The sequence below is a fragment of the Schistocerca nitens genome, chromosome 4, assembly GCF_023898315.1.
Source record: "Schistocerca nitens isolate TAMUIC-IGC-003100 chromosome 4, iqSchNite1.1, whole genome shotgun sequence".
NCBI lineage: Eukaryota > Metazoa > Arthropoda > Insecta > Orthoptera > Acrididae > Schistocerca > Schistocerca nitens.
In genome coordinates this window covers 542,401,148-542,473,236 of record NC_064617.1, presented here as the reverse complement: position 1 = coordinate 542,473,236, position 72,089 = coordinate 542,401,148, and the positions used below count along the sequence as shown (strand labels likewise).

The 72,089-nt window shown below is 41.9% G+C and overlaps 1 protein-coding gene across 2 annotated transcripts; it reads left to right on the top strand.

Moving 5' to 3' along the window:
- Positions 1-28,739: 28,739 nt before the first annotated feature.
- LOC126253684 (uncharacterized) lies at positions 28,740-37,998 on the top strand. Of its 2 annotated transcripts, XM_049955209.1 has the most exons (3): positions 28,740-28,893; positions 36,692-37,276; positions 37,373-37,998. In XM_049955209.1, the coding sequence occupies exons 1-3, from the start codon at positions 28,843-28,845 to the stop codon at positions 37,397-37,399; spliced, it is 663 nt and encodes a 220-aa protein (XP_049811166.1). In that variant the 5' UTR covers positions 28,740-28,842; the 3' UTR covers positions 37,400-37,998. The 2 variants fall into 2 exon arrangements, with proteins under 2 accessions (XP_049811166.1, XP_049811165.1); XM_049955208.1 differs by having other exon boundaries at positions 36,692-37,998.
- Positions 37,999-72,089: the final 34,091 nt, after the last annotated feature.

Below are 72,089 nucleotides of genomic sequence, written 5' to 3'. Positions count from 1 at the left end.
AGTCTGCTTCCTACACAAACCACGACGTTATCGAGTCTCGCGGAGGGAACACAAATAGCAAGTGTATGCAGAAGAAACACCACCTGTGCTAATAGCGATCGGCTGACGACCTGTCTAAGCGACAAACCGTGGTTTCAAGGTAGCGCCATGGAACCAATTTCACAGACGATGTTTGTTTCGGTCTGAAGAAGGGCGTAATTTTATTGAAATTACGGGCCTCCGTCGTACTTTTGTCATGCAGCACATTTCCCACGTTACGAAGAACCAACCGGTTCAGCAATAAATTTAAGTTTTACTGCTGTCAGGCTAACTACGTCGGTATAACAGACATGTTTGCGTCTCCTAGCGGATGACCTTGCAGTGCATTTCCAACACTAGGTGCAAAATACGACACGAGAGAAAGCGTAGTTCCTGCTCCACGCCAAGGAATTTAAGTAGATGGCGCTAGTAGTTCGTTTGTTTTTCTTTTTTTTTTTTACATTCAGATACTTCGTATAGCTTTTATAATAACTGATAACTTTGGGAGTAAGTGGTACTCTGGGTGAATATTTTTTTAGAAATGCCAAGAAAGGAAGGAAAATCTATTTGCTTAACAAGAGTGATAGGGCACAAATCGCAGAATATCTGAGTGACCACCATCAAACGTTCATTTCTGAGGAAGAGGATGTGGAACAAAAATGGAAAAAATTCAGAAACATCGTCCAGTACGCCTTAGATAAGTTCGTACCGACTAAGGTCCAAAGCGAGGGGAAAGATCCACCGTGGTATAACATTCATGTACGAAAGGTACTACGGAAACAAAGAAAGCTTCACCATAGGTTTAAGAGTAGTCGAATCATAGCTGATAAGGAAAAGCTGAACGAAGCGAAAAAGAGCGTAAAGAGAGCAATGAGAGAAGCATTCAACGAATTCGAACATAAAACATTGGCAAACAATCTAAACAAGAACCCTAAAAAGTTTTGGTCATATGTAAAATCGGTAAGCGGATCTAAATCCCCTATTCAGTCACTCGTTGACCACGATGGCACCGAAACAGAGGACGACCGAAGAAAGGCAGAAATACTGAATTCAGTGTTCCGAAACTGTTTCACTGCGGAAAATCGTAACACGGTCCCTGACTTCAGCCGTCGCACGGACGCCAAAATGGAAAATATTGAAATAAACGATATCGGAATTGAAAAACAACTGCTATCACTTAGTAGCGGAAAAGCATCCGGACCAGACGAGATACCCTTAAGATTCTACAGTGATTATGCTAAAGAACTTGCCCCCTTTCTATCAGCAATTTATCGTAGATCTCTGGAAGAACGTAAAGTACCTAGCGACTGGAAGAAAGCACAGGTCGTTCCCATTTTCAAGAAGGGTCATAAATCAGATGCGAATAATTATAGGCCTATTTCACTTACGTCAATCTGTTGTAGAATAATGGAACATGTTTTGTGTTCTCGTATTATGACGTTCTTAGATAATACAAATCTCCTTCATCATAACCAACATGGATTCCGCAAACAGAGATCATGTGAAACCCAGCTCGCCCTATTTGCCCAAGAAATTCACAGTGCCGTAGACACTGGCGAGCAGATTGATGCCGTATTCCTGGACTTCAGGAAGGCATTTGATACGGTTCCGCACTTACGTTTAGTGAAAAAAATACGTGCTTACGGAATATCGGACCAGGTTTGTGATTGGATTCAGGATTTCCTAGAAGAAAGAACACAACATGTCATTCTTAACGGTTCAAAATCTGCAGATGTAGAGGTAATTTCGGGAGTACCGCAAGGAAGCGTGATAGGACCTTTATTGTTTACAATATACATAAATGACTTAGTTGACAACATCGGTAGCTCCGTGAGGCTATTTGCAGATGACACGGTTGTCTACAAGAAAGTAGCAACATCAGAAGACTCGTACGTACTCCAGGAAGACCTGCAGAGGATTAATGAATGGTGCGACAGCTGGCAGCTTTCCCTAAACGTAGACAAATGTAATATAATGCGCATACATAGGGGCAGAAATCCATTCCAGTACGATTATGCCATAGGTGGTAAATCATTGGAAGCGGTAACGACCGTAAAATACTTAGGAGTTACTATCCGGAGCGATCTGAAGTGGAATGATTACATAAAACAAATAGTGGGAAAAGCAGGCGCCAGGTTGAGATTCATAGGAAGAATTCTAAGAAAATGTGACTCATCGACGAAAGAAGTAGCTTACAAAACGCTTGTTCGTCCGATTCTTGAGTATTGCTCATCAGTATGGGACCCTTACCAGGTTGGATTAATAGAAGAGATAGACATGATCCAGCGAAAAGCAGCGCGATTCGTCATGGGGACATTTAGTCAGCGCGAGAGCGTTACGGAGATGCTGGAGAAGCTCCAGTGGCGGACACTTCAAGAAAGGCGTTACGCAATACGGAGAGGTTTATTATCGAAATTACGAGAGAGCACATTCCGGGAAGAGATGGGCAACATATTACTACCGCCCACATATATCTCGCGTAATGATCACAACGAAAAGATCCGAGAAATTAGAGCAAATACGGAGACTTACAAGCAGTCGTTCTTCCCACGCACAATTCGTGAATGGAACAGGGAAGGGGGGATCAGATAGTGGTACAATAAGTACCCTCCGCCACACACCGTAAGGTGGCTCGCGGAGTATAGATGTAGATGTAGATGTAGAAATATTATTTTTAATCTTTCAAGATTAGAATTAAAATTAATTTCTGTTCCGTACTGTTTATACCCATCAAAAAATCTCCAATATGGAACTATGATCTGCAATGTAAACTAGCTTCTGTTGGTGCTTCTTATCTATGATATGCAATGTAAACTAGCTTCTGTTGGTGCTTCTTATCTCTCACTATATCCGTAAACTAGAAACTGATTCATAAGCCACAAATGCTTATTCACCTAATTACTTACCTGCTGCATTTTGATATTTAATTATGTATGTTTCTGCCTGGTGACGAGCTTACAAATACACACACACACACACACACAAAGCGTAGACATGGTGCCCCATGCACTGTCGAGTATACCAATTCTTCGTAAGTTTTTCAAGATACTGTAAAGAGATTTTTCGCAAATCATAACAGTTAAAGGGGAAAGCATTTTGCTGCTCAGATACTGTAACACGTGAACTTGTTTCTCGTTGTTGTACTCGGCCAACGTCTCCTTGCTTTGAAAACTTAATGAATTAGGAATAAGGTACTTTTTATGTCATTCATGAGCACCTCATTAATTCAGTACAATGATACAAGCCTGACTAATATCTAGAGTAAAGCCGTTAATAAATTACAATGTGAGGTCTGACGAATAACAGACAAGACAGGCATCCAGTACAGGCTCGTGGAAATGAAAGCAAAATATGTTTATTCTTGGAGTTGCCGTAGTAATAAACTGTAATCCAGTTGGTATAAGAAATAAAACATTCTAACCATATGACAGATTCAGCGATACCTCTATATCCATAAACACATATCTGTGACAGTTTCTATTGATGGCGTTTAGGACTGCAGTATCTCGCAAGATCTCATACGATTTCGGTAAGTTGTTAATCATTCATTTTCAGATGCAAAACTGGCAGCGAATACGGCGAATTCCAGTAATTCGGAACTCTCCAGGCTGTCAGGAGTGCACTGCTCGGCAGAGAATTTGAGAAGCGAGGTTTCAGTCGCCAGGACCTGCTGCTATCGCTCAGCTTCAACCGCTATACAGGAAAGGGTCATTTTCAGTTAAATTGAAAAAGTCTCATTTGACAGTTAGTCGGCAACAGACGAGCAGCTTCAGAGATTTCATTCGGTTAGGATCTTAATTTTCCGTTCAGCTGTGTTGACATCAATTTTAAATAAAGTAAACAACCAACTTAACCGAGAGGAAAGTGTTGCGAGACAAGCCTTTGTTTTCCGCAACACAATAAGCAAAATTAGTTCAGGTGGGGAGACATACTGAGTCATTTTTCCGTTGCTCCCTATGCAAAAGAAGTAAGGCAGATAAAGTCACTTACGATACCTAATTCTCCTTATTCAATGTACAGTTTTGGAGCAAGCTATTAATGTAGCTACATACACTAACGGAAATAGATCGCCCAAAGAACAATTAATCTAGAGAAATGAAATTGTGGTAACACAAGTGATTAACATTGCAAGATCACAGCTTAAACTAAGCGCGAGATAAGCCACTGTAAATGTGAAATGCTGGTACACCAATAACTGTGTAACAGCCAGACTGTTGAATGCAAGCATGCTAATCTGCAAGTACTGGTTTCAAAGGTGCCCGACGTCAGTTTGTGGAAAGGATTTCCGTGCCTGTTGCACTTGGTCGGTCAATACAGGGTCGGTTAATGCTGCTTGTGAATGACGCTGGATGATATCCCACATATGTTCGATTGGTAACAGATCTAGTGATCGCCGGCCGGAGTGGCCGAGCGGTTCTAGGCGCTACAGTCTGGAACCGCGCGACCTCTACGGTCGCAGGTTCGAATCCTGCCTCGGGCATGGATGTGTGTGATGTCCTTAGGTTAGTTAGGTTTAAGTAGTTCTAAGTTCTAGGGGACTGATGACCTCAGCAGTTAATTCCCATAGTGCTCAGAGCCATTTGAACCCATTTGATCTAGTGATCGATCAATTCAAGGCAACGTGTCGACATTCTGTAGAGCGTTTTCGAGTTGGAAAACACATCCTAGAATGCTGTTCATGAATGGCAACACGACAGGTTGAATCACCAGAGTGCGTGGGTTAGCCACGAGAGTGCTCGTGCTGTCATAAGAAACCGCATCCTAGATCGTAACTCCACGTGTAGGTGTAGGTACTGCGATGCTGTCCGTACTACCATCACTAATTTCATCTGGGCTGAATAAAGTAGCGTGTCATATGGTCACTCCAGCAGTTTCTTCTTTCAATAGAGCGATTCCTTTTCTTCTCTACACAGTACCGGAACGGCTTATTGACAGATCACGCTAACAGTTTGGCGGTTCATCTAAGCATCTTGACATGCAGTAAGCTACTAAGAGAGTTTAGCTTCAGACTTGGTTGTTCGTTAATTTAAACGTGTAGGGCACGGGAACTATCAATGAGCGGAATTTATATTACGGCCACAGCAATGCACATTGTCACTACGAACTTTTTTAAAAAAGTTTTAAGTACATTCTCAAACAAAATTTCTGAGTCAGTACTTAGAATATCTAAGTCCATATTATCTCAAGTCACAAAGAGAAATATAATGTCTGAACAAGGTTGCCATGCAAAATTTCTAGGCGACAGACAAATGCGCTATCTCTATAAACAATAAAAATGACATACCACTTAAATACATTGTCTGACAAAAAAGTAAAGCACCCAGAAGGGAACTAAAATTAAACTCAGCCCGAACAAGCCCTGAAGGCCCAACGGTAACCAAAAGGGAAGGGGGATACAAAATGAAACTTCACGGGTGGAGAGAATGTGTGGTGTTATTTAAGTGATTGCAAAATACGGTCAAATTTACAAAGAAGTTGGCAGTGTGAGACTACCTATGAGAATGAGACTGCAGCCTCTCTGGCCTGGATGCAAGCGCTGGTGCTGTTGGGCAAGGTGTCACAAAGCCCTTATATCCTCTCCTGAGGTCAGCTGTCCAGTACTGTTAGAACTAGCCATTAACATCCCTGGATTGCTGGCACTACGATAGAGATTGTATCACACACGTTCTACCAGATCGAGTACAGATCTGAGGATGTTGCTGTCCATTGGAGTACCTGACCAACACGTGGACAATTCATACTCTATATCTACATTACATGACTGCTCTGCAGTTCACACTTAAAGGCGTGGCAGAGGGTTCTTAGAACCACCTTCAAATTATTTCCCTATCGCTCCACTCTTTAGCAGTGCATGGGAAAATGAGCAATTAACTCTTTCCGCACGATGATCATTCCTGCCTATTTAGGATCAGTAAAATATTTTCACATTTAGAGGAGAGAGTTGCTGATTGAAATTTTGTTAAAAGATCTCGCCGCAATGAAAAACACATTTGTTTAATAATTGATACCTCAACTCGTTTATCATATCCGTGACATTCTTTCCTCTATTTCGCGGAAATACAAAATGAACTGCCCTTCTGTGGACTTTTTCGTTGTCCTCCTTGAATCCTAACTGGTGAGGATCCCATACCGCACGACAGTACTCTCTTTTTAGCAGACTTGTTGCATCTTCTAATTACTCTGCCAGTAAAACGCAGTCTAAGGTATGCCTTCCCCACAACATTATCTGTGTTATCGTTCCTATCTGCGTTGTTTGTAGTTGTACTTACTAGGGTTTTGGTTGAATTGACAGCTTTTACAACTGTGTCAGTTATGGTGTAACCGAAATTTAACGGATTTCGTTTAGCGTTCATGCTGATAACCTCATACTTTTCCTTATTGAATAACTCCCCAGTTTTCTCGCCACACAGATATCGTACTTAAGTTATTTTGCAGTTGGTTATGATCTTCTGAAGGTAAATAACAGAAACATTTGCAAACAGCCTAAGAGAGCTGCTCGGTTCGTCTACTAAATCATTTTCTTCTAAATCGTTTACATAGATTACGCCCACAGCAGAGGGCCCATATCACTTCCCTGAGAACGCCAGATACCTCGTTTGTTTTATTCGATGGCTCTCCGTCAGTTATTACGAATACGAAGTGTGGCCTTTCTGGCAGGAAGTCACGAATCAAGCCGCGCCACTGATACGATACTCCATAGGCACGCATTTCGATTAGAAGTCTCTTGTGAGACACGTTGTGAAAAGCCTTCTGTAAATATACAAATACGGAATTATTTTGAGATTCCCTGTCGATGACACTCATTATTTCGTGCGAATGAAGAGCTTCACAAGAAGGATATTTTCTGAATCCATGCTATGTGTCAATAGACAGTTACTGTAGAGGTAAATGTTCCAATATCTTACTGGAAATCGACGTCAGCGATACGGCCCTATAATATAACGAACTATTTCGATTTCCTTTCTTAAACATTACTGTGAGCTTCGCACATCTAGAGTCATTAAATAGGGGTCTTTCGTCGAGCAAGTGACTGTATGTGATTTCCCAGTGTGATTCTGTTGGGTCAGTCAACGTAGTATGTGTGGATAAACATTGTCGTGTTCAAATTGATACCACTCTAATGCCGGTGAGAGGTAACAAGTGAGGACACAGGATGTCCAAGACGTACCATTGCGCCATCAGAAATCGCTCAATTACTACCAACTGTGAGCTGCAGTCTTGCCCCAGTGTCCCCTCAAACCATGACGCGAGTAGTTAAAATCTCTGTGTCTTTCCAAAAGACTGGAAAAATATGACCTCTCCTTAAGCCATCATCATACTCGTTGACCATGATCGTCCAGGGCAATGTAGAGACGCCAATGGGATGCCATTGATCAGCATTCCAAGCCTGCCAGTCACGACAGCACTCCAAACATCGTCGTTTGTACTGTGATGTTAACGACACCCTAAGCATGGGAAGACCTCTACTTGTCTCGGATGGCAGGGCGCAGAATTGAAGGGTAACAATGTGCACAATGATCATCCCTTGGAATGGTGAGACATGGTAGACCAGAAACTGGACGATGAGTATGCCTGAAAACATGTTTCCATGCAATCCAGCACCGTGGAACTGTCACCTCCGACTGCCTCACACATCTGGGTATTGCAGCCAGATGGAGTCCTACAATGATACCTCTTTCTAAATCTGTCAGGTGCCGATAACGCTGTCTCACCCACGTACAACATTGTAATTCATTCTGATACCAGTCACAGAGAAACACAGCTTGCATCATTGATACACCCGAAGGCGGTGTATACTTGTAAGAAGTTACATTAACATCCGACGATTTCATCTTAGTGATTCCCTTCTTTTGTCAGGTTCAAATGGTTATAAACACTATGGGACTTAACATCTGAGGTCGTCAGTCCCCTAGAACATAGAACTACATAAACCTAACTAACCGAAGGACATAACACACATCCATGCTCGAGGCAGGATTCGAACCTGTGACCGTACGCATATCGTGGAGAGGAGAAATACTCCTTGAAGTTGTTTCAAAATGTAGATACTTCGGTCACGAATGCCACTATAGGCGGTTCACTTCAAGTGTAATGGTCAGCTCTAACGAGGACAATCACGTAAGTTGGGTATGAAAATGCAAAGGGACATTGGTAACAATTCAGTTGTTCGGTGAAAGAAGTAAGTTTAAAAATGTACAGGAGCAGCCAGCAACATAACAGTATAGGTCTCTTAGGGAAGTACAGGCAATCGAAAGCGAAATGGCTATAGGAAAAAAATGCTAATAAACAAACAAAAAAAAACATTCGTCGGCAGGACAGATCCAGCTTATAGAAATCCAGCTTATAGAACAAACAAGAAAACATTCATTGATATTAAAAGTAGAGGTGTTAATATTAGGGGTGCAAAAGCAACTGATTGCCGAGGAGAGAAGTGAACAGGTAGAAAGAGAGCGTTGAGAAACTCTACAGGGGGAAAAATTGTCTGAAGATTTAGTAGAAGAACAACTGTGTGTCGTTTTGGAAAACGTAGGGATTCCATTGTTAGAACCGTAATTGAAAGAAACTCTAAATAAGCAAGAAGAAACACAAAACATTCCTTTGACATTTCTATAGTTATATGGTGCGGTGGCGGGCGAGATGAACCAAACATTTGGAGACATGTCACAGGTCTCTCGGAAGACAAGAACTAACACAGTCAAAATGAAGGGTGACCGCGGAGCTCATGTGCCAATTAGCGGCTACTACTTTGATCTGCATCGACTGAATCCTACTGAGATGCAGATACGAAAATTAACGGTCCTGACAAATAAGACCAGCGTGTGGTCCTTCCAATATTAATGAGGAGGTATGGTTTTCAACTAGCTATTTAAGTGAAAGATCACAACATTAATTCCAAATAGAGATAAAAGAAAATTAAAACATAAAATCTTTAAGCAATCTCAGTATTGGGCACCTGTTATACAATAAAGCTCACAAGATTTGGGATAAAGAAAAGGATCAGTTCATTAACACACGTTCCATCAAAAAACAAATTCACGATTCCGATGAGGTCTTGACGATTGTCTCGATCTGCCATCGGGTAATGGATGTCCTACACAAAATGCTTGTATCATTATCGAGCCACCAATTACTGAAGACACTTTTGGAACAAGATTGTTACGTTATGGAAACAAGCCTACATACTTCTAACCACTCCCATCTCCCCTTTGCCTTGGCAACAAGGTCTTACAACATTTTCTCTGCCGCTGCAACATGGACTGCATATGTGTTCTTGTCACTCATGGCTCTGTGTCAGCTGATGTATGTGAGCCTCTGCTGAGGATTACAATCTTCGGAATATAGTCCATTAACCAACAGAGTGCCGCCCAGTCTCGAGCCGAAGTCCCGAAAAAATCCTCTCTGCTCCCAGGTCTTCACAGAACACCCACACATAACAGTCCTTTTCCAATCAAAAATTTTGTCACTCGTCCTCGCAATGAGATACCTTGGAGCAAAACTTGACCTCTCTCTCCTACCAAAATGTTCTCTTAAAAGCTGTCATATTTCCTAGCTGGCAAAATATTAACAATTTAGCAACAATCGTTCAGACGTGAAGAAAGTTTCTGAACTTGCTTTTTTTTTCAGGAAAACCGTGCCAATTTGCCATTCAAGCTACATTTTATAAGCACTAAGCAATCATCACTCTCCACGCTACTTTCTGCAGTACTCAAGGTAACAAACTCTCTGGCCTGCGACTAGAAGATCGGCACACCCGATTTTTAGAGACCGAGACAAAACACGCGTTTTGTCTTCTCACTAGAAAGAAAATCTTATCAACCTTTTCGGCCACCCTTACATTCTTCTCTTGAGAACAGCGTCCGGACCTGCGGCCAGCAAGCGCCGCGTGAGACCACTTCAGATGAAATGGGAACCACATAAAGAAATGCACAGGTCCTGCACAGTCCCTGCATTTTCTTTAGTACTCTTTACCAAGGACCACGTGATGATACACGTCCAGCACCTGTCCCGTCAGTTTCTCCGAAAAGTCAGCAGACCTCGCTACCACTGAGACGTGTACCAACAGTACTGGTCTGTATACCGCCATCCTACGTGACCAGGTGTTATGGGGCCTCTTGCTGTACCACATCTTCAGGTCTCAGGTTAAGTTTTCCACTGGGAGGCGTCTCCCTGGCCTATGGCTAGCATGTTGCAACCATTCGGTTGGATCCTAAGACTCGGCCAAATTCTTCAGCCCAGTACTACATGCACACTGACTACTCAACACATATTTACTTTAAAGAGGGATAGCTGAATCTTTGTTATATATGTACCACCCATTTCGACATCAAAACTTCACTTTGTCGAGAAAAAGAAGGAAAATCTATCACATGACTGATGAATAATTAACGATAATCAGAATGAAATGACAGTCTAGCATCAGCCTGATTAGTTTCAACAAATAATGCAAGAACACATTAATGTGAAAAATACGTGTATCAGAGATCCGACTGATTGTTGGAAGGTTTTTGGAGGTATGTGGCATTAGATGTCTAAGCACAAATCATGTAACTTGCGTAAATAACGGGCCTGTGTCTTGCGAATACATCAGGCGAATTTGATCGCCGAGACATCAACGTGAGTTGACTATAATGATCGTCAGACGACTGTAGCACGGTACTGTATGCGAGACAAGGGCAATAATACTATTGGAAGATGACATCGCCATCGAGGAAGACATGGAGCATGAAGGTCGTTCGCAGCTGTCAGCGTCTACTACCACAGGTCCCACGCAAACGAAGGAGAATGTCTCCCATAGCACAGCACTGCTCCCACCTGTCTGCGTCCGAGGCGCACTGCATACTTCTATCCGCCGTTCACCCCAGTGACGGAGTTTATGGATATGAACATCGACCGAGTGTAGCAAGAATGTGATTCACCCAAAGCATCGACACGTTTCTAACGATTGACGGTCGGATCCCAATGGTCCCGTGCCCAGTGTGATCGTAACTAATGATGTCTTTGTATCAACATGTGAACACATAAGGGCGGCCTGTTGCGTAACTCCATGTTCAACAATGTACTATGAACGGGGTGCTCCGAAACACTTGCACGTGCACCAGCATTGTGCTCTTTCGGCAGAAATGCCACAGATTACCATCTATCCTACTTCACTTCTGAACCCCACGTTCTGTGAAGAATCGTGGGCGATTAACTATTTACACCTAGTGGTAGTTTCACTGACCTTCTACCCTCTACCACAAATAGTGCGAATACGTTCCAGTTTGCTAAAAACTACTCTGACTGAAGAGTGGGGTACCATCTGCCCCATTCTACTTTCCCCAAGACCCTTAAAAATGTTCACAAATATTTTGGTAAGCGATATACATTCGCGCTCTTTTGAAAATGCAATCCACCTCTAACTCCCACAAACTTCTCTAATTGTATCTAACTCATATCCATTAGTCCATCTCTGTAAGTCGTTCATACATATCCACCCATTTCTCTGTCATTGTCTCCTATATCACAGCCTAGTCTCCATCGTTCGGCCACACTAATAGAGTCATCTCTAACTTCCCTGTCTCCCTCTTGCTCTCTCCAGTCTTACAAAGTTTTCAATCCGAGCACTTCGTTCTCAGTCTTCCAGTCTTATTGCTTCCTCTTGTACATATTGCATATCACGTCTTTTCCCACAGCGTATCCCTATTTTTCTCATAATTTCGAACATCCTGCTCCGTTTTACATTGAACGCTTTTCCCAGGTCGACAGATTCTATGAACATAATTTTATTTTTGTTCACTCTTGTTTCTATTATCAAGCTCAACTTCAGAATTGCCTTTCGGGCGCCTTTGCTTATCCGAAAGCCAAACTGATCGACATCTAAAGGATCCTCAATTTTATTTTCGATTCTTCTGTATGTTATCCCTGTCAGCACATCGGATGCATTGGCAATGAACCAGATTGTGCAATAATTCTCACATTTGTCGGCTTTCGGCATCTCTTTAGTTGTATGGATTAAGTTTTTCTGTAGTTCTCATGATATTCTACACACTACAGTAAATAGTTGTTTCCTTGCCAAATCTCCCAATGATTTTAGAACTTCCGATGGAATGTTATCTGTCCCCTCTGCCGTATTTGATCTAAAGTCATTCAAAGCTCTTTTACTTTTGATTCTAATGCAAGATCCGTTATCTCTTCGATATCGACTCGTGTTTCTTCTCCTATCATGTCATCAAACAAGTGCTCCCCCTCATACAGGCATTCAGTGTACTCTTTCCACCTACCCGCCATCTCCTCTGTATTAAACGGATGAATTCCAGTTGCACACATAGTGTTATTGGCCTTGTTTTTACCTCATCTAAATGCTGAATCAGTCCTTCCAATAATTATTTCTCTCTAGATTTCTTCACACTTTTCATGTAGTCAATTCGCCTTAGCTTCCTTGCACTTTATTTCTTTCCTAAGTAACTTGTAAGTCTGAATTTCAATGAACAATTTTGAACTTCCGTCTTTCGTCGATTAACTGCAGTATTTCCAGGGTCACTCACAATTTCTTCGAAGTTACCTTTCTGGTATTTATGTTTTTCTTTTCAACTTCGTAATTGCCCTTTTTACATATGTCCATTCTTCATCAACTGAACTGCGTTCTGAGGTATTCATTATCGCAGCATCTACAGCCTCAGAGAACTTCAAGAGTGTCTTCATATCTTAGAGCTTTCGTAACCCACATCTTTGCCCAATGATTCTTCCTGACTGGTCTCAGAAACTTCAACCTACTCTCCATCATTTACAAATTCTGATCAGAGTTATATCTACTCCTGGATATTCCTTACAATCAAGTATCTGATTTCCGAGTCTCTGCCTGATCGTAATGTAAACTCTCTAATTTTCTTGTATCTTCCAGCCTTCTACAAGTATATCTCCTCCTCTTGTGATTCTTGAACAGAGTATTCACTATTACCATCCAAAATTTATTGCAGAATTAATCTTTCTCCTCTCTTATTCATACTACCATGCCCTTAGTCATCCGTAACCCTTTCTTCTACTCCTTCTCCTATAACTGCATTCCAACCCCCAATGACAGACTTTCATCCCTTATACGTAATGAATTACTCGTTCAGTATACTTATACACTCCTGGAAATCGAAATAAGAACGCCGTGAATTCATTGTCCCAGGAAGGGGAAACTTTATTGACACATTCCTGGGGTCAGATACATCACATGATCACACTGACAGAACCACAGGCACATAGACACAGGCAACAGAGCATGCACAATGTCGGCACTAGTACAGTGTATATCCACCTTTCGCAGCAATGCAGGCTGCTATTCTCCCATGGAGACGATCGTAGAGATGCTGGATGTAGTCCTGTGGAACGGCTTGCCATGCCATTTCCACCTGGCGCCTCAGTTGGACCAGCGTTCGTGCTGGACGTGCAGACCGCGTGAGACGACGCTTCATCCAGTCCCAAACATGCTCAATGGGGGACAGATCCGGAGATCTTGCTGGCCAGGGTATTTGACTTACATCTTCTAGAGCACGTTGGGTGGCACGGGATACATGCGGACGTGCATTGTCCTGTTGGAACAGCAAGTTCCCTTGCCGGTCTAGGAATGGTAGAACGATGGGTTCGATGACTGTTTGGATGTACCGTGCACTATTCAGTGTCCCCTCGACGATCACCAGTGGTGTACGGCCAGTGTAGGAGATCGCTCCCCACACCATGATGCCGGGTGTTGGTCCTGTGTGCCTCGGTCGTATGCAGTCCTGATTGTGGCGCTCACCTGCACGGCGCCAAACACGCATACGACCATCATTGGCACCAAGGCAGAAGCGACTCTCATCGCTGAAGACGACACGTCTCCATTCGTCCCTCCATTCACGCCTGTCGCGACACCACTGGAGGCGGGCTGCACGATGTTGGGGCGTGAGCGGAAGACGGCCTAACGGTGTGCGGGACCGTAGCCCAGCTTCATGGAGACGGTTGCGAATGGTCCTCGCCGATACCCCAGGAGCAACAGTGTCCCTAATTTGCTGGGAAGTGGCGGTGCGGTCCCCTACGGCACTGCGTAGGATCCTACGGTCTTGGCGTGCATCCGTGCGTCGCTGCGGTCCGGTCCCAAGTCGACGAGCACGTGCACCTTCCGCCGACCACTGGCGACAACATCGATGTACTGTGGAGACCTCACGCCCCACGTGTTGAGCAATTCGGCGGTACGTCCACCCGGCCTCCCGCATGCCCACTATACGCCCTCGCTCAAAGTCCGTCAACTGCACATACGGTTCACGTCCACGCTGTCACGGCATGCTACCAGTGTTAAAGACTGCGACGGAGCTCCGTATGCCACGGCAAACTGGCTGACACTGACGGCGGCGGTGCACAAATGCTGCGCAGCTAGCGCCATTCGACGGCCAACACCGCGGTTCCTGGTGTGTCCGCTGTGCCGTGCGTGTGATCATTGCTTGTACAGCCCTCTCGCAGTGTCCGGAGCAAGTATGGTGGGTCTGACACACCTGTGTCAATGTGTTCTTTTTTCCATTTCCAGGAGTTTATACCTTCCCTGTCTTCAACTTCTGCTTGCGACGTACACGGGTATACATGAATGAATGTCATCGGTATTCGTTTGCGATTCTGACGAGAAGAACCTCATCCCTGAACTGTTCACAGTAACACACTCTGTGTCCTACCTCCTATTCAAAACGTTTAACATTTTCCGTTGCTTTTGATATTACTCTATACTCGTCTGACCAGAAACCCTTATTATCCTTCCATTTCACTTCACTGACCTCCACCACATCTGTATTGAGCCTTAGCATTTCCTTTTTCAGATTTTGTGGTTTTCCTACACATTTAAACTCTTGACATTCCACGTCCCAACGTGTTGAACACTACCCTTTCGTTGGTTATTCACACTTTTTCTGATGGTCACTTCATCCTTGGCAGTTCCTCACGAGGATCTGTACGGGGGATAGACTGGAATCAATGGCAATGGCGAGATCATCATGACACTTTTTCAACTACTGGCGGGGGGGGGGGGGGGAGAGTAGTGGTCAAAACATTTCCTTATAATGAAGACGCTTCCACGTCGAACTTAAGGAAAACAATTGATATCAACAGACAGAGCTACCAGTCATACAGACAATAGCTCATTATCAAAGAAATTAACCACTAGAAAAGCATACAAAGAATATACGGTATAGATTTTGTGCCACATGAACCTAACAGCCGTGGAGGAACCATGCAGGTGTAAAACTACAAAAAGCTAATTGTGTAATTTACAGACTGAAAATAAATAATTAAAACAAAATGCACCATGATGTAGATGTTAAAAAGACATGAATAATTATATGACACACAAACTAGCATCTTTATAGCTTGCCTATTATTTTGATTTACATTTCGTTTAATAATTCCTCCCGTTTTGTAGTTTTTAACAGCTAAAATCCTAATGACGTCTCTGTATTTTGTTACATTTATTTATTTTCAGTCTTTACATTATATAACTCGTGTTTTTATAGCTTTACTACCGCATGGTTCCTCTATAGAGCTCATAAAGACATAAGCGATGTATTTTGTGTGTGCATTGTGTAAGGTGTCAGGCGAATCCAACACCTTTCATGAAAACCCTGACATGATAAGCAAATCCGGCAGTATGTCACATAGCTCCGAATAAATCCTGACATTAAATTAACCAAAGTAATACGATCAACGAGTCAGCAAATGGAATACCACAGACTAACACAAGAACGCCTAAATGCATGTCATACCTTCCCACCGTGAAACAGACGCAGTTCCGAGGGAAGAAACGAGAACAGAAGCAGAGAGCAGAACCGTGTTAAGCTAGAAGGCCCTACGATAAGGGACGGACACCCACCATTCGGCTGACTGCTAGGACCACCCCCCAGCCCATGTTAAAAGATATAGCCCTCCAGAAGAGCAGTATAGATCTTACGATAACACTAAAAGGGCCACACCAGCTGCAAGTTTTAGCGTGAGACTTTTTCGCGTCTCTGTTACGTTGCAAACGTTAAAAACATTGCCCCACCACGAAAAGTATAACGTTTCTCATTGGATAGACAGAAGTTTTGTAGGCGGAGCTTAAGGTTAACATTGAAACCCTGATTGGTCAGTTGAAAACACAGCCAGATAGCTTTTTTTAAACCAACTACGGTAAATTGTAGTAAGGAGAAGTTAGGAGGGAGTTGCTTCCGAGACGGCGAGGTGTGGATCTGCGCCGCCCGCCGCCCCCTGACCCTGCCTAAATACCGTCAAGGTAATGAATGCACGCGATGCCGCAAAACAGCGCATAACGCCTCACTCAGAACTGCAGAAGTCTCATCTGTTACATCCCCTTTTTACGTAATACTAGCGTCGATCGTCAATTAAAGCTCATGGTATTCACATTTGCTACTTGAAGTAAAAATCTGAAACGCGACGATTTTTGTTATATAGTTATTGAGAAGCCACATCAGCCACTGTAACTTACGACAAGTTAAATAAGTAATTAAAGATAGTTGAGGGTCACTGTAGATCATTTGGATAGTTTTCTCTTTTATGAAACTTAACTTAAACCTAGATTATAGAAGTGATATGGCATAGGTCATCCTTCGATCCATTGTAGAACTTGGAAACCCATTCAGGGAATATTCGTTCACATTTTTGTTGAACGCAGTTGGTTTTTATCATCCTGTATTAAAATATTTCCTTTTATCAATAGTGCAATTTATAAACAATGTTTTGTGAGTAGAATAAAATTTCCAGTGGTAAACTTAACTGCTTTTTCGACGTTATTTTACCAGTTAACTAAAAATAGGAAAGCCTTGAACCCCTTCCACTAAATTTAGTTAGTATTAAGATTCTTTTACAGGGAGTGCAGTGGAGCTGCCGCTGAAATAATTATTTGATTACATCATCGCTAGTCTCACTGAACTCTTCTGAACTCTACATGTCATGTGTGGTCTGGCGTCTCCTTACCAGCAACAGGTCCCAGGTTCAAACTAGTCAATTCCCTAAAAAACAGGCATAGAGCGTCGTTGCGCGAAAGTGGTAGGGAGACACGACTTACAACAAACAGACACCACGCAGAGTGTTAGAATTGTAGTAGTTACGTTATTTGAGAGCCAACTATTGTCTGTATGCTTGCCAAGCTATCTGTTGACGGCAACTGTTCTCCTTAGCACTACGTTTCTTGACATATGGTCTCATATGAGCTACATTTTCAGTACATTATAAACGCCCACTCTGTTGTGGCTTCTTTTTCTACTTCATTGTAAGGAACCATGGAAACTGCTGTCTGCACCGCATATATTTACCTGACACGTCTTTTCTTATATTTTAATTCTTTGTTATTACCACAGCTATGTCTGATGATGTATTGAAACGCATTAATTCATTATTTGCGATCAAGGCCTTTCACAATTCATTGTGTGCCAAGTCTGAATCGTTTTTGCCTCGTAGATGGAAGCATTCCTGTATCAAGTGAAAATAATTAACCATGTTCTTACAAAAGGTGCATCTTTTAAGAAGTACATTTGTTACTTAGGATTGAAAAAGGTGCATTAGGTAAGCTTTGTGGTATTGCTTGAAAATGTTCAAATGTGCGTGGATTCCTAAGGGACCAAACTGATGACGTCGTCGGTCCCTAGACTTGCACAATACTTAACTTCAGCTAACTCTAGCTAAGAACAAGACACACACACACGTGTCCGATGGAGGACTGGAACCTCCGACGGGAGGGGCCGCGCGTCCCATGACATGGTGCCTCTAACAGCGCGGCCACTCCGCGGGGCTATTGCTTGAAGAGGAAAAAGTAAACAAATTATATAGGATAATTTATGACGGAAGAAACATTGGGTGATATGTAAAAAATCATAAGGAATGACTGTTATATGTTTTATATTAAAAGAAAAGAAGTATATGGAGGCTGCAGCTAAAACGAAAAGAATAATTATTACATTATAAACAGAAAATATTATAATGTAGTATTAGATTGAGATTTTAAGATAATGTGTGAACAGAATTTATAAAAGTGATTAATTTTGTGCAGTATGTTGTATGTAAAGAAAGAAAAAGGAATCAAACCGTTGTGAGATAGTTTATCTCCTCTGGGGAATATGTGAAGGACGATGTGTGTCTTCGGAAAGGGGCGACAATCGCACTAACAATACAACAGGAAGTACCTGCAAGTACATTGTTTTGTGCACGCTCCATCAATTGCCGCCCCAGATCGAGGAAACAAATAGTCCCTGGAAAAAGAGTCACAGGTGACAATAGAGAAGGCGACTGAAGTTAGCGAAGGAATCTGAAATACGTAAGCATTCCGGTGATGTATTTCGATCTCCCAGCTTGGCATTTACAAACTGTTTATTATTTGAAAAGTAAAAGTCTTAATCGTTAATACATTTATCCCACTGTGAGATAAGATGGTCAGTGCCTTTATGGAAAAATGTTTGCTCACATGATGCCTAGGTTTATGGGAAGCCGTCACACATCCTCCATAGTCCCGATCTCTCCCATGCAATTTCCATGTTTTTGGAGACCTGAACAACGCTTTTCCCCGGACGAAGAGATGCACTTCTGGGCACAGTCGTGGTTTCGCAGGCAACTGCAAACTTTATTTCCATTAAGGCATTGACCGGCTTGTCTCAAAATGGGCGATTACTATTGAAATAATAAAGAGTTTACTTAGTTTTTTTCCATCTCTCTCGTTTTCATATCACTAGCCCATATAGAAGGCACTAGTTCCATAAGAATGTTGAAACGTCTCTGCAGAGTCGCTTCATAAGACTTGAGGTACCATTTTATTCTGCTTACGTCGTTTTCTGTACCGCTTGTCTGCAGTATAGTTCTATTAACTCTCTCAGCTAAGTTTGTGGTGTTACGGAGCTTCATGAAGTTTTTATTTCAAAGGGAGACGTCACTTCAGTAGGGAAGATGTGTCACTCTAACAACGCTGTCAAACCAGATTATCTCGTTTCAAGACTGGGTATTTCACTGAAGATATACTCAGTGGGCATCCCATACCCTAAACATGTCGAAGTCTCTAGTAAAATGGCTATCGTAACGTTTGAAAATTGAACCAAAGAGGTCATGAGTTCAGATATCCAGAGCTCTTTTGGTATATTTCGAAGTTACAAAAGATGTTTTACCTAAAAAATTACTGAGGACTAAACATGAGCCCGAATCCAGGAAACTTTTAAGGGTTTGTGCCAATGTACTTCATTTTGACTGAAGAAATTCCTCACTCAGAAATCGTCCAAGAAAGACACGAGACAAAGACGGTACAGTATTGGTGGACGAAGTCCCTATCCCCATAAACTGACTGTCTGTACTACTTTCACTTCCTACTCTGAAGAAACACCTTCTGAATCGTCATTCTGACGGCAATGAAGATATTGAGCACGGTAGTGATAGCTGGTTTGATCGTTAATTTCATTTTTATTAATGGACCAGAAAATCTGTGGCAACAGTCTGGCGAAGGGTAAGGGGTTTGTTGAGTGAATGAACATTGTAAGAACTCGGCCTAGTCATTCTTGGTAAGGACAAGAGCTTTTCATCCGTCCTCGTAAATACCCTGAGGCTATTAAAATTGAGAAACCATGGAAGCGGCCACAAAAAATAGGTTGAATTACCGCAGCTTATATTCTCCAGGTATAAAAAGAGTGCGCAGCAGTATACTAACTCTACATCTACATCTTAACTCCGCAAGCCATCATATGGTGCGTGGCGGGCATTACTCTGCACCACGGCTACGCCTTGTTCATCATGAGAATAAACCTGACATACACGTGCACAGGCGTGGAGATTAGTCAGCTGCCGAAGCGTACGCTGGTCGTGTTACGCTCAAGGAAGTAGGCTCTACTTACGTATTAGGTACCTTATTATAATGTTGTTGTAAATGAAACTAAGATATTCTAATGTATTAACAGCCCTCAACATATTCCTTAATCGTACTTTAGCTATGTAGCTTCCATTTTAGAAACAATGTACATCGCAGTGTCTGTAACCGACAGTTGTGCTCTGATTGTCACGCTGTTGATACGTATTATAAAAATGGCTAACACTATTTGCTGCTTCGTAATGAAACACGTGCGTGGAGCACCGCAGATGAATGGTAAGACACAGAGTGTTTTTGAAACATTTTACACAAGTTTACAGACAAAATCGGCTTTAAGGTTTTCGAGGTACTAAACTTATTTAAGTTAAGTCTTTTCTGTAAAAGAGGTGTGTACTAAAGAGGTAGCTTCGGAGAATCGTAATCGTGTGTTCCATGAATCACCGGTTCGAATCATTTTTGGTCTTTTTTAGATTTTTTGTTTCTCTTCATTTCGTATCCTACGTCATGTAAACATATAAGTCATCAAATACGCAATGATTAGCTAATATCTAAACATTTTTATGAAAAAGTTTACTTCTTCTCGTTTGTAATTGTGTATCACATGATAAATTCCAATTTACATTACAAATATAAATGATTAATTATCGTTGTTTTATAAAATGCTGTGAACAGTGATAGTTCAAATTAAGAAAATAATACAAACTAAAATACAAACTTTTTCGAGAAAAATGAAAAACCAAATAGTCTTTATTTGAACTGTTTCCATTGTTTTATAACACAGATGTGATTTCCCAACAGCCAGAATGATAAGCGTTGTAGAAAAATAGACGACAATTGTTACGTCGTCGAGCACATCGTACAACTTTGCATTTTTGCAACTGCCACCGTATCACTGAAATCTGAACCCAATAGAACTGATGTGGAGCCAAGTTAAGGGATTTGTCACGAGAAAGGACGAGACATGTAAGCTGCCAGAAGTACTGGAACTAATGCATGCATCTTTCTCACAGGACACTGTCTCCTAACGCTGGAACGTTCAAAACTGGATATCATAAAAAAGACGAGAAAATGTGGCGCTTGGAAGGCTTCGTGGATCCTGTTGTTGACAGACTCGTTGTCAACAAAGCAGACGATAGTTCCAGTACTGAAATGTATTTCTCGGGTTCGCGTACGGAAAGAGTTCAGAGATTACCAGACGACTGATTGGAACACCTTCAGTGGATTCAGTACTTAACTACATGGTGAAATCACTGCAATACGCTTTTACACAAAGCTCACGCAGAAAAATTAGTGTGTGTACTGTGTTTACGTTGGAATGTTTATTACTCTTGTTTCTGATTGAGATACCATATTAGCTAAGATCGACAGATCATGTTTGCGTCTGGTTCCCTAAGAAGCGTGTCTGAATCGCCGGAGTTTCAGCGTAAATAATTTCATCCCGTTTAAAAAATTGAATGACATTCGAAGCGCCGTTGATTCTCCGCTCGTCTCCTTTTAAGTCTTAACTGCAACTCTTCACATAACTGCTGGTTAACTGCACCAGCTGGCTGTCTTTTCCTGCCCATGTTAAATGCGCCGATAATGCTGTGGTCCCATATTTTCGCTGAGTCGATGTGCACGTAATGCATAGCATAAAACGTTTCCTTATTATCATAATTGATTGTAATCAATACAGCTTGGCTACCGCTTCATGTGAAAACTAAATCCATTGAGCTTATAGCAAGTGGGAAGAATCCATAGTGAAATGTGTACATCAGGTTTCTTCTTATGATGAAAGTAGTATGGTCATTTCCTTTTCTATTCCATTCGCAAATAGACCGAGGGAAAAACGACTATCTACATGCATCTGCATGAGCCCTAACTTATCTTCCGAGTCAGTACGCGAAATTTACGCCGGCGGCAGGATACTCGTTCTGCAATCAGCTTCACATGCGTTTCTCTAAGTTTTCTTGGTAGTGTTCCTCGAAAAGTAAGTCGCCTTCCCTCCAGGGACTCCCATTTGAGTTTCCGAGGCACCTACGTATTGTTCGAAACTACCGGTAACAAATCTGGCAGCCCGCCGCCGAATAGCTTCGACGCCTTCTTTGATCTATCTGGCGCGGATCCCAAACGTTCCAGAAGTACTCAAGAATGTGTCGCACTGGTGTTCTATACGTGGTCTCCTTTATAGATGACTCACACCTTTATAAAATTCTCCCAATAAACCGAAGCTGGCCATTCACCCTCCGTATTACAATCCTCACATGCTCGTTCCATTTCATATTGCTTAGCAACGTTACCTTCCCCCATGAACCATGGACCTTGCCGTTGGTGGGGAGGCTTGCGTGCCTCAACGATACAGATAGCCGTACCGTAGGTACAACCACAACGGAGGGGTATCTGTTGAGAGGCCAGACAAACGTGTGGTTCCTGAAGAGGGGCAACAGCCTTTTCAGTAGTTGCAAGGGCAACAGTCTGGATGATTGACTGATCTGGCCTTGTAACAATAACCAAAACGGCCTTGCTGTGCTGGTACTGCGAACGGCTGAAAGCAAGGGGAAACTACGGCCGTAATTTTTCCCGAGGGCATGCAGCTTTACTGTATGATTAAATGATGATGGCGTCCTCTTGGGTAAAATATTCCGGAGGTAAAATAGTCCCCCATTCGGATCTCCGGGCGGGGACTACTCAAGAGGATGTCGTTATCAGGAGAAAGAAAACTGGCGTTCTACGGATCGGAGCGTGGAATGTCAGATCCCTTAATCGGGCAGGTAGGTTAGAAAATTTGAAAAGGGAAATGGATAGGTTAAAGTTAGATATAGTGGGAATTAGTGAAGTTCGGTGGCAGGAGGAACAAGACTTCTGGTCAGGTAACTACAGGGTTATAAACACAAAGTCAAATAGGGGTATTGCAGGAGTAGGTTTAATAATGAATAGGAAAATAGGAATGCGGGTAAGCTACTACAAACAGCATAGTGAACGCATTATTGTGGCCAAGATAGATACGAAGCCCACACCTACTACAGTAATACAAGTTTATATGCCAACTAGCTCTGCAGATGACGAAGAAATTGAAGAAATGTATGATGAAATAAAAGAACTTATTCAGATAGTGAAGGGAGACGAAAATTTAATAGTCATGGGTGACTGGAATTCGAGTGTTAGGAAAAGGGAGAGAAGGAAACGTAGTAGGTGAATATGGATTGGGGCTAAGAAATAAAAGACGAAACCGCCTCGTAGAATTTTGCACAGAGCACAGCTTAATCATAGCTAACACTTGGTTTAAGAATCATGATAGAAGGTTGTATACATGGAAGAACCCTGGAGATACTAAAAGGTATCAGATAGATTATATAATGGTAAGACAGAGATTTAGAAACCAGGTTTTAAATTGTAAGACATTTCCAGGGGCAGATGTGGATTCTGACCTCAATCTGTTGGTTATGACCTGTAGATTAAAACTGAAGAAACTGCAAAAAGGTGGGAATTTAAGGAGTTGGGACCTGGATAAACTGAAAGAACCAGAGGTTGTAGAGAGTTTCAGGGAGAGCATAAGGGAACAAATGACAGGAATGGGGGAAAGAAATACAGTAGAAGAAGAATGGGTAGCTTTGAGGGATGAAGTAGTGAAGGCAGCAGAGGATCAAGTAGGTAAAAAGATGAGGGCTAGTAGAAATCCTTGGGTAACGGAAGAAATATTGAATTTAATTGATGAAAGGAGAAAATGTAAAAATGCAGTAAATGAAGCAGGCAAAAAGGAATACAAACGTCTCAAAAATGAGATCGACAGGAAGTGCAAATTGGCTAAGCAGGGATTGCTAGAGGACAAATGTAAGGATGTAGAGGCTTGTCTCACTAGGGGTAAGATAGATACTGCCTACAGGAAAATTAAAGAGACCTTTGGAGATAAGAGAACCACTTGTATGAACATCAAGAGCTCAGGTGGAAACCCAGTTCTAAGCAAAGAAGGGAAAGCAGAAAGGTAGAAGGAGTATATAGAGGGTCTATACAAGGGCGATGTACTTGAGGACAATATTATGGAAATGGAAGAGGATGTAGATGAAGATGAAATGGGAGATACGATACTGCGTGAAGAGTTTGACAGAGCACTGAAAGACCTGAGTCAAAACAAGGCCCCCGGAGTAGACAATATTCCATCGGAATTACTGACGGCCTTGGGAGAGCCAGTCCTGACAAAACTCTACCATCTGGTGAGCAAGATGTATGAAACAGGCGAAATACCCCCAGACTTCAAGAAGAATATAATAATTCCAATCCCAAAGAAAGTAGGTGTTGACAGATGTGAGAATTACCAAACAATCAGTTTAATAAGCCACAGCTGCAAAATACTAATACGAATTATTTACAGACGAATGGAAAAACTAGTAGAAGCCGACCTCGGGGAAGATCAGTTTGGATTCCGTAGAAGTACTGGAACACGTGAGGCAATACTAACCTTACGACTTATCTTAGAAGAAAGATTAAGGAAAGGCAAACCTACGTTTCTAGCATTTGTAGACTTAGAGAAAGCTTTTGACAATGTTGACTGCAATACTCTCTTTCAAATTCTAAAGGTGGCAGGGGTAAAATACAGGGAGCGAAATGCTATTTACAATTTGTACAGAAACCAGATGGCAGTTATAAGAGTCGAGGGACATGAAAGGGAAGCAGTGGTTGGGAAGGGCGTAAGACAGGGTTGTAGCCTCTCCCCGATGTTATTCAATCTGTATATTGAGCAAGCAGTAAAGGAAACAAAAGAAAAATTCGGAGTAGGTATTAAAATCCATGGAGAAGAAATAAAAACTCTGAGGTTCGCCGATGAGATTGTAATTCTGTCAGAGACAGCAAAGGACTTGGAAGAGCAGTTGAACGGAATGGATGGTGTCTTAAAGGGAGGTTATAAGATGAACATCAACAAAAGCAAAACGAGGATAATGGAATGTAGTCGAATTAAGTCGGGTGATGTTGAGGGTATTAGATTAGGAAATGAGACACTTAAAGTAGTAAAGGAGTTTTGCTATTTGGGGAGCAAAATAACTGATGATGGTCGAAGTAGAGAGGACATAAAATGTAGACTGGCAATGGCAAGGGAAGCGTTTCTGAAGAAGAGAAATTTGTTAACATCTAGTATAGATTTAAGTGTCAGGAAGTCATTTCTGAAAGTATTTGTATGGAGTGTAGCCATGTATGGAAGTGAAACATGGACGGTAAATAGTTTGGACAAGAAGAGAATAGAAGCTTTCGAAATGTGGTGCTACAGAAGAATGCTGAAGATTAGATGGGTAGATCACGTAACTAATGAGGAGGTACTGAATAGAATTGGGGAGAAGAGGAGTTTGTGGCACAACTTGACCAGAAGAAGGGATCGGTTGGTATGACATGTTCTGAAGCATCAAGGGATCACCAATTTTGTGTTGGAGGGCAGTGTGGGGGGTAAAAATCGTATGGGGAGACCAAGAGATGCATACACTAAGCAGATTCAGAAGGATGTAGATTGCAGTAGGTACTGGGAGATGAAGAAGCTAGCACAGGATAGAGTAGCATGGAGAGCTGCATCACACCAGTCTCAGGACTGAAGACCACAACAACAACAACAACAGCAACGTTACGCCTACATATTTAATCGACGTGAGTGTTTCAAAAAGCACGCTAATAATGCTGTATTCGAACATTATGGGATTCTTTCTCCTACTTATCTGCATTAACTTACATTTTTCTTCATTTCGATCTAGCTGTCATTCATCACATAAACTAGAAATTTAGTCTAAGTGATCCTGTAAACTGTTACAGTCACTCAACCACAACACGTTGCCGTACGCCACAGCGTCATCAGCAAACAGCCGTAGGTTGCTGCTTGCTCTGTCCGTCAGATCGCTTACATGTACAGAGGAAAATAGCTGTCCTGTCACACTTCCCCGGGGCACTGGTGACCATATCCGTGTCCATGGAGAACACTCGCCGACGAGGGCAACGAACTGGGTCCTTTTATTTAAGGAAGTATTCGGGCGACTCACATGTCTGGGAACCTATTCCGTATGTTCGTGCCTTTGTTAGCAATCTTCATTGTTGTTTATAATAGCTTCCAAATGAAGAGACCGTGTTATGACTTGTTCAAGAAGGATAAACGTCTGCGAGGACATGTGTAAATTCTTCAGGTATGTGATCGTGGCCTACCGAGCTCGTGATTTATCGTTCCGCGTTATTGCTGCTTACGTTGGTTAATACAACACGACTTTCATGCGAATACGGAATCGGGTGCTTACGAGAGTAGGATTGAGAAGGGTAGGGTCTTGTCAGCCCCCCGAGACTATCCCCCGAGAGAACAGCCACATTCTTCACTTCGCACTGCTAGGTCGTACAGCTCGATGCTTTTCACTTCTGACCCTTACTGGCGCTTACAACCTATGGTGGTCTTACGTCAGACGCAGTTGAAAGGTGGTTTCAGTGCGACCATTCTTCTGTGCTCCCTCTGATGAGCCATTTATGGCACATGAAGCGCCTTTTAACATAGCCTGCATATGTATACAGAGGTTGGTCCATTGATCGTGACCGGGTCAAATATCTCACGAAATAAGCGCCAAACGAAAAAACTACAAAGAACGAAACTTGGCTTGCTTGAAGGAGGAAACCAGATGGTGCTATGGTTGGCCAGCTAGATGGTGCTGCCATAGGTCAAACAGATATCAACTGCGTTTTTTTAAATAGGAAACCCCATTTTTTATTACACATTCGTGTAGTACGTAAAGAAATATGAATGTTTTAGTTGGACCACTTTTTTCGTTTTGTGATAGATGGCGCTGTAATAGTCACAAACATATGGCTCACAATTTTAGACGAACAGTTATTAACAGGTAGGTTTTTTAAATTAAAATACAGAACGTAGGTACGTTTGAACATTTTATTTCAGTTGTTCCACTGTGATACATGTACCTTTGTGAACTCATCATTTCTAAGAACGCATGTTGTTACAGCCTGATTACCTGTAAATGCGACATTAATGCAACGAATGCTCAAAATTATGTCCGTCAGCCTGAATGCATTTGGCAATACGTGTAACGACATTCGTCTCAATAACGATTATTTCACCTTCCTTAATGTTCGCACACGCATTGACAATGCGCTGACGCATGTTGTCGGGTGTTGTCGGTGGATCACGATAGGAAATATCCTTCAACTTTTCCCACAGGAAGAAGTAGGGGACGTCAGATCCGGTGAACGTGCGTGCCATGGTATGATGCTTCGACGACCAGTCCACCTGTCATGAAATATCCTATTCAATACCGCTTCAACCGCACACGTGCCGAACATTCATCATGTTCGAAGTACATCGTCATTCTGTCATGCAGTGAAACATCTTGTAGTAACTTCGGTAGAACATTACGTAGGAAATCGGCATACATTGCACCATTTAGATTGCCATCGATAATATGGGGGTCAATTATCCTTCCTGTCATAATGCCGCACCATACATTAACCCGCCAAGTTAGCTGATGTTCCACTTGTCGCAGCCATCGTAGATTTTCCGTTGCCTAGTAACGCATATTATGCCGGTTTACGTTACTGCTGTTGGTGAATGACGCTTCGTTGCTAAATTGAACGCGTGCAAAAATCTGTCATCGTCCCGTAATTTCTCTTGTGCCCAGTGGCAGAACTGAACACGGCGTTCAAATTCGTCGCCATAAATTCCTGGTGCATAGAAATATGGTACGGGTGCAATCGACGTTGATGTAGCATTCTCAACCCCGACGTTTTTGAGATTCCCGATTCTCGAGCAGTTTGTCTGCTACTGATGTGCGGATTAGCAGCGATAGCAGCTAAAACACCTACTTAGGCATCATCATTTGTTGCAGGTAGTGGTTGACGTTTCTCATATGTCTGAACAGTTCCTGTTTCCTTAGATAACGTAACTATACGGCGAACGGTTCGGACACTTGGATGATGTCGTCCACGATACTGTGCAGCATACATAGCACACGCCCATTGGGAATTTTGATCACAATAGCCATACATCGATATCGTCCTTTTCCGCAATTGGTAAAAGGTCAATTTTAACACGGGTAATGTATCACGAAGCAAATACCGTCCGCACTGGCGGAATGTTACGTGATACCACGTACTTATACGTTTGTGACTATTACAGCGCGATCTATCACAAAGCGAAAAAAGTGGTCCAACTAAAACATTCATATTTCTTTACGTACTACACGAATATGTAATAAAAATGGGCGTTCCTGTTTAAAAAAAACGCAGTTGATATCCGTTTGACCTATGGCAGCGCCATCTAGCGGGCCAACCATAGCGCCATCTGTTTTCCCCCTTCAAGCTAGCCAAGTTTCGTTCTTTGTAGTTTTTTCGTTTGACTCTTATTTCGTGAGATATTTGGCCAGGTCACTATCAATGGAGCACCCTGTATTTTTTTGACTGCGTTTTGTGGCACCTCAAGATTGGTCTCAGGCCCTGAAGCCAGTTTATGTAAAAAACTTCTGTAATAAATATTAACACAACTGAAGCAATATTTTCAATCATAAACAGTCCTCGCATCTACCATCCAAGCTTAGTTCTACTTCATCCGTTGCTTTCGCCAGAAATGAGAGACACGTATATTAAATTTTCCACCATGTATACCCTCACATCGGCTACAAATTTAACTATGTATTCTACCTACCGTCTTTTTTTATACACAATAAATAAAATTTTACTATTTTCTACCCTACTTTGTGTTGCAGTTTTAATCAGCAGCAGTTTATATTTTTTAGCACAAAATCTTGCAGCCACGTCAGTCGCACACCCGCCTGAGACGGTGCCGTCCTCGTATGCTCCGTTGACCTTTACGCGACAACGTCAAAGCGGCGTGTGTTGCTGTAGGAGTTGACGTTGAGGCCCCAGGCTAGGAGCGGAACCAGCAGGACGCCGCATCTGTGCCAACAAGCGCCGCGGCCGCAGCTGCGCAAACAGGTGCTTCCCTCCGCTGTTCTCTGCGCTGCTCGAGTATAAAAGCGGTGCGGACGTGCGCCCACTCTGCAATCAACATGGCGCCCAAAACGGTCTTCGCTCTCCTGATCGTAGTCTGTCTCGCGGAGGTGAGTTAATTCAAAAAACAAAATGAGTGGAAATTGTATTCTCTCACTACTGTAAGTGAGGGCCTTTTGAATCGAGAAAATTTCGTCCATTTCTTGCTTAACAGTATAGCTTTGACATGCGTAATCTTTCCACTTGGTGATAGTAAGGTGGGACACACTGTTTTCAAGGTCGCTTAGCCCTCGCAAAATCTACGGAGAACCACTAAGAAACATATTTACCCTGTATTCGTTCCAGAAAACTGCACATGTATGCCTGCAGCAGTAACAATAATTAGTCGTTCCTGTATTGTCTGGGCAGAAACTTTTACTGTCGCTTGACTTAAACAGACTCATTAGCGGAGCTCTCACTGATTCAGTTGAAATGAGGATCTTTCAACAAATTATGCTTCACAATTTTTTTCTGATTTCATCTCAGAATTTGGAGAGAATATCAGCCAACATTTCTTTCACATACACAATTTTCGTACATATTCCCATCTCGGTCTAGGCCTTACGCTAGCATTGTGTAAAAGCATGTATTTCCTGTTCGTAAAATCTCTTCTCTCGCACTCTCAACCACATGTTCACCTCACGAATTACGCTCTCATGCCGGCCGCGGTGGCCGAGTGGTTCTAGGCGCTACAGTCTGGAACCGCGTGACCGCTACGGTCGCAGGTTCGAATCCTGCCTCGGGCATGGATGTGTGTGATGTCCTTAGGCTAGTTAGGTTTAAGTAGTTCTAAGTTCTAGGGGACTGATGACCACAGCAATTAAGTCCCATAGTGCTCAGAGCCATTTCAACCATACGCTCTCATGTACTTCCACCTAGAGAATCCTTGAGTGGCCCGAACGGATGAAAGTCCAATTCCTCTAGGTCAAGGTTGCTGGGTAGGTGAGGCAATGATATCCAACCCAATTCGGCGGTGTGTTCCCCGGTTTTCAGACTTGCGTGTCTTAGTTGTTTGTGTTGTTGGAGAAATATTTCTTTTGGATTTATGTCAGAACGAATACCTTGAACGCTTCTTCAGTTTGTTCACAGTCATCCCCTCTGAATTGACCCTTTTGGCAACATATCCCAAAAGACTGTTTCCAGACTTTGCCAGCAGAGTGATTATGATTGGTGACAGCATTTGTCAACTGTAACGATCCGTGAGAGAAAGGCCTCTTTATTGGTCTCAACCTTCCGAAACAGATGAAACGCAGTGTGCAATAAGATCTCCGCAGGCTGCTGTATTTATATGCTCACAAGAAAAGACCTCTCTCGTCGGGGTTCAGCAGCAGTGGTAGTAAATTTTGTAGCAATAACTCCGCAAACCAGTTTTATTAAGGCAATGCCGGTTTCGTGAATAACAGCTAGTCACCATCTACATATAGCATTAAAACGTGGTAAAATGCTGCGCGAAGAATACAAAAGGCCGATCCTTCTTCGATAAAACCATAGTGTCTGTAGGGCACATAGTCAATGAATAAAAATTTGGGTGATCGAAAAGATCTGCATGTAATTACCGGGACATGGTGAAGAACATGGTGGAGAGTATTGAACGCCATACCTTCATAGCTAAGAGTATGATATCTATGGTTTGGATAGTCAATCTATAAAAATTTGGGCAATGGAAAGCATTCGACGACACCGCCTGTACTACACGATGTGTAGGTGTCTCTGTGTTGTGTTGACTTTGTGCTGCTGTGTTGCATCCTTGTTACATGACACTGGACTTTTCTGCTGCCCAACTTAGGATTGACATATTGACATTCTGTCGCGCTGACCACTCAGCTACCGGTGGCGGACCCCATGAAGTAATGAGTGCTGTCGACAAGGGGCCTCAGATCCATTCCATGTTCCTAGGTATCCAGAGGGCTTTTGATACCGTTTCCTATCAGAGTGATAGACGGTAAATCATCGAATAGAACAGAAGTGACATCTGGCGTTCCGCAAGGTAGTGTCATAGGCCCTCTGCTGTTCCTGGTTTACATATATGACCTACGTGATAGATTGCTTGCAGATGACGCTGTAATTTACCGTCTAGTAAAATCATCAGACAATCAATTCCAATTACAAAATGATCTAGAGAGAATTTCTGTATGGTGCGAAAAGTGGCAATTGGCACTAAACAAAGAAAAGTGCGAGTTCATCCACATGGGTACTAAAAGAAATGCGATAAATTTTGGGTATACGATAAATCGCACAAATCTAAGGGCTGTCAATTCATCTAAATACCTAGGAATTACAATTATGAGCAACTTAAATTGGAAAGACGACATAGATAATATTGTGGGGAAGAAGAAACAAAGACTGCACCTTGTTCTCAGAACACTTAGAAGATGCGACAAACCCACAAAAAAGGCAGCCTACATTACACTTGTCCGTCCTCTGCTGAAATATTGCTGCGCTGTGTGGGATCCTTACCATGTAGGACTGATGGAGGACATCGGAAAAGTGCAAAGAAGGGTAGCTCGTTTCGTCTTATCACGCAATAGGGGTGAGAGTGTCACTGATATGATACACGTGCTGCGGTGGCAGTCATAGAAACAGGCGGTTATTTTACGTCGAGATCTATTTACGAAATTTCAATCACCTACTTTCACTTCCGAATGCAAAAATATTTTGTTGCCACCCACCTTGTTCGGCTAAATGATCATCATAATAAAATAAGAGAAATCGGAGCTTGAACGGAAAGATTTAGGTGTTCCTTTTTCCCACGCGCCATTCGAGAGTGGAATGTTAGAGGAGTAGTATGAAAATGGTTTGATGAACCCTCTGCCATGCACTTAAGTGTGAATTGCAGAGTAAACATGTAGCTGTAGAAGTCCTATCTACGCAGCAGCTAGCTCCATCGTCTCCACTGGGGAACGTCGCAATCAGTCAAAATCACTGAGTAACGGACAGTATTGCGAGATGTTCCGCAAACGATCCGTCAGCGTATAGAGTCACTTTTTCTGCCGAATGGGTGGCCTAGTGGCAGTCGTCAATGCCTATGACTTGGACGTTCTGTAGTGTCGTTGGATGACGTTTCCGGACGCGGGTTCCTGTCAAGTAAGTTCCTGTCAAGTAATTGTTCCTCAAGACACGCGTTACAACACCTCGAAGATTGTCGCTACATTTCTGGGACGCCCTGTACATTTGCTAATATCGGTAACATGCATGCTTTTCTTTTTCCATTCTCCACTAACCCTTGTCAACACACAGGATGATTATAATTAAACTTTTGGTGCTTGAGTCATTGCAGATAGAAAGGTACCTAAATTTACAGAAATTAGGTTCACAGCGTGCGCTGCTGGATTTGCGATGTTAGTAGTGTTACTAACACGACTTACCGCTAGGGGCCGTTGACCGTTGAGGGTAAGAAGACGTAGGGCTGAAGCACAAGAATCAGTGTGCATTACAGTTACTGACAATCAAAATGGGTCGCGATAAGGTGAGCGGCTTCTTACTTCTAAAGCTATTTTATCAAATCGAGAGCAATAGTGCTGTTGCTCTTCGTGAGTATCGACTCATTAAAGAGATACGGAGAGGCCCTCTTTCTGAACGCAGATTGAAGATCATCATTCGAATTAACTGGCAATTTGGGAAATGTTTCTGGGAAGGCAGATGCCCAATTTCGCCACAAATTGTCGGAGAAGTTACCGTTACCATGGCCGAGAATGCGGAACGCAGTGTGAGATCTGCGAACAGTGCACGAGCTGTGTTTTATACTGTCTCTATTTTACATTAAGGACTTCCGTTTGTACAAATACATCCAACTCTTTTTAGTGTATTGTATGTTAACCGGGGACCTAGAAACGACGGAGAGGCTCCGTCCCCGCCGCAGTCGCAGTGGTCCACAACCCCACGACGACTGCCGCAGTCCACTTCACCCCTCCGCCGCCCCACACAGAACCCAGGGTTATTGTACGGTTCGGCCCACGGTGGACCCCCCAGGGAACGTCTCACACCAGTCGAGTGTAATCCCTATGTTTGCGTGGTAGAGTAATAGTGGTGTACCCGTTCGTGGAGAGCTTGTTTGCGTAGCAATCGGCGACAAAGTATAACTGAGGCGGAATAGGGGGAACCAGCCCGCATTGGCCGAGGCAGATGGAAAACCGCCTAAAAATCATCCACAGACTGGCCAGTTCACCGGACCTCGACACAAATCCGCCGGGCGGATTCGTGCCGGGGACCAGGCGCTCTTTCTCGCCCGGAAAGCCGTGCGTTAGACCGCACGGCAAACCGGGCGGACCCCTTTTTAGTGTTCTACTGTGGAATTGGCAATTACGTTAACATTGCACCTGTTTTAACAGTACTTTTGGCTGCATGGGCTTTGCTTTAAAAAGCAATCCTTTACATTCTGAGTTTGTCATGTAGTTTCTCTATCTCTTCGTCCTCTGCTCGTGACGTCGGAATGTATACCTGAACTATTGTTGTCGGTACTGGTTTGCTGTCGTTTCTGATTAACCGTCCACAGTAGCACACTCTTTGTCCTACTTTCTCATTAATAACCACTCCTATTCCCGCTATGCAATTTTCTGCAGCTGTTTGTATCGTCCTACACTCGCCTGTCCAAAAATCCTTGTGGATTTTTTTCCTTTCAGTTACTGACTTCCACTATATCTAGATTGAGTCTTAGCATTTCCCTTTTCAAATTGTCTAGCATCCCTAACACATTCATCTTTTTAACGTACCCCGGCTCCTAGAACGTTACCCTTTCGATGGTTATCCAATCTTTTTCTAACGGTGCGCCCCACTAGACATGAATGGGGGACAAGCCCGGAAACTTTCGCCAGTGGAGAGATCATCATGACACTACACTCCTGGAAATTGAAATAAGAACACCGTGAATTCATTGTCCCAGGAAGGGGAAACTTTATTGACACATTCCTGGGGTCAGATACATCATATGATCACACTGACAGAACCACAGGCACATAGACACAGGCAACAGAGCATGCACAATGTCGGCACTAGTACAGTGTATATCCACCTTTCGCAGCAATGCAGGCTGCTATTCTCCCATGGAGACGATCGTAGAGATGCTGGATGTAGTCCTGTGGAACGGCTTGCCATGCCATTTCCACCTGGCGCCTCAGTTGGACCAGCGTTCGTGCTGGACGTGCAGACCGCGTGAGACGACGCTTCATCCAGTCCCAAACATGCTCAATGGGGGACAGATCCGGAGATCTTGCTGGCCAGGGTATTTGACTTACACCTTCTAGAGCACGTTGGGTGGCAAGGGATACATGCGGACGTGCATTGTCCTGTTGGAACAGCAAGTTCCCTTGCCGGTCTAGGAATGGTAGAACGATGGGTTCGATGACGGTTTGGATGTACCGTGCACTATTCAGTGTCCCCTCGACGATCACCAGTGGTGTACGGCCAGTGTAGGAGATCGCTCCCCACACCATGATGCCGGGTGTTGGCCCTGTGTGCCTCGGTCGTATGCAGTCCTGATTGTGGCGCTCACCTGCACGGCGCCAAACACGCATACGACCATCATTGGCACCAAGGCAGAAGCGACTCTCATCGCTGAAGACGACACGTCTCCATTCGTCCCTCCATTCACGCCTGTCGCGACACCACTGGAGGCGGGCTGCACGATGTTGGGGCGTGAGCGGAAGACGGCCTAACGGTGTGCGGGACCGTAGCCCAGCTTCATGGAGACGGTTGCGAATGGTCCTCGCCGATACCCCAGGAGCAACAGTGTCCCTAATTTGCTGGGAAGTGGCGGTGCGGTCCCCTACGGCACTGCGTAGGATCCTACGGTCTTGGCGTGCATCCGTGCGTCGCTGCGGTCCGGTCCCAGGTCGACGGGCACGTGCACCTTCCGCCGACCACTGGCGACAACATCGATGTACTGTGGAGACCTCACGCCCCACGTGTTGAGCAATTCGGCGGTACGTCCACCCGGCCTCCCGCATGCCCACTATACGCCCTCGCTCAAAGTCCGTCAACTGCACATACGGTTCACGTCCACGCTGTCGCGGCATGCTACCAGTGTTAAAGACTGCGATGGAGCTCCGTATGCCACGGCAAACTGGCTGACACTGACGGCGGCGGTGCACAAATGCTGCGCAGCTAGCGCCATTCGACGGCCAACACCGCGGTTCCTGGTGTGTCCGCTGTGCCGTGCGTGTGATCATTGCTTGTACAGCCCTCTCGCAGTGTCCGGAGCAAGTATGGTGGGTCTGACACACCGGTGTCAATGTGTTCTTTTTTCCATTTCCAGGAGTGTATTTGAATTACAGGCCACATGTCTTGTGGATACACATTATGTGCCTTTAAAGGAGTGGTTTCCGTTGCCTTCTGCATCCTCATGCCGTTGATTATTGCTGAGTCTTCAGCTTTTTAGGGGAAATTTACCACCCCAGGAGAAGAGAGTGCCCTCGACTTCTGTAATCTCCTCCACTCTGTTTCACAAGGCCGCTGGCAGAGCGAGAGTGAGTTCTTATGCCGGAATTCTTCAGCAGCCATTGCTGATGATTTTTATTCAAAATTTAAGCACTGGCGAGGTTCAAACCCGGAACTGAGGACATTTTGATTACTAGTCAGAAACTCTACCTCTATCATCAAGATAAAATACACAGACAAGTCTTTCCTACTACAAGTCATCCTCTAATAATACAAGAACTCTTCGACAACCACAGAACTTTCCAAATGATTAAAGAGCTCTCTGAGCTAAATAGTTTCAACGTAAAGTTACTAAAAAAATTATCTTAAGTGAAGGTGAAAAGACAATCATTTTATATCACTCTCAACAATTTTAAGATAATTTTTATTTGCAAATTATGTTGGAAGGGGATTTGCAATCAAAGTTTGTAACGCATTGGCTTACCGAAATCACGAAGAGGGTTAAACATGGTGATTGCAAAGTCGTGGCGGTACTAGAACGCGACATATCTACTTATCGACGTCAACAGATCCAATTACCCTTTGATGATTTACTAGTTGCTCAACAGTTATGATAAATTTGTAGTGACAGAGCACAGGAGAACCCTGTTGTATATAGGATCACAGAAATACTAGTATCGATGCTACCTGAATATGTGTCTTTTATCTCCTTTTGGGTGAAATTACGCTGGAATTACTGACAATGATGTTATTCACCACCTAACCAATAATATTCCTGCTGTAGGCTGATACTGTTAAATGAATTTCCTGACGTATATTACATAAAATTTCTATGTAGACTGGCATCGAGAATGGAAGCTGCCCACAAGATAAGACGGCAAGAGCTGTCCAGTCGATCTGGACAGTTCTTCACTACATTACACACCATTCATAATCTTTACGAGCCATGCTTCTTTGACAAGTTCATAGAGACTCACGGGCATTTACGAAGACATCTGCACAGACTACAAGTCATTGCGTCTCTTTTCTGTTTGTTGTCTAAGAGAAGAGGACGCAAATAACATTTTCTTTAGTAAAACAAGACGACACAAAATTACGATAGCCCTCTTATACGAGCTTGTGAAGATTGATCATCCGTTGGCTGCCACACCATCTATCTCACGCTCTTCCGACTGCCACATCCACGTCTAATGCCAAGAATAAGATGTTGTAACGTGCAAAAAGCATCTCATAACAGCAATGTTTTGTAAACGAAATATGAAATTTGTTCCATTTCATTAGTAATAACATGGCTTCATGGTGCGAGCTAAAAGCTAGTTAAAAACGTAAAAATACCTATGGTGCTCTGTGTGACCTTCAATGAATGACCTTTTTGAACCTTGTCCAGGAATATATACTTGTGATTTGTGAGCAACGGTTTAGTGAGAGATGTAACTCGTTGTACTAGGTGCAGACTGAGCTTGCTAGTCACAATTCATACTCGTCTTCATGTTACAGCTGACGTGGGCTTCTCCAGCTCCGTTCCACAGCAGGCGGTCAACGAACGCCACAACAGCTACTGCTACAAACGCCACAGCTAACAGTTCTTCCAACGACGCCGCCAGCGATGACGACAGCTCGAGTAGCGATATATTCAGCGAGATCAAGGAAAACGTAGACAACTTTTTCGGTAACATATTTGGCAAGCGCTCTGTTGACTCCAGCAATTCCTCTGACGTCAGCTCTTCCCCCAACACCACCACCAGCAGCAATGACACTTCCTCCGATAACGTTTTCGACGAAATTAAAGACAATGTGGAAGGGTTCTTCGGTCACCTGTTCGGGAAGCGCGCCGTGAAGTTCCCGACACCTGACGTGTTCACCAAACTGTACGAGGAGTGGGCAAACCAGAGAGCCAACCGCTCCGTCACCGTTAGAGCCACCAACAGCAGCTTCACAATGGGCGACTTGTTTGTCGAGCTTTCCAAGGAATGGCTCAAAGGAAACTTGGACAAGCGTTCTGTTACCGTGAGGGACACCGATAGCAGCTTCACAATGGGCGACTTGTTTGTCGAGCTTTTCAAGGAATGGCTCAAAGGAAACCTGGACAAGCGTTCCGTTACCGTGAGGGACACCGATACCAGCTTCACAATGGGGGACTTGTTTGTCGAGCTTTTCAAGGAATGGCTCAAAGGAAACCTGGACAAGCGTTCCGTTACCGTGTAAACATACAGATAATGGTCGATTTTGTCATGTACTTTGTGCACCACTTACAAGAGCAATTAAGTGACTACAGATGCAGCATGCTACTTGATCTGATTATTGGTAATTTATTCCTGAATTATTCATTTGTACAATGCAGCTATTTTCAAAATTTACAGATATAGTTATCCTTTATTGAATTTTTTTATGTTTTATGTGGCCTACCATTGACATCTTCAGTGACCTGTGTTTTCTAGATTTCTCACCAGCGCTGGGGCTTATGTAACATACAGTGCAATACCTGCTGATGTCAACACTCAACTCCCACTCACTCTTTCCACAGCAGTCAAAACAATTGTAAGCCAGAAAGAAGACCTTACAGTTCACTGAGTAATGGAGTTTGTATCACCGAATTCCGCATTGTATATCTAGGTCACTCGTAGTTGGCTGTGTAAATGAGTTAACTAGTCACATGATACTAGCTGAAACTGTCTCCGGTAGTACCAAGCTTAGAGAAGCAATATAAGTTTTCATAGTCACCTTGTAATTGAAGAGTCTAGTACTTAGAACTTAAGATACGGAAGAGTACCATTAGCATTGGGAAACTAATCTGAAATAAAAGTTCAATTTATGAATTCAATGGCTATATAAATTTCGTAAAATCGCATTTATGTACATTTTAATGCAGCAATCCACACATATGTGTCAGATGAATATTTTTGTATTGCGATGTATTTTAGGCATGTTTCCACTAATGTCAGGTGTCACGTAAATACAGAAAGGAAGTTATTTACTCAAAAATACGTTACTCAATCAAAGTAGAATTAACTGTTTTGCTAGAAATGTTCGGACTCTAAGGGATTTTTTTCGGTGCTGACGGGATGAGGTAGGTGAAAGAAGCAGAAGAAAGGGAAATGTGTGAAACAAATGTTATATAGAAATCTAACGCACAAAAATATATTTTTATATTGGTTTCTGTTGTGTAAGATACATATAGCAAACTTTTTACACCGTGTTTCCATGGTTTCATTTAGGTTGAATTCCTTCTTTTTTTACACACGTAACGCATGAAGATGAACAACCTAGCTCTTAAAGAATCAAGCTGAAAAAAAAGTGCTGTAGTCATAGTCGTATACGGAAAATGGAATTCACAGTTGAACGAAGAAAACGACAAAATCCTTACACGCGAGAGAACACGCTGTGAAAACTGCCGACGGGTGAATTGCTTTAGACGTGAAGCTTTTAGATCGCGGAAGACATCGGAGACTTACATTAGCCTACAAACCTAATCAGAGTAAGTACAATGCAGTACATTTATACTTCGAACGCGCCTGCGCTAAAGTTACATACAACATTTTTATATAATATCCTGGCAGATCTGTTCTAATCCCTCAACTGTGAGCCCAAAAACTCAGTTTAAATTTCGAAAACTGTACCCTCTTTCGTCCTCACCTCCCACAAGCCAACGAACTTGTCTCGTTGAATACACCAGTTGCCGTCAGTTTTCCGAACTTAATCAACTCGGGCGTGGCCAGCACTTGGATAACTGACCGCCGGGGTAAGGCATGAGCTCTTTGCCTTTCCTGAAAAGGGGCAGAAGTGTAATGGCGGAAGCTTCCTGATCATCAGGCTTTGCAGCAACATCCTGTATTAAATCCCAAACCTCTTCGTAGTGTCTCGCGGAGTGAAGGCATGCGACACTATTGATGGTGATCCGTCCGTCTCATGCGGACATTAAGCTCTGCTGCTCCCATGATGCTATTCGCGAGGTGTAGGCTACGCGCCGGCACCTGGTACCATCCCCTCCCTTCTCTCATCAACATGTAGCGCAAACATGACACAACAATACACGTCCATCAATTTCAGTCAGCTACACAGGTCAGATGTATTTCATACACAAATCTCATACTTCGTGAAGTGAATGTGGCAGTGTGCCCGAACGATAGGAGATACCTTTCCAATTAAAGTAACTGACCCTGCCCCTAGGGGTCTCCCAGCCCATCATGATACACAACTTTACTTTTTTACTTTTTCTCTCTCACAAGAGAGGAAATTAAACATCTCATATACTCACAACTGAACAACAAGATACGAGGGGAAATCCTGATAACTGCCCAAGTTTGGAAGAACGTAGAGGACTGATTCACTAGTAGAGATATCCGTAACATCTGAGAAACTGATGTGCTTCCCTGTGGCTGGTGCTTTGCATTGATCCAGCTGCTTCATAAGAAGTGATAAAACGGACGAAAAGAATTATCGTCGTATTCACCAAGTTCGCTGCCCAGCATCCAAGATTGCAGGAGGGATCTCTACACAATACTAGTGGCTGGACAAGGTAGCTGGTTTGCGCGCTAGCAACTCACAGGGCCTTATATCTAAGACACAATTAGAATGGGCAGCAGAAATAAACAACTGATAAACATTTATTAGTACAATGCACAGTGGAATACTCAACTTTTAGTGATAAATGGCGGGTAACCCAGTATTCAGAGTCCTACATGCTAATCTAACCTAATACATTGAAAGAGAACTGTTTAATCCATGGAAGTTTAGTCTGGACTGCTGTACCCAACAGTTTTGAGTTCTGGCTCTGAATATTTAATGTCACAAGACACTCAGTGTTCACCGTCTGCCACCACTAGTTTACAGTGGCTGGCTGTAACACCAGCAACTGAAGATCTTCATCGGGTGGAACTTTAGATAAGTGTGCATAGTGGAACTGGAACTGCGTGAACTGGACGAACTGGCAGAATGCAGTTATGCATCCTCATTTATCCGCGAAAGATGGAATAAACTAGCACCTGCGATCTCATTGGCGAAAACAGAAGGTAGTTCCAAGTATGAAGACCCTTTGTGGCAGTTAATATTGCTATAGACGAATGGCGCGAAATTATTTATCTTGTTGTCGAAACATTAATACGTAGTTCCTTTTCATGAACGCCATTCAGATGGCATCAGAACTGGATAGCGCATGGCGTGGAGAGTGCCTAGATGATGGCGCCCTCTGATGATATCATTCTGCAGTATGCGACTGTGTACCCAGCATCCCTACCCTGATGGTGGGAGGTGGAACTGATGAAGCTTCATGTTTCCTTGTTTTGCCAACGTGTGAATGTGGCTGGTGAACGCTTGCAGCTGCCCCTGTCGTTTGGCTGTAGCATCAAGGAATACGTATCAGAAGCCTCTGTGAGGAGGCCATGTGTCAAGTATAGGTCATGCCAATATCCATAGGCTCGTCTGTGAGGTCAGCTGCGACGTCCGTCTCCATCTGAGCCGGCCTGAATGGCCGAGCGGTTCTAGGCGCTACAGTCTGGAACCGCGTGCCCTCTACGGTCGCAGGTTCGAATCCTGCCTCGGGCTTGGATGTGTGTGATGTCCTTAGGTTAGTTAGGTTTAAGTAGTTCTGAGTTCTAGGGGACTGATGACCTCAGAAGTTAAGTCCCATAGTGCTCAGAGCCATTTGAACCATTTCTCCATCTGAACGTCACCAGTTGGCTCATGTGGACCACACTGCGAGTGGAAGAGTTGCGGGCAGCTGCAAGCTACTATGAGCTTTATGTAACTTACAACGCCTTCAAATACAATGAGCAACATTTTCGTATTCTGCCACTCGAAATGTTCAAATGTGTGTGAATTCCTAAGGGAACAAACTGCTGAGGTCAGCGATCCCTAGACTTACACACTACTTAAACTAATTTAAACTAACTTATGCTAAGAGCAGCACACACACCCATGCCCGAGGGAGGACTCGTACTTCCGCCGGGATCAGCCGAACAGTCCATGACTGCAGCGCCTTAGACCGCTCCACTAATCCCGCGCGGCTTTACCTCCAAATGTGTTTTATTGAGTAACTCTAAAACTATGACCTCTGCAAAAACTTATCACAATAGAAAATTGAACTACATTAAATTTCCTACGAAAAGGTCCTGTTCATTTTTTGTGTACGACAATAGTGCGTGTATAGCGAGCGAGAAAATATTAAAATCTTGTGCATGGTTTTTGAAGGTGTTGTAGGTTGCATAAAATCCACATGTAAGGGCAACTGAACCACCCTCTATGCGTATGTGAGCAAGGCGGTTTCGTTATTTGGTGATACACATGACATTGGCAAGCTGTTGCATGAGTGTGCCTACAACCCAGGATTTCATTCCCTATTTACACACTGTAACAAGTAACATATAATTTTCTTTACAAAAATTCTGCATCGTATGTTGTCCAGAAACCAGATGGCAGTTATAAGAGTCGAGGGGCATGAAAGGGAAGCAGTGGTTGGGAAAGGAGTGAGACAGGGTTGTAGCCTCTCCCCGATGTTATTCAATCTGTATATTGAGCAAGCAATAAAGGAAACAAAAGAAAAATTCGGAGTAGGTATTAAAATTCATGGAGAAGAAGTAAAAACTTTGAGGTTCGCCGATGACATTGTAATTCTGTCAGAGACAGGAAAGGACTTGGAAGAGCAGTTGAACGGAATGGACAGTGTCTTGAAAGGAGGATATAAGATGAACATCAACAAAAGCAAAACGATGATAATGGAATGTAGTCGAATTAAATCGGGTGATGCTGAGGGAATTAGATTAGGAAATGAGACACTTAAAGAAGTAAAGATGTTTTGCTATTTAGGGAGTAAAATAACCGATGATGGTCGAAGTAGAGAGGATATAAAATGTAGACTGGCAATGACAAGGAGAGCGTTTCTCAAGAAGAGAAATTTGTTAACATCAAGTATAGATTTAAGTGTCAGGAAGTCGTTTCTGAAAGTATTTGTATGGAGTGTAGCCATGTATGGAAGTGAAACATGGACGATAACTAGTTTGGACAAGAAGAGAATAGAAGCTTTCGAAATGTGGTGCTACAGGAGAATGCTGAAGATAAGGTGGGTAGATCACGTAACTAATGAGGAGGTATTGAATAGGATTGGGGAGAAGAGAAGTTTGTGGCACAACTTGACTAGAAGAAGGGATCGGTTGGTAGGACATGTTTTGAGGCATCAAGGGATCACAAATTTAGCATTGGAGGGCAGCGTGGAGGGTAAAAATCGTAGAGGGAGACCAAGAGATGAATACACTAAGCAGATTCAGAAGGATGTAGGTTGCAGTAGGTACTGGGAGATGAAGAAGTTTGCACAGGATAGAGTAGCATGGAGAGCTGCATCAAACCAGTCTCAGGTCTGAAGACCACAACAACAACAACAACAACATGTTGTCCAAGCTGTAGCTGAGAATGCACAATTGGTCTTAAATCTGACACTACGTACTTACTTTACGTGTCTGGGTCATCAAGTATAGTGCATATTTCCCATAATCAACCACATGGGTGGATTTATCGTTTGCTATGGTAATGTCTGCCAATATTCACATTTTGCACCACACTCACAGAAATCGTTCTCTTTATATCCCTATTTTCTTTGGATGATACACGATGTGATGTCAGTTCTTGAGCGGTTAAGCGACCTACATGTTGGAAGCAGTAGTGATTCCCAGGAGCCAGTTGTTCTTTAGGATTTATAGCTATCTAGCTGATATAGTACTGATTTTCTCGTCGTATCTCAGCTGACTCGTTTCAAGAATCGGTCATTCGCATAAAACTTTGCCGCAATTTCAGTCGGCTGTGCTGTATCTTGTAGCTGTATAACGGGTGCCTGTGATCATCAGATTCTTTCCTTCTTTCGAGCTCAGCTGTAACTTGCCTTTTGACTGCGGCTGGAACTATGCCGACCAGGTTGTAAATGGGTTGAACTGTAAGCCAGACCCTATGCTCTCCGTCTCATTAATTGCTACGTCGATATGTCAGGTGTGAGCAAAGTTGTACCATACAGTTGCTGTATACTCTGCTATAGAGAAACGAAGTGTGAGAAGCATTCTTCTAAGAATTTGAGGATGAGCGCCCCATTTCGAGCTTGAGATTATTCCCCGCACATACTTTGCCCTTAACGTTCTAACAGTGATACAGTCCTGTCAAGTCGGATACCGAAATACTTCGGCGAGTCATCATGGTTGAATTCCTGGCCTTGTCACATCTCTTTCAATTGCTAGGTGGCTCTTTATTTCTAAGGTGGAAGTTTTACAGGGATTTGGCTTGAGGAAGTTTTCTCTGTTGTAGACAGGCAAGTCTTCGAGAGTCCATATTAGTTCTCCTTCCACTTCACCATACCAGTTTCCTTGTGCGGCCACGGAAGTATCGTCGTCGTATATAAACCGTCTCGCCTCAGAGTTTATAGGTTAGTCATTTGTATAGATGTTATGTCAAACTGGTGACAGGACAAAATGGCTCTGAACACTATGGGACTTAACATCTGAGGTCATCAGTAGCCTAGAAATTAGAACTACTTAAACCTAACTAACCTAAGGACATTACACACATCCATACCCGAGGCAGGATTCGAACCTGCGACCGTAGCGGTCGCGAGGTTCCAGACTGAAGCGCCTAGAATCGCTCGGCCACCAGCGCCGGCGGTGACAGGACATTGCTCTAGGGTAGGGCATCCCTTACCTTCCCCAGTGGCTGTTCCTCCTCCATAGAGTCGCACAGAAACGTCTATTTTGATGGAGATATTCCAGTAATTTTGTCATTTTCAAGTCCTTAGTCATATAAAATTGAAAGACTGGCCATATATGGTTGACAGTATCATACGCAGCCAAGAGATCTATAAAAGCGATCCAGTTATCTGCTTCCTTTCGAAACTGCCCTCTGTGTGTTGGGTGAGATTAAGTATTTGGCCACAACATAATTTGAAAAGCATAAATCGTGCTTCTTCTGTCGTGATTTTGGTCTCTATTGTGCAAAAAATTCTGGGAAGAACCATTCCTTCAGGTATCTGATAGATATAACAAAGATGATTCACAGGCCTGAAGTTTTGTGCATCTGTAGGTTCTTTCCTTGGTTTTAGGAAGGCTATCATCTTGGCTTTCTTCCAGGGTTCTTGAATGTGGATGGTATTGATACAGCTACTCATTAACAGTGCAAACCATTTTAGAGCCGCAGGCCACATATGCGCAGTGAGGATATCGTCCAAGCCAACAGTCCAACAGCTTTGTGTTCCTTCATTTGGTAAACCCTTCTTCTTAACTCTTCAGTACTTAATGATGTGGAGAGAGTGTTCACTACATTACTCACATGACGTTGGACGTCCGCCTTGGTACCGCAGCGGTAGCGTTTCCGCCTACCACGCAGGGGGCCCGTGTTGTGTGTCCTTTATCATCATTTTCATCATCACTGACCAGCAAGTTGCCGAAGTGGCGTCAGCTAAAAAGGACTTGCAATACGGTGGCCCAACTCCCGCGCATGGGGCCTCCCGGCCAACAACGCCATACAATCATTTCCATTTTCCATCACTCTTTTTCTCTCTTTAAATGATGTTTTTACATTTCATAGAAGGACTTAAGCTATCCTGTCACTAGCTACTCCAATTGGATCACTGGAATTGCAGGATCGTTGCAGACTTGTTACTCACTTCCACGCTCGCCTGCTGTTTTGATTTGTGTCGGGATTCATTGCCAGTGTGAACCATCTACCCGTTCACCTCTTCACCTGGCTGAATTGTGTCTTCTGAGAAAGCATGTTCGTCGTACATCGAACGTAGTTCTGTAGATCCTTCTTCAAGTTTCGCAATATATTCAGTGCTACAACCCTCCGGCATTTACTTTATGGATAACTTCCTTAATCAGCAGAACAAAGTTATGAACTGGTTCATAGTTCCAAAGGCATGATTTCTCAATTCATGTTTTCCATAAAACCCTGCCATTTGGATATTTTAAAATTAAAGTTTCTTTTAAAGAGAGGTACTCGGGGTGTGACAGCCGCGCTGACTATGAAAGTTATTGGTCTGTAATACGTCCGTGATATCGGGTTTCCCAAAATTTTTTATGTCTGGCAATTGATTCTGTCACTGACAAAGATATTTCTTGGGTTGCATCCTCTGTGCCTTCTTCCACTGCTGAACGATGTTAGATGTTTTGGAACATTTATTACTTTTAAATTCACGTGTTCTGCCCATTGTTCTCTCACCATTTACAGCTGTTTAAGAGCATTTCAGGTCGTGCTATGGCAGCCAAGATCGCCGCAAACAAATCCTAAGGCCTGACACTGGAAAAGTTTTGGCTTCTCAATGTCTACAGAAGGAAGTTACCGTGCACAGCTTGACCTTGACAGTGAGAATCTCAAAATCATTTTAACAAGTTCTAGTTGCTGAAATTACTTTACTGCTCGCCTTAGCAAGGACTACATGTCTATATCGTTCGTGTGGTCTCTCTAGTATTAGCTTCATCCCTTGAACACGAGGTCTTCAGCTTTCTGGTCTTCGCTGTGTTTCATGTAGCAGGAGGACATCAGAGTTTGTTTCCTAGCACAGATTCCATATTAAAAATTCCTTGCCTACACAAATGCCACCTATAATTGTCGACTTTGTCACTAAAGCTAGCTCTGATAAAAGCCTTTTTAGTGAAAAAAGCTCAGCTTCTTTTATGCAATTAGCTCGCTGATGTTACAAAGATTAGTTGACATTATCGTTACCGTGGGGCGCCCGACTGTTTTGAAACAATCTGAAATACAATCTGTGAGGAAACTCCTTCTTTGTCTCCCAAAATCGACATTAAAGGGTGACATGGTCTCCAATGTGGAGTGGCCCCATGCTGAGGGAGAAAATAATAAAGCATTAAGTGTAGCGTGCTAGTCCTTCTCCATATCTCAGTTGTGAGTCTGTCTGACTCATATGCATATTCTGTAGGTTCGATTCCCAGTACTGCCAGGGATTTTTCTTTGGTTGGAGGACTGTAACGGGGTGCACTCAGCGGCATGATGCCCATTGATTGAGTTAGTTGATTGAGAAGTAGCGGCTCCGAGGTCATGAAAGCTGACGACAACCGACAGAGCAGTGTATTGATCCCATAACCTCTATACCGAATCCAAATGACGCCTGTGGCAGCGGATGACACTGTAGTCCGTCGGCCCCAATTTTCCCGTCTGGGCCGTAACGCGGAGATTTGCTTCGCTTTGCTTATTGTACTACAGAAAGAGCTTTGTAATGTGCGACTCGGTAGTCTGTACAAATCTTTCTGCAAACCCGTTGGCTTCATGATAAAGGGTATCAACTGTAAGTGTGAAATGCGATTTCTTTGATTAAAATGTCTGAACTCCGGAGGTGAAAACTAAGTGCCGTTTTCCGTGACTTTGTTTTTGGCAGTGTGTCAATGGAGAAGATCCGTTATAAAGCCTTAAATTTTCTGTAGGAGCAATAGATCACATTGGGGGAATCACAAGTGGAACTTTAGAAAATGGATCGATAACGATGAGCCACAAACTTCCTAAAAATGGTCCTCCAAAATCGACGTGTAAAGATCCCATGGGTTCTGGTGCCACTGCTCACGGACAGTATTGTCAAGAAAGAGCTGTCTGGCATTTTTGCCGTAAGTGGCATTTAGCCAGCATTATTACTACTTCTGTATCTATATTATCTATATTTTATGTCAGCACCAAATGTGCAAAAAGTTGTGACCCTCAGTCCTTGTTTAAAAACCAAATATAAAAGGAACTAGCTGAGCTAAAAGTGACCACTTGTCTAAATTGCTTTTAAGTAATAATACTGACGTGGTTTTAATCCAGGAAACACAAGCATCAAACGAAGAAGATTTTCGTAAGACACTTTCCCCAAGAAGGGTAAAGCTGTTGGTGACGTGACACATTACTATAGAAATTGAAATAAAGTACTTATACTTTCCTTATCTCCCCTGACTTTTTTTTAAAAAACGAACAAGACTACGCATTGATCTCGTCAAAAGCAAGATAAACGGCTATGAGCTTTTTGGTGCAACTTACCATAATATTTATGGCCTTGCGACTCATGTTAGAGCTAACGCAGATCATCCATACCTAATCTCAGCAAACACAGCTGATGAAATTAATAATGCTTCAACAAAACTTGAAGTGCTCTCCATCCATAATATCTAGAAAGCACCTAATATAGAGTGGCCACCAAATGTGCTACCAATTACTGTTCATCTATCAATACAGGTTGGTGACTTTAACAGTCAGCACGAGCAATGAATGTATGGATGGAACAACGACTGGGGTAATGCACTTGTTATTTGGCTGAAAATAACAACCTTTACCTAGTATTTGACGTCAAGGATTGAGATACATTTAGATCAGCTTCATGGCAGAGAGGCTATATCCAAGATCTCTGTATTGTCTCCCGTGATCGTAGAGATCAACAAGTTCATACATCAAGAAAAGTCTTGTCAGACTACCCACATAGCCAACAAAGACCTGTTATATTCAATATTGGCTAATTCATCACACTGCTTAACTCAGTGCCACAACCTAGATGGAATTTTAGATAGGCAAACCGCCACGGTTTCTTGAATCACCTGAAAAAAGTATATTTCTTTCATTCCATCAAAACCTCTTACCTACAGCCGCTTTGTTGAAGCTGTTCTTGCATCTGAGAAGAAATAAATTTGTAGTGGGTATAGGAGAGACTATATCCCTGAGGTCGGATGAGTTATGTGAACGCCTATGGGAACAGTGTAACAGAAGTAAAAACAGTGTCACTGCAGATTAACTTCTTAATAGTCTTGATAATGCAAGAACGTGCGCTAGTCTGAGACGGCAGAAAACCTGAATTTCAAACTTTCACATGGGAAGGCTTGGTCTGTATTCCATAAATTGTTTGGCTCCTTTAATAAATCTCATCAGAAGCTTGGTATTTCAGCCAGTCACATTGCTAACCATATAGTAAAAACGTCCAGGTATGGCCAGTATACCTCCAAGACAAAAAATAACTAACAAATCTAAGATATGTCTCGAAGCGATTCAAAATTCTCTTCCCCACTCGCACCAGATGAAACAGACATAGCTTTAGGAGAGGTTAAAAGTGGTATGGCTCCGGGGTTCTGACAATATACGAGTACATTCAGAAATTTTACACCATCTTGCATAAAATATCGAACACTGGTTGACGCTCATCTTCTCTGTTATTTCGAACATAGGAACAATTCCCAAAGAGCTGAAAAATACAGAAACTATGGTTATCTTGGAACCTAACAAACCATCAGATATCCCCCAGAACATTCGGCCAAGTGCTTAGTTGCACGTTTAAGTTGTTAAAGAGACGTATTTAAGATAAAATAAGTGAGTGTATTTTAAACACATTCCAATAGAGCAAGGGGTATTTAGGCTTCACCGATCACGCGCTAGTTCTGACAAGTATAATAAGGGCCGGTTTCCAGGAGCAGTTAAAAACATCTGTAGCGTGTGTCAACTTTACCGCAGCGTATGACACCGGCTTAACGGGAAGGGATGTTTTAAAAATTGTTGAAAGCAATTAAATTCCGAACAACAGCATCACTTATTAATAACATGATAAGTAATCGATACTTTCAGGTTTGATTGGGTGAAAATAGAAGCTAGTAAGGAAACTACACAATGGCCTGCCACAGGGCCGGCCGTGGTGGCCGTGCGGTTCTAGGCGCTGCAGTCCGGAACCGCTGGACTGCTACGGTCGCAGGTTCGAATCCTGCCTCGGGCATGGATGTGTGTGATGTCCTTAGGTTAATTAGGTTTAAGTAGTTCTAAGTTCTAGGGGACTGATGACCTCAGATGTTAAGTCCCATAGTGCTCAGAGCCATTTGAACCATGCCACAGGACTCAGTTCACTCATCTCTCCCGTCCATCCTTTATATTTCTGACATTCCAAAAACATCTTCAACGAAATTTTGCTCTGTCTTATCTATCATAAGAGTTTGGTCAGTCAGAGAAACACTAACAAACAACTTAGCGGCCCTTAATTCATAGGCTGAACCCCAGTATCAATAAGAGCAAAGTTAGTGCGTTTCAGTTTTACAACAAATAAGCTAACACTGAACTGAAGGCGCAATTTGTTGGAAATATTTTTCGTCACAATAAGTACCGCAAGTATCTTGACATCAGACTGTATCCTACAGAGAACTTCTGGAAAACACATCAGCCAAGATAAAAACTTGCAACAACGTCACTGAGAGGCTGTGTGGCACAATCTGGGTGGCTGCAATGGAGACTTTGCGTACATCGACTGTTACACTGGATTTTTCGGCCGCAGAGTATGGTGTTTCAGTGTGGCGTAATAGCTATCATATCAGCCTCATCGATGCGCAGCTCTGCCACGCGATGCGCATGTCTACTGGCACAATCAGACGAAATCCTATGTACTGGCTTCCCCTGTTAAGCAATATCTACCCACCACAGATTCGCAGAACTGAGACCCTGCTTAGAGATTATCACAATATTCAAGAGAATGAGGAACTACCCATTCATCACGACGTGCCTCATTACGAAGTAATAGGCTTCGTTCGAGACACACAGCAGTACTGTACGCTGAACAGCTAGCTACAAGTTACAGCAAAGTAAGACATTTCTGGAACAAGAACTGCCAGTGCATCGCCAGGATCTGGAATGGTTCCAGAGATGTATCTTGGGAACCGTGGATATCGAACTTGACAGAAAACTGTTGGTCAACTTAAACGGAATTCGCACTGAACGTGGTCGGTGCCCTGATTCATTCCATAAATGAGTTATAGTGGAGTCTCCGAGTTGTGACTGTGGTGCACTGAAACAGTCTGTCAGACATGTAAGGCAGGAGTGCGTCCTACGATGCTATTAGGGCATCTGGAGTGATTTTATGAGTGTCAGTGCTACGGTAGTGGAATGAATTAGAAACCAAAAATTAATATTTAGTTAATTTTTTTAATGCAGTGATATTCATTTCGTATTATAAATGTACTGCATGTGTGTGCCATACGAATAGTGATGAAGAGCTATATTTTTCTAGTAGCAATGCTCCCTAACAATATATTTGTTACGTACTGAGTCCCAATGGCACTGATGTGGCATTTTAATCACTTCCGGAATAACAACTCGTGTCTTTCTTGATCGAGAGTGTGCCATAATGACACCTTTCGGAACTGTGAGTGTTTAATTTCCAGTTGCATTATCAATTTCCTGCCTGAAGACTACTCTGTCAGAAAGAGTTGCTTAATCTTATGAGAAACTAGAAACTTCGGCATAAGCGTTGCAAGTAAATCAGAACTCAGTGGATAATACTTTAGTGCCTTTACTAATTAAGTCTACAGTAAAACATACAAATATATCTGCTGAAGACTCAGAATTTTTGTCCTGCCCTACTGGGAGTCGTGGAAGCAGATCTGTCGTCACGTGTTGAGCAATGGTTCAGAAAATTATTTCATCCTTATAATTTGAACAAAAAGAGCGCCCAGCACTGCAACTGTTCAGTTGTCATGGAAATAACAGTATTTGTTCGTCCAGAGATAGACGTTAAAGGCGTGTGGTCCATGAGGAGAATGAATCTGCGGCCTTACACACCTTCATGAAAATTTTGACCGCGAAAAGAATCGCAAGAAGCTTCTTCTCAAACTGACAATTTTCTCTGAGCAAGTGTCGAGTTCTTGATGAGAACACTCAGGGGTGGACAGTATCATGTTATCTATGTGACAAAATAGCGCCGATTCCGTATTATGAACCGTCTGCTGCAATGTCTACATTTTATTTGGATCATACACTAATGAGCCAAAACGTTATGATCATCTTAAAAGCGTGTTGATTCTCTTTTGGAACGCAAGTCAGCAGTGATTATGAGTGACATGGATTCAACAAATACTTGAGGTTTCCAGAGATTTGTGGCACCAGATACCTACACGCAGCCGCTCTGGGTAACCACGCGGTCTAGGGCGCTTAGCCGCGGTTCGGGTGCCTCAACCTCCCCCCCCCCCGCCCCCCCTCCCGTCGGAGTTTCGAGTCCTCCCTCGGGCATGGCTGTGTGTGTTGTCCTTAGAGTAAGTTAAAGTTAGATTAAGTAGTGTGTAAGCCTAGGGACTGATGACCTCAGTAGTTCGGTCCTACAGGAACTTATCACAAATTTCCAATTTTTCCTATGCACAGGTCACACAATTTTCGTAATTTACTGACGGTTGGTTTGTGTGCATGAAACAGGCGGTCGATAGCGTCAAGGCTGGGTATCATCGGATTGAGGTAAGCCGAATTTTATGGCCAAGACATCAACGTAAGTTCACTATCATGCTCCTCAAACCATTGCAGTACGGTTCTGTCCTTGTCACAAGGACAATTATCCTGCTGGAATATGCCATCGCTATTGGGGAAGGCACCAAGCATAAACGGTTAGAGGTGATCCCTATTATGGTTCACGTTGTCCACAGCTGTCATAGTGCCTTCGATTACCACCGCAGATCCCATGGAAGCCCAGGTGAAGATATACCACAACATAATACTTCTCCCACCGGCCTGCGTCCATGGTGCGCTACGTGTTTCGAGTGGCCGTTCGCCTGTATGATGATGTTTCAGGACACGAACATCTACCTGGTTTAACAATAAACGGGATTCATCCGACAAGGTGACACAATTGCACTGATCTGCGGTTAAATCTCGATGGTCCCGTTCCCACTGTAACCATAATTAACGATGTTGTTAGGTGAAAATAGAAACACCTAAAAATCTTCTGCTGCAGAACACGACGTTCAACACTTTGCGCTGAACAGTGTGCTCCAAAATACTTGTGCCTGCGCCAGCATTATGTACTGTCGTCAGATCTGTCACAGATTGCCGCCCTTCCTGCTTTAGAGAGCGGGCAAGCATCCGAAGTTATATGAAGAGGTATGGAAGTCCAACTCCTCGTTGCCTACTCGTGATTTCAGCATTCTTCAAACACTTTTCATAGATGCTCACGACAGCAGCACACGAACAGCCTATCAGCTTCATCGTTTCAGAGATGCTCGCTCCCAGACACTGGGCTGCAACAGTGTGGCTTTTTTCAAAGTCGCTTAAGTCGGCGGATTTCCGCATCTGTGCCACTTCTCGTGGCCAGAATGATCCTCCATTTCTCTCTGCTCCCCTCATACAAGCTCGCAGTGGGCGGTGGTCGTAATGTTTTGACTCATCAGTGTATGTCGTATAATTGCTTGATATTTTTGGGGATTCGGGAGGCTGATATTAAGTTTCTCGCTGATCTCATTTCCGCTACAACTCATCACCTTGGTCTTTTGCCGGTTTACTAGAACAATATCCTGGATATAACAATTTTAAAGAACAAAAAAGTGTAATTAGACGGTATGGAAATAATGGCCAAGAATATAGTTGAGCAGTGCGCCTAGTTCGATATGAGTGCTTTCTTTGACGGCTAGAGGGCCTTTGGTTTTCTCTCTTGGAAGAGACGAAGTGGTATGAGCTTGAAGGCAGTCCGGGCTGGGAGGTTATGATGGATGGTGTGTCCGGTGGAACGTAGGGGCTTCCTGGAAGACAATTGAGCAGCTGTGCTGGCGCACCGTTTTTCTTGTGTGAGCGTTGGCGGACGTCGTTCTCCGTGCAGGGCGGTGCGGCTGTTGACGTGCCGTGCTGGGCCAGCCTAGTCCTGCCTGGCTGTACTTGTCTGCGCAGTACGCTGGTACTTCCCGATGAATTAGGCGCCATACGGCGAAGCCCACCGATCGAGCTCCTTCTGCACCAGACTATCGGAATGCCTTCAGCAAAAGATTTTGCTGGCCACTGAGTCAACGTATTCGAGTTCGTTGGTCGGGGAAAGAGCTCATTTCCTCCACTTCCTTATGTTTACGGTGAGCGTCATTTGTATTTTCTCTACAGACTTGTCTCCACTGCTCTCTGTTGGTTGTATTTGAAGCAGCTTAGCTCTGGCCTTTCACTTGGTTTTTCAATTTTTTCTTTGGTTGCACTGCGCTGCCCAATTTTCCATTTAATATGTGATGAATTCTCTCCTGTGGGGACATCGTCTTATGGCTAGAGTAAACGTTTTTTAAAAACATTTGGGCATCTAATTTTAAGTAAAGTGCAGACTGTTGTTTTGGTGACTTAATTTTAAAGCCTAGAGGCCTTTGTCCAATTCTAAGTCACATTTTGTCACTATGCTGGTCATAAGAAAAGGGATCCGCTTTATGTCACTGATTTGTTTCTTGCAGCCAGTAAGTATTTCCCCCATTAGATGCAACAACAAAGAGAAGTAAGTGGTATATTTTATGTGATGCTTAAATGATGCTTCACTCCGTTAAGTTACATACACAACTGTGCTAAAAACAATCCTGTGAGGGCAATTGTTTTGATATGATCATTAAGCTAATAAAAGGCCATTTATATAGCTAGAACTGTGGATATTAGTTTGAAGACTGCCTCTGCATTTGTCATGATTACGGTAATTTTTGTTATACACTTAAGACACTTATAACTTTTGATCCTTGCTCGGTAGTAATTCCAAGTGTGTACTTCTCTCGCACCTGTTAACTTTTACTAGCATTGCGAGACAAATTAATGTTAACTTAACATTAGTTATTGGGTTTCTTTTAGAGGTGGGGCAATGGCTTTGGATTTATTTTTACCTGTTCACATCCAGAGAGAGCTTTGTTATGTATGTTGTAGTGCACTAACTATCCTCATTTTGCTTGTTGTCGCCGGGGGCGCTCGGTCCCGAGGTCTATATCTGGGATCTGTTAGGTCGTGTGTGGGTTTGTATCCTGACCTGACGCTGCTCTATTACTCTATTGTACTTTTCAGGGTATGGTGAGTCTCGGTATGACTTTCCATGTAAATATTAATACCTAACATTTTGATGGGCTGTAATTTCTATTAAAAAGAATTTTAAAGAATATCTGAACAATTTTGCTTCTGGTATTTCAAGTCAATATGTTTTCTTAGGGGTGAAAGCTCAAGTTTAATCTTTAATGTGATTTTGAGCCTAGCAGCTCGTTGCTGTGGAGGAAAAGAAGTTATTGTTGGTTAAAACATTGTTTTAAAGAGTACTTGGTAACAGATGATGCTCAATAATTTTCCCGGAGCTCTTCCTCCAGGAACTGTTGCTTGGTCCTCCGAAGATAAAAGCGCTTGATGCCTGTATCAAGAGTAACGAGAGTAACACAATAGGTAATAAATAAATGTGGATAACAATGTGGTCTTTTTGGGACTAAGCATCGTGAAAACTGGCCGGAGACTACGTTCACGAAGAAAACACTGGCAGAACCTTCGGGAATAAACACTTGCTGGACGCTACTTTGGGCAGTGATTACTGGCTGGATAGTAAGTTCATGGCCTGCAAGCTTGAGTCCAGTCCGAGGTCGACAACTGTTCTGGTCAGGTTCAGTAAGCTTTAGAGATTGGGGCCTAAGGATGGAATGTCCAATTGAGGATAACATCACTAATGTTGAACACGCTGTGCTGCTGCATGAGCTAAGGTCCCTGGGTATCAGCCAGCGTGAGAGTCCGGAAGAAGAAACGACGATGTCTTCTCACAGCGCCCATTGTCCATAACGATGGATTTCGAGCAATACTTTTTGATGCGGTGAGTACCACCTGTCTCCTGGACCAGGGGAGGCTCTCGAAGCCTGACTGACTCCTGCTGTCCTGTTCCCGCCTTATATGAAGTACTGTTGGAACTATTTCCATGTCGAGTCGTGTGCTGAGTAGAGTAGGTTCCTCCGTCTTGGCGGCGCCATCTGCAGGCGCCAGCTTCTCCTCCTGATAGCCGGTCTTGACGGCGTATTGCCACTTCTGCGATGCTGAAACTTGCAGGGGCAGTGTCGGCTGCCCGCGTAACGGTGCCGCCCGAGGTGTTGCCAGTGTATTAGGCTGGAGTCTCCGACATGGCAACTTGCAATCCATATTCCGTACTTATTAGACCGTTCATTCCATCCAACAGATCCTCTAATTCCCCTTCACCCTCACTGAGGATAGCAACGTCATCAGCGAACCTTCACAGATATCCTTTCAACCCGAATTTTAGTTCCATCTTTGATCTTTCTTTTACTTCCTTTATTGCTTCTTCGATGCGTCGATTGAATTGTAGCAATACAAGTCTGCATCCCTCTATTACGTCCTTTTTAATCCAAGTACTTCGTTCTTACTCTGTCAGTCTTATTGTTCCCTCTTGTTTCTTGTACATATTGTATATTACCTGCCTTTTCCTATAGCATACAGCTGGATCAAATATCTCTGCTATACATTCATGCGTGGTAAACCACGAAACTGTGTGGTGACCAAGAAAGTCTGTGAATGTGAACCATGTTTGTATTCTGATAGGCATATTGAAAAAATCACGCACATGCAAAAATTAGGAATTTCTTACACGTGCTGTATGTAGCAATAATGTTTCTATGATCAGTATCATTATGATTCGCGCAGTACTCCTCAGCTTATACATTACTCTTGTCTCAAATGTAACTTCAATAAAATAAATAAAATTGCTGTACTAATTTGATTTAAAATTCTTGTGTATCGTTTCTCATCTCTAATATCCTTAAGAAATTTTTCTTCGTACAATCACGCTAAAAATTTTCATACTCGATTTTCTCAAAAACGGTTGACAGTTGAGTCATCTTGTTTACATGTGTTGATGTCCTAGTCGTGCCCTACATCCCTCGTCAATAAGAAACAAATCGCTGAGAAGAAGTGCGTATGACCACTTTGTGAGACGGCTGCTGAATCATCGTGAACACTTCAGGGTCTCTGCATGGTATCGCTTCAGCTGCAGAGTCCTATAAAGGCTGAAGAGTTAAACTAAATAGGTCCCTCTTTATAATTTTCTGATGAGTGTATGTCAGGCACATCCCGAATAAGAGAAACTTCGTAAGACTCTACATAGTTGCCATTTTCGCTCCAAAATTTACAGTCCTTATTTAAACCCAGCAACTCTGCTAGGTATTTCCGAACTATATTCGATTTCTTAAAACATCAAAAAAATTTTGTTTGGCTGCAGAAACATAATTTGCGACTCTAATTTATCCTTGATTTCGGAATGTGAAAGAGTAAATGGATCAGTTTCCGGACACAATTTCTGCGTGAGTTTAAAAACATTTGGCTCTGCATTTGCAATGTGAAAACTTTGCACTCAGCGTATAACTCAATCAGGATTCTACATGCCTTGTCAAACGTCGGAAAGGTGGTGCGGCATTTTAAATTTTTATGGACCATTTTTTTGTCTTCTTCAAGTTTAGTGAGGCGTGCCACCATTATATCAACGACAGAGTTGAGTCATCATCGGTTGAAGCAATTCAGATTGAGCGATGTGTGGTAATTGCAGCTCAGAACAGCAGACTAAATTCTTTAAACAGGGTTAGCGGTCCATAAAAATACATTAGTACCTTCAGTTATGTCTAAGCCACTCTCTGATGCTGATGTGTTACCACAGAAATGGTACATATAATTGAATGCAATCGACAAATGGATTGTTTCCTCTGAAAATTCTTGGATCCTTAATAATTTTGGTTGTTCCTCGTCATTTTAGGAGTTGTATTCACCAAAACAAGCACGATGCCCAACAAAGTTGCAGGAACTCCTTATTACAGCAACTAATTACCATATAAGGTAGCTTGCTTGCACACCGCAAGTTACCTGACCTATCGCTTTTTAATTAACAATCTCTGCGAAGAACTTTTTACCATAGGGTTACGCCGTACATACTTACATGCCTAAGAGCTATAATCCCTGCAGTGAAAGTATTATCCCATGATCCTCTGTCAAAGTTCATCTAAGCATCATCAAGTAACGCGAGCTCAAGCAAATATAAGATGCATTAAAACAAATAGCAGTAAAACGGTGAAAAAGGGTAAATACTCCTGAATAATTGACGTAGCCAACTCCAAATTTTTATATTGAAATTAACTGATGATTTATTCGACCAGTTAATGTACACACAAAATGGTGGTCCTACAAATATTGTTTAAACATCAAAACAAAATTACAGAAATTTTCAAATGCAGTGAAGTTCATGTGATTGCATATTTAAAGTGGTAGCAGATTCACCAGTTACTACTTAAACAACATTGGTCGCGAAAAACTGTCCAAATTCGTCAACTAAACACAAAATATTTCCCAAATAATGAACAATAAAAATTGATTATGACCTTCAACATAACAGAATTCGCTTGGTCACGAGAAGATTCGATGAGTGTGTCCAATAATAATTCTTGATTTTCAGCCGGAAATAATCGTAGTTCAACACTGCACATTGCCAAAGAATAGCGAAATGTTAAATTTTCAGCAGGCCCACTGATTCTAAGTAGCATTTGACTAGAGATTTTTCTTAGTTAACAATTGTCGAAGTATTCGAGCGGCCTCTTGCGGCAAAAATCAGTAACTACACAAGTCCTAAGCCCACACTATCAGCTCCCAACTTTCAAGGCTGATACACACAGTGTGACCATCCGACACAAAAGAAAAGGCCTACTCGCTCGACTAAAACCGATCATTGCGCGCCCTTATAAGCCTCCTATTTCCCCGCCAAAATTCACAACGAACATAAAATACAGAAAATGGACCATCATTTAGGATATATATACAACCTACAGTTACATTATAAATTTGTAAAACGGAAGTCTTTTTCACACAGTCCCACTGACACCATACACATTACCCTATGTCTAATAATGTATGCAGGTTAAAATAAAACATTAAATCTGTGCAAACGCCCTTACGGTAAATGGCTGATAAATTGTTGACAAAACATGGTAAGATATAAAGGTGGCCCATTCAACAGAAGCATCTCTTAGCGCTCTATTCGATGTTAGTATTTAATATTACATTTAAATTACCTCCTTTTAGTTACGAGGGTATTCAGTAAGGTTCAAATCTAATACTTAATGAAATAAACTACAAATCACCTAATAATCTATAGGCCTACGTATGACATATGGGCACCTAGGACAAGGTGCCAGGAAAGTCATACCATGTTCATATTTTGTGCAAATGTAGAGAATAAAATATTCTGACAAATTTACGTAATTACAAAGGTATAAAACACGTAATATTTCAATAAATAAAATAAATTTCGCTAATGATCGCTAGTATCCTCTGCTATCATTTAATACCTTGTTCGTCAAGATTCCTTAAAGCGCTGAACTGTTTTTATAACGAAAGTCCAGAATGTTTGCAACGTAGTTATTAGTTTTTATTTCACGACAGATCTGTTTCGGCTTTCAGTGCAATTTTCAAGTAAGCTGCGAATACATTATTGTTCAGATTCTTTACAAACAAAATTAGACTTTCACATTTGATTCATTACTTACTGGTAGTTAAGTCTAAGTGAACTTGACGTCCTTATTACATCGATAGTGAACTTTCACTTAACCGACAGTGCTCAGCTGTTGGTAAAACTGTGTATCTGTTATATATATATATATATATATATATATATATATATATATATATATACCTCGAATATATTTCGACTGTAACTTGACAACTCTCCTACTATGATATTATATGTTTACAAATTATATATAAACTGACATCAATGACGATATTTCCCGTTAGGTTCATTTCGTCGCAGGCTGTCTTTGGTTGTAGTGTTTATTTACCTTTATTTTTATCCCTTTTTATGTTCCAATATTTCAATAAAAGGTAGAAGTGTAGAGTTTGTGTTCAAATTTTCTGTGTTATTTTAATATATCTTGTGGGTATTTTTATATATTTATGGGAAAGCATTCACAAGAAATAGTAAACGAACTAAAAAATTGAAGACAGTTAACACACAACAACCAAAGACATCTTACGTTGAAATCCAACCAGTGGGAAATACCATGATCGCCGTCTACTTCCACGTAGTTTCTAAACATATTACGTCATAGTAAGACAGCTGTGAAGTTACTGCCAAAACATATTCAACGTGTAAAAACTTATCGCAGTTACGTAATTTTGCCAACAACTGAGCACTGATAGTTACGTGACAGTTTACCGTCGATGTAACATTGCCGTCAAATTCATCTAAACCTTAGTACCAATATACAACCAGTCACATGAGCAACTCGAATGATGTGTGTAAAAGATAGGACCAACAACGTATTCGCAACTTACTTGAAAATCGCAATGAAATCCGAAACAGATATGTCGTGAAATGAAGACTGCTAATTACATTACAGCTATTCTGGACCTTCTTTATAATAATATCGTTTTCGGACGTTTACTGTGTTACAGGCCCAAATGAACAAAAAATTTTAACGCTGTCATTCAACTGTTAATATATTTTAATGATACATTAGCTGTTAAGACAAATGCTGAGATGACGAAAGTCATAGGATAGCAATATGCACATGTACAGATCACAGCTGTAAACAAGGTTTCTGACGTGATTATGGTTGCACGACGGGAAATAACAGATTTTGAACTCGAAATGGTAGTTGAAGCTGGACGCATGGTACGCTCCTTCGGAAATCGATAGGAAATTCAATATTCTGAGATCCACAGTGTCAAGAGTGTGCCTAGAACAGCAAATTTCAGGCATTACCTCTCACCACGGACAAAGCTGTAAGCCGCAGCCGTCTCTTGACGCTCAAGAGCAGCGAGGTTTGCACAGAGTTGTCAATGCTAACAGACAAGCAAAACTGCGCGAAATAACCGCAGAAATCAATGTGGGACGTACGAGAAACTTATCCATTAAGACAGTGCAGCGAAATCTGGCGTAAATGGGCAATGGCAGCAAACGAACGACACGTGTGCCTTTGCTAACAGCACTACATCCCTTGCAGCGCCTCTCCTTGGCTCTTGACCACATCGGTTGAACCCTAGAGGACTGGCAAACCATAGCCTGATGAGACGAGCCCCAATATCAATTGGTAAGAGCTGATGGTAGAATGGCGCAGACCCTGTGAAGCCATGGAGGCACTGTGCAAGTTGGTGCTGGCTCCATAATTGTGTGGGATGCATTTACATTGAATCTGGTCCAACTGAACCCTAACTGATTGGAAATGATTATGGTCGGCTACTTGGAGACCATTTGCAGCCGTTCATGGACTCCATGACTTCCAAAACAAGAATGGAATTTTTATGGATTACAATGCGCCATGTGACAGTTGGTCACATAGATCGTCCGACATTAACCCCATCGAACATTTATGGAACAGAATCGAGAGGTCAGTTCGTGCACAAAATCCTGCACACGCAACGCTTTCGCTATTATGAAGCAGTGTCGCTCAATGTATTTGCGGGGGACTTCCAACGACCTGTTGACTTCATGCCACGTAGAATGCTGCTTTACGCGTGGCAAAATGAGGTGTGACACGGTATTAGGCAGTAGCTCATGGCCTTGGTCACCTCAAAGTATATTCTGTACTTTTTGTGACACACGTGATATCAATGTCTCAAAAAGTGCACACCAGTGTCGCGATTATTCTGGTTTGATTGATTTTTAAAACAAATTTCATTTATCCTTGAGTCTCAGTTACACGTTTTTAGGTACATGATATATTTCGATATTTCTGAATCATATTGACCTAAAACGAAGTGTAACTAAATATGTACTATCTATTATTTTACCTGCCACTCCTCCCCACCCACCCTGATTTCTTTCCCCTCTCTCAATCCTTCAGAATTTTTACTATTTTTACTATTTTATGCCTTTTTGAATGTTACCCGAATTTTTGAATAATTACACTTTTTATCTTCTTTTGCTTGTGCCTTTATCCCGGGGTTTTGCAGGATAGGCATGGTGAGGGTTGTATTTGGCAAGGTTAATGTTAAGCGGTGGACAGATGCCCTTCCTGTCGTCACCCCATACTCCCCCCTCCCCCCAGATGGAATGAGTGTACCCCAGCCATCTGCATCTAGTGTAATCCATGGAATAGTGCGAACGTGTTCAGACGTCTGCGAGTCATGTATGTGTGGATATGGAAAACGGTCTCAAAACCACATCCAGGCTGGCCAGCACACCGACCCTCGTCTTTAATCGGCTGGGCGGATTCGATCCGAGGCTGGTGCACATACCCAAGTCCAGGAAGCAGCGCATTAGCGATCTCGGCGAACCTGGCTGGTACATAATTATCATTTTTATAATATTAGTGTAAAACCAACTCATCTTAATCCCGAAACATCCCTATCAGTCTCCTCCCTGCTCCATTTTTGCTGTATCCCAGTCACCCTCCCTTCATTTTTCCCCTTCTCATCTTCCCCCCTTTCATGCCATAGTAGTGGATCAGCACCTGTACTGGAACAGGGTATCCATTGTTCTTATATAGGATAGTCACTGAGAAGATAATCCCCTCCCTTTCCCTTCCTCTACCCAAGTATGAGTTGATCACCAAACCACAGGGTTGTTACTGGAATCAAGTGCTGTTCTTCTCACATATCGAGGCCACCACCGTTAAGAGAAGCCACCCTGCCTCCTTTCTCGTGATACGTGTTGAAGACATCGAACCACATCATTTTTTTTTAACAAAGGGCTACTGTTCTCATATGCGAAGGTCACTGAACCGACAGCAATCATAATATTAAATGTATTTTTCTGTATAGGGAATGCTGGAATCATTTGCTGTATAGCTTTCCAGACATTGACGAAGCGAGAAACTTTAATGACTGCTGATGTAGACGAAATTCTGAAAAGAAGGTAGTGTCACTATCTGCAGACTATGGACAAATCTGCAAGGATGCAATACATTTGTTCTGAGGGTATGGAGCACAGGGCTGAACATACATCCATACATTGATAGAAAAACCGAAGCAGTCAGCACAAGATTAATAGGATTGAACGGTAGCAACTATGAGAAGCAAAATCCATGAACCAAAGCTGGAACAGATGAATAACAAGTCTTAGTGCACAATTAACGGAAATGGACAAGTTCATCAAGGGAACAATAGTGAAAGTCGAGTTCTATGAATCCCTGCTGGACATCAATGAAAGTATCCATTGATATGGATCTGAGAGAGAAGTGTTAAAGAGGAGAACAACATATTATCACAGCTGGTCCTAGAGTATACAGGTTGTATACCATCTCTCAACTTGTTTAGTATACGGTAAGATGGCGGCAAGACTCAAACTCATCGAGCAACAGAAGGCTATTCACCAGAAATTAGGACAATTGGAGTGAGATCATTCTCTCCCTGAAACGTTTGAGCCAGCAACAGAAAGAATGAAGCAGGTCCCACATACAACAGAAGGAGGTAGAAGATGGAAAGAGGAAAAAGAAAAGGAAAAGGAAGAAGAATGATACACCAGCAAAACAGATATATGCAGTGAGCAAAGCTCAACCTTACATGTTAGGACAGCACCCTATACGCTTAATCAAGTACATGTTAGGGATGGGGAATTTGAGCGAACATTTGGTTTAGTGTAACTAGTATTCTTAAAAACCTCGAAACACAGCAAGTATTTTTCAGAAGAGATATACATGTACGCCAAAATACTGTGGATGAGTGATGTACACAAGAAAACAACACCCCAAATGGTCGAATAAAACGTCGAAATAGTAGGAAATACAGTAATACATTAGAACTACCTTAATTGATCCAGAAGCGAAGGCCAAGGTAGTGACATTCAGCATAAAAGACTGAGTTGTGTGCGAAGTGGTCTTCTGATCATTAGGCCCTCCGGCTCTTACTGCACTGCAGCTGAAATTTCGGCAGTCGCATCATGATGAAAATCAGTTCATCTGTAGGGATGGCATTGGGACACTCCAATACACTATTCACTTGGATAGTAGTAAGAGTCGACTGTTTACCACAGTGTGTTTATGTATGTTTATATAAATTTAGTGCTACATATATGTTTGTGTGATAGTGGTTTTTTTCTTCACCTGGTTCTAGCTAGACTAGTTAGTCTCCTTCTTCTCATGTACTGTATAGAAGTATATAAATAATAAATGCCAAATATAGTAACATCTCTCTGATATATCTCTAATTGTACATAAGTTTTCTATTAAAGTAGAGAACAGATATATTGTAAAATACTTGTGGTTCGATGATCTCGCCATATGTTAGAGGTTGGGATTGGGGGGGGGGGGAGGGGGCGACTGATCTTACTAATTACCTTCCTTTACAAGAACATAACCCTTCGTTACAGTAGGAGCACTGTGCTTCGGTGACCTTGCCTAGTACCTAGTTGGGCGCTGGGGTAGGGGGGATGGCTTTTTTTGTAGGTGGCTTTGCTGTACTGCAAAAATGGTCCCCTTTGTTCCAGTAATGGTACCGATACCACCTGCTTCACAGATCTGCTGTTCAAAGTGGCTAACCACCTTCCCACAACTCCAGAAGGCCTGGGAAAGCTGCTGATACCTGTCACTGGCTGCCAGCTTACTGACAGTGACGTGGCTACCAGAGCTAGCCCAGTCAACTGCCCTCGCCTTTGCCCCTCAGCCAGGTCAAAACATAGAATTATAAGATTCACATAACTTTAGCTGGCTGAATAGCTTACCAGAATATTTGTTATGCTACAATTCCAGCAACAGGTGTGTTCACTGGACGTTATATTTTAAACACAAGTAATACGTCCAACAAGAAAGAAACAAGCCATTAACAGTTATTAACCTAATATACAATGAAAAACTCAGCTTTGAGTGATGAATGATGTGTAGTTCTGTAGTAAAAGTCCTACGTGCTAATCTACCCTAAAACGCATGAAGAGAACAGTCTAATCCGTAGGATCTGAGCCTGGTATGCTGCACCTATGAATTTTGAGTTCTGATTCTCATTACTTAATATCACTACACACTCACTGTTTACTGTTTAACAATCATCCGGTTTATAGTGGCCAGCTGTCACAGCTACAACGGACTACCGAAATCGGCTGGAATTATAAAAAAAAGAATGTGTGCTCTGGAACTGATACTGTGTGCAGGGCGAACGGGCTGAGTGCAGCAACACCGAAGTTACCCGATCAGGGTGGAATAATCTTGCATCTGTGATTCCGCTTCCGTAAAAAGAAAGTAGTTCCATTTATCAGCGTTCTCAGTGGCGGCTGATATTTCTATGGGCAGATGCCGTGCACTTTTTGAAAGACTCGTGGTAGAAGCTTAAATAGTTTCTGTTTATGTGTGCCATCTGGGTGGTGGCAGATCGGAACTGGATGGCGCCTGGCGTGAAGAACGACTGGATGGAGGAGCCCTCTGGTACTATCGCTGTGTACGATCTGCTGTGTGCACAACACGTAGCTTCCCTCTTCAGTTAATAACTTATAAGATTTATCTGACAGCGCCTCAGACCTACCTTAAACCTAGAAGTAATAAATTCGTAGCTACATTCCTACATTTCAATAAAAGATTAGGATTCATAAAAACTGAGCCACTATTCTCTAAATCCTAAAAGAATTTGGCTTAGGTTGCAAATCATAAGGTAGTATCGGACGGTCTCTCACTGACCCCACCTCCAAAGTACAGTTTCAGGGAGGGATTTGGGACGACTTCGAAATCAGAAAAGGAGTCAGCCAAGCATATGGACTCGCGCCTGTACCTTTCAACTGTGTGGGCGATGAGTGATTCTCAACTGGCGAAAAGGAATGAGTGATTAAGATGCTTGTGGTCAGATTTGCCAGTAGCAACATGTTTTAAAGCAAACTGAATAGTCTTTCCAAATGAACCTCTCAGTTTTTTTCTGATTCGTTACACACACATATATGCAGAATAAACCAGTGACCACCATCTCTTTCGAGAAAATGGATATTATTACAGACATCATTTCAAACATAGAGCGCCAGAAGTAGAAAAAGAGGAAATCAAACTAACGTAGACATTTTAAGGGGCTCCGGAAAGGCTCAAAATCATGAAAAGTTCAATTTCTACTTTTTTGCGTTTTCTGAATCTGCAGACTATTACCTTTTAACAGATATATAATTTATTGAATTCCGAAGACTACAACTATTTTTAATTTTTTTTTTGAAATGTGTTCTACATGGGCGTGACCCACTGTGGCGCTGTTAAACTGCTGTCAAATGGTGTTATTATTAACGTCCGTATTCATCAGGTACATTTTAGTGATGTGAGATAAAGTATGTGTTGTGGCTAACCTGTGATGGTTCAATATATATCGCTGGTGTGATTGTCGATTGTTTCATGTTTATTTACTCTGTCGTTATCTCGAAAATATTTTTAATTAATTCTGTTTCTTGAGTCTCTGTTTTGTTGAAGTATAATAATGAGTAAAAGTAAAGTTATTAGAAATCCTCTGAAGGCTTTTAAGAAAAGGAGAAATGTTGGAAAGCCAAAGGTATGTGTTATTACTGTAAACAATAAAGACGATAACCAAGTGAGTGAACCTAACCTCTCAAGTACACCTGCCCATAGCAGTCAAAGTGGGAAAGAAAATACTTCACAGAAGAAGCTTGGTTCAATGAGTGAAAACTATGAATGTTTTATGGGCGAATCGGTTGTGAATGAAATATTTGATATGTCGGTTCTCAAAGGAATTTTTTCAAACTGTGTAAGATGTATTCATTGTAGTGAAGTTGGTCTGGAACTCTCCATAATAAAGCACGTAGGACTTGCTAGTGAAATACAACTGAAATGTGGTAAGTGTTCATACATGACCACCTTTTGGAACAGTGTTGCAGTAACTGCAATTGAAGAAAATGGTAGCAAAATCTACGAACACAACATTAGATTTGTTTATTCCTTGCGATCAGTTGGTAAGGGTGCTACTGCAGGTGCAATTTTCTGTGGCATCATGAATCTTCCAAATCCCCCAACCAAGTTTACGACCTATAATAAATTAATAGGGTCTAAAGTAGAAGATGTCTGTATAGAATCTATGAAGAACGCTGTGGAAGATGCAGTAATGGAAAATAATGGTAACAGAGATTTGACTGCAGCGTTTGATGGTACCTGGCATAAACGGGGACACACATCTCTTCATGGTGTAGTATCTGCCACCAGTATGTATACAGGGCAAGTTTTAGATGTAGCAGTAATATCAAAGTATTGTAGATGTCCACAGAAATATAAAGGTACACATGAAAATAATTGCAAAGCTAACTATAGTGGCAGTAGTGGAGGAATGGAAGTGGCTGGTGTTGCCAGTATATTCCAGCGTTCTGAGGCGTGTGATAAAGTGCGATATGTTAATTACCTTGGTGACGGTGATTCCAAAAGTTTCAAACATGTTCAAGGACTGAAGCCCTATGGTGATGATGTTGTAGTGCAGAAATTTGAGTGTATTGGACACGTACAGAAGCGAATGGGAACAAGACTTCGGCGACTGAAAGCTTCGTACAAAAAACAAAAACTCAGTGATGGTAAAGGGTTGGATGGGAAGGGAAGGTTAACTGACAGTGTAATTGACAAAATACAGAACTATTATGGAATGGCTATTAGGCAAAATACACAAAGTGTCGACGAAATGAAGAAGGCTGTTTGGGCTCTTTTTTTTTCATACTTCTTCAACCGATGAAAATCCCCAACATAGCTTGTGTCCCAAAGAAGAAGACAGTTGGTGTAAATATAACAAAGGATTGCTAACTGGTGAAGTGTACACTCATAAGCATAGTCGGCCTCATGCAATAATGGAGGTGATAAAACCTATTTTCAGAGACTTAGCAGCACCTGAACTGTTAAAAAAGTGTATGCACGGAAAAACTCAAAACCCCAATGAAAGTGTAAATAGTGTTATATGGTCGAGAATCCCCAAGACTGTATTTGTTGGAATAGAAACACTTCACTTTGGTGTGTATGATGCTGTTGCGACTTTCAATGATGGCAACATTGTAAGGTGCAAGGTATTTAGAAATATGGGAATGAAGATAGGTTCTAACATGGTACGAGCGATGCTTGCTTTAGACAAGGAACGCCTTCAGGCTGCAGACAGGGCTGTAAAGAGTCTAGAAATACAAGCAAGAGTAAACAGGAGGAGGAACAAGAGGAAGCTGGAGGAGGAGTTTGCAGAGGATGAAGATAATCCATCCTATGGACCTGGAGTGCACTAAAAAGTTAATCCAATCTTTGTCGCTCGATTCCCAAAATTTTTATTTTCTCATACTAATTACATGTTTTCTAAGGATCTTCCAAACATATTTGTTTCAAACTTTCAGTAAATGTTACACAGTACCTTCTGCATAATTTAACACAGCCTTTTTCCAAAAAACTGTATATTTTTTAATATATAAATAAAAAAATGCAAAAAAATGTTGTGAATTTTCATTACCATTGAAAAAAAATCATCTTTAATAACTGAACTAAAATTTTGTAAAATCCCTGTGTTAAGTTGTAGCCCATATTCCAATAAATAATCTGTAAAAAGTTCAACTTCCTACCTCAAATACTTTGTGAGGAAAGATGTAATTTATAAGCGTTATTTTAACATTGCAAGTATAGGGCGTTCTGGAGCCCCTTAATTCCAGCGAGTATGAATAACATCAATAGCCTTCCAGGAAAGAGCCTTTCCATCGCGGGCCATGAAAATGGAAACAGTATATCAAGTATCCAAAAGAATCTACAAGGAGAAATCAGAAACAGGTAACACCAAGATACCAGTTTACTGCACTGAAATACGTCAAGAAGATTCATCTGTAGGCTAGGGATAGCCTCCTTCGCAAGTAATCAAAAGAACCTCACTGCTGCTTAAATGTTCACTATAATTCATCAACATGAGAGGCCGAAGAGTTTCGGCACAAGAAGCCATCCTCGTTCTGTCAACACCCTTGTCAAAAACGACGGAGGAGCAGGGAGATTTTTAGGCCACTCTCTTGCCCTTGGAGTTGGAAACAGCACTTAAAACGCCAAAGAACCAAAAATGATGAATGGGATGAGTATGCAGAAGGTAACAGACCACTATATTAAAGACATGTAACGTTTATCCATAGTATATGCGGCTTATAACTCTGTCATGATGATCTCTGCATTGGCAAAAGATTCTGGTTTAGCGCTCATTCTGATCTCCAAAGGAGGGTGGGGGGAAAGGGGAGAATGAAAAGGGTTAGCTGAACATGACAAAAAGATTTAACAAGCAGTGACGAAAGGGTATCGTTTTACGAATCGGGGGGTCAAATGTCAGAAATTTGAATGTGGTAAGGAAGCTAGAAAACCTGACGAGGGATATCCTAAGGTGCAATCTAGATATAGTGAGGGTGATGAAGAGAAATGGAAAGAAAATAAGCATATCTCCTGAGACGAGTGTGTTGGATAAAAATAATATAAAATTCCATTCACGAATAATAAGTGATCAAACTTCTTAATTTGACATAAAAATTCAATTGGCTCATGTGAAACAACAGTAATTCTTTCCGTTGTGTTGGTACTGATGCTATTTTACCATACAAGCTGTGAAAGAGCGTAGTTATTGTACTGAAATAACTCCAAACGTGAACCATTACAGTACAGATATATTATTGCTCCATCGACATCTGTGAGTTCTAAACCTAATGCATGACCAATTTTGTCAACCAAAACTTTAAATAGATTTGTTTTATTTTTTGGTGTATTTGTATCAGTCTCCAAGTATCACAACTCTTCATCATCCATATGTATTTCTAATGGATTATCAATCATAGCTGGAAAAAACGCGTGACTTAACACATTGCCTTTTCCACCAATATCACTTGGACGACAGTGACTATATATTCCATAATTATGTCCATACCTTTATTTGTAATTCAAATATCGGGTTTATTCTCATATTGATCAAACTGATTGTCGATATACTTTTGCTATAAATAAAAAAATGGCTCTGAGCACTATGGGACTCAACTGCTGAGGTCATTAGTCCCCTAGAACTTAGAACTAGTTAAACCTAACTAACCTAAGGACATCACAAACATCCATGCCCGAGGCAGGATTCGAACCTGCGACCGTAGCGGTCTTGCGGTTCCAGACTGCAGCGCCTTTAACCACACGGCCACTTCGGCCGGCTGCTATAAATAAAATGCTACCCATCTCACTTGTAATACCTTTACAGTTACACCTTTATAGTGCCGTTTAATAATTTTCGTATTTCATTTAGAAACAGCAGCTCTATAGCCAGCATTTATGTCTTTTACGGTACACTGAGGCTTATTCATAAAATTTAAAGTTCCTTCACTTAGTGCACCAACTATTTCAAGACCGTATGTCTCCTGAATTATCATTAACACTTCACTAAATTCATCATCATACACTTGAGTAAGTTTTGTACCATCCTGGCAACTGCTGAAGCACCCTTCAGACTGCGCCTGGTTATGTAAGTAACCATAATCATTCAAATACTTCATTGGTTTATTTCAGTCATCTGCAACTATTATTTTCAGAAAGTGCCATAGTACAAGTAAGTTCATTTAAGGGGGAATGTTGATGAAATTGACCAAAAATGTCAATTTTCGATATATTTTTTATTTGTTAGTACAACTCATGGACAATAAGTTCCCAAAGTGACTGAAAATTAATTAAAAGTGTGACACTGCATCCCTGCCACGCCCACATTTGAAGCAGCACTTCAATACCAGCTCAGTGAACAACGATTCAGTGTATCACTTTCAACCAAATGTGTGCGAGATACATCTAGAAGGCCGTGATACATACTCTTTCGTTTTATAGATCATCTCTACCCGACCCTGCTCTTCTCAAAAACCGTGTTCATGGCAAAACCCAAAATCCAAATGAGTTTCTAAGTTCACTCATATGGAAACGATGCCCCAAAAACACATTTGCATCTGCTACAGTTGTCAGAATTGCCACTTATGATTCAGTTATTGTATTTAATGATGGGAACTTCTGGAGGATGAAGGTATTAGAATGAATGGGTTTCAAGATAGGAAATCTTACTCAAGACATTCTGAGAAAAATAGATTTACAGTGTGTCTCTGCAGCTGAAAAGTCAGTTGAAGACCAGGTAAAGGAAAGAAGACAGGCAACAAGAAGCCAAAAGAGAATCTTTGGAAGGAAAGATGACCCAGAGTACAAATTTGGTGTCTTCTGAAGAAGTGACAGAAGGAAAAAGTTAGGTTGATCTTTACATTGCGTTCCCTAAAAAGTTTGTGTTTTAAAGTTTATGTACCTTTTCCTCAGATTCTATGAATGCTAGAATTATGAAATTTTGCTCACATATTTCTGTAAACCTAATAAACGTTGTCTCAGGACAAAATTTTGAAATTCTGATTGCAAGCTGAGATATGGGGCAATGTGATTGGAATTTTGCATGAATTTAAAATTGTACTTTGGGAATTATAATTCTAAAAAATTTTGAAAATTCTTCTATTTGACCTATTCCATAAACCTCATAAGAGAAGTTTACAACATACAAAGAGATGAAACAGAGAAATTCTTGTAGAAATCTCTTGACTACTTTCTGAGAAAAGAGAACAAACATTACATTTGAAAATAAAAATTTCATATTTCATTCAAAAAAAAGGTTAAGTATTTATAATGAAAGGATTTTATATGTAAATGTGTTACTTTCATGTAAACCGTGTTACAAACTATTATTGCCAGATCTCCTAAACTGAGGATTTGGTGTATTTTTGAAATAGTGTGTGTTTTTCATCAACATCCCTCCTTAAGTATGATTAAAATATTACAAAACTAAAAATATTTCAAAATATGAACCCATTAAAACACTGGGCATAAAGGTAATGGAAAATCATTAGTAATTATCAGTAAATCTAAGGAATTATTAATACATATATCAAAAAAACGTATTGTAACACCCCAGTTCCCAGAACACATAAAGATAGACATTGACTTTGGATATTGTATCACAGGCACAGGGGAGGAGGTACATGGCTCGTGTTGTCTGTAATTCAACCATGCCTAGACAGTCAATACCGCGGTTTGATCGTGTCCACTTTGTTACTCTATGCCAGGAAGGGCTCTCAACAAGGTAAGTGTCCAGGCATCTCGGAGTGAACCAAAACGATGTTGTTCAGACGTGGAGGAGATACAGAGAGGCAGGAACTGTCGAGACCACAACAACAACAACAATGAAAGGTAATGCTCGGTTTTATGCATGTCAAGTTGCTGATTTTTTAGAACATTTTCTTAGAATTTTTAGAGCGTCCTAATAAAACAGTTACCGATCTTGTTCAACAAAAATATTGTAAAAGATTTGAAAATTTCAAAAGTCCTGAAGTGGTGCTATCTGAATATATTCATCCTCAAAAGATTTCCAAGATTGTGTTTATGACAAAGTTTACCTTCAATTCAAAAAAATGGTGTATATAAAACTTGGAAAATTTAAATGAAAAATTAAGTGAAATTGTACTGGAAGGAAATAGAGGAATAGATAGATTATTACCTCTTGTTGTTCCTCAGACTAATGACCAGATTTTAAGAGCAACATTTGTTCTTTTAAAATTATTTGATAATGAATTTGAATATAATTATTATGTCATTAGAGAACAACAAAATCTACAAAAACAGTAGTATGGGACTGGAGATAGAAGCTCTTATTGTGAGGGAATAATTAGTCTTATTAATAGTCTTAACTCAATAAGTTAGTACCAAAGAATTAAAGGTACATTACAAGAATTGTTTGTTGGCATAATTATTTTCATATTTTGTATGACTATAAACAAGAACTAGTGATTAATGATATAATAAATATTCATCGAAACTGAGATTATATTTTTTTAATAATATTTATACACAACAAACCAGAATCTTAATAAGGAATATAAATTGATTACATCTATCCTTGTTGAAATTTGATATGAAGATAATAATTCAATTAAATTTGAAATGGAGACAAATCACTTGAATTTGAAACTAAAATAAATTAATGTAAGGTGTGAATGATACGTCCTTCCCTTTAGATGAATAAATTTACCAAGACTTTTTAACCATTTAATTAATCATTGTATATTAAATAAATTAAATTAAAATATTCAATTAATCTGAAATGAAGTAGAAAATATGATATTTATTAACAAAGCAGGAATACTGAAACAATTTTGAACCTGGTTAAAAATGAACAGTATTAATTTAAATAGTTCTGATTCTGATTACTTAATTTTACTACAAATTCATTGTTTACTGTCTAACAATCACCCCATTTAAAG

Bases quoted from the DNA above. Each gene is read 5' to 3' on its own strand.
- LOC126253684 (XM_049955208.1), top strand. From the start codon at position 28,843: ATGGCGCCCAAAACGGTCTTCGCTCTCCTGATCGTAGTCTGTCTCGCG. The intron at 28,894-36,691 runs GTGAGTTAATTC...TTCATGTTACAG, and splicing joins TCGTAGTCTGTCTCGCGGAG to CTGACGTGGGCTTCTCCAGC.